The sequence below is a fragment of the Odontesthes bonariensis genome, chromosome 14 (genome assembly GCF_027942865.1).
Source record: "Odontesthes bonariensis isolate fOdoBon6 chromosome 14, fOdoBon6.hap1, whole genome shotgun sequence".
NCBI classification, from domain to species: domain Eukaryota; kingdom Metazoa; phylum Chordata; class Actinopteri; order Atheriniformes; family Atherinopsidae; genus Odontesthes; species Odontesthes bonariensis.
This window is the reverse complement of record NC_134519.1, coordinates 31,112,553-31,175,537: the sequence shown is the minus strand read 5'-3', so window position 1 is coordinate 31,175,537 and position 62,985 is coordinate 31,112,553. Positions and strand designations below refer to the sequence as shown.

Here is a 62,985-nt window from a genome sequence, read left to right as displayed (position 1 = left end):
ATGTTGCAGTTATCCGAGCAGGAGCAAAAACTATAATTCCAGTTTTAAGAAAACATACAGTCTAATCTAATTTAGGGTCACTGAACTCAATTTACAATTGCAGGTTGCCATGAAATTTTAGAGCTTTCCTGGGCTTCACGGACAAGTAAAGCTGTGCATCATCAGCATAGCAGCGATAAAACACACAATAAGCTTTTTGAAACTGTGAAGTGAAATATCTTGAGTAAATATCAGGAGTTGAGTTATATAGAACTGTAATAAAATCCAAAAGAAGTCTTTTATTGGGCTTTTTTGGGATAACGAGAATGCTGGGATAACAAATTCATGAATCTTTTATTTTATTTTTTGATTCAACTTGACACTCAAGTGATCTATGTGGTAGTGAATAACAGATGTGTGGAGTTACCTTTCAGTTTTTCCTGTCCACACGCTCTCTTGGCTGACTGGTGTTCAGCTCACTTTGAAGTTGGATTTGGCCTTGAAAGAGGCACCAGTTTGTAGAGGAGAAACACAAATGTACAACCACTGTTCCAAAAAAGTTGGAACACTGTAAAATGTAAATACAGACAGAATACATTACTATATAAATTAAGCTATTTATATAGTATATGTTTATATGTTCTATTTCCACTACAAAGTCATGCTGCTGCAATGGATACAGTGTAAGGTTTAGCAATGTCTTACTGAAATATGCAAGACCTCCCATGAAAAAGACATCATCTGGATAGGAGTATGTGTTGCTCTAAAGCCTGTATATAGCTTTTAGTATTGATGGTACCTTTCCAAATATGCAAGTTGCCAGTTCCATAGGCTCTAATGCACCCTCATGCAATCAGAGATACAGGTTGTTTTTTTGTTGTTTTTTTTAAATGAACGCTCGGCAGTCCCTCTCCTCTTAAGTTTGGAGGAAGCGTTAATGACTTCCAAAAAAAAGTAAAATTTCTATAAATGTGACTACAGAACAGTTTCCCACTCTGCTTCAGTCCATTTCAAAAAGAGATTTGGTCCTGAAAAGCTGGCAGCATTTCTGGATTGTATTCGCGAATGGCTTCTTTTTTACATGACAGAGCTTTAACCTGCATTTTTGGATGACAGAATGAACTGTGTTCAAAGACAATGATTTTTGGAAGTGTTCCTTAGCCCATGCAGTGATTTCTCATGACAGAATCATGCCTGTTTTAATGCAGTGAGGACCTGAAGATGACAGGCGTCCAATATTGATTTTCAGCCGTGTCCCTTTCCCACAGACACATCTGCAGATTCTTGGAATCTTTAGATGATGTTATGATGATGTAATATTCAATGTCATTTCAGTTTCACCTTGATGAACATTATTTTGAAATACCTCCAAAATTTGTAGATGTAGTTTTTGCAGATTGCTGAACCTCTGCTCATCTTTACTTCTGAGAGACCCTTCCTCTCTAAGGTGCTCTCTTTATACCCAGTCATGCAACTGACCTCTTGCCAACTTGATTACATGTTTCTATAGCCGTTTCTTTTTTAATCCCAATCGCTTTTCCAGACTTTTGTTGCCCCTGTCTTATCTTTTTAAAGCTGTCAAATTCACTTATTCACAAATTTAATATGCAAATTATTGCATTCTGTCCCAACTTTTTTGGAGCTGGGGTATTTAAATGGTTAACAGGGATTTCATGATATGAAGGTTAGGAGTCAACTTGGCTCAATGGCAAAGAAAGCAATGAAGTAATCCTTTGCAGTCCACTTCACGGTTAAAAAGGCCAGATGTAAAACATTTCTGACAATTTAATTCAGCTAAAATGATTAAAGCATGTGCTTGAACATTTGTATTATCTGTATATGAAAATTAAAACCACCAACCATGATGACCTTATCGTACTTAACAACCACAGCAGTGTAAATTTAAAAGCTCTCACAGAGGAAGGTGAATTGCAGCACAATAGCACAGGAATGTGCAGCTGATATGAAACACAAGTGTGTCAAAGTTAGTAAATTTATTGACAGGAGCAGAACCACATCCATCCATTTTCTATGCCTGGACCATGATTTAGGGTCTGAGGGGGCTGGAGCCAAAAGAAATCCAAAGTCTGGCACAAAATTAATGGTTTCAAACTTGATCTGAAGCAAGCAGGTGTTCACTTAAAAGCATTGCAAAACAAGTTTTCATGCTAGGTGAAATGAACATGAGGGAAAGAAGGAAGACTAGATAGGCAGAGGAGGAAAGGGGAAGGTATTACTAATACTGTTGAATAGGAACATGTTTGATAGGATCTAACTACCCATATTTCTAATTTAGTAATCTTGACACTTTACAGCATGCTGGTGTTTTAGATTTAATGTTTCATGAGACAATATTTATTTTTACTATCTTAGTTTTTATACATATCTTTGCTTATTAGCAATGCACATGATGCCAAAAGAAATCCTTATAAGTTTTGGTGTAATATTTGAACATAAACCAAGCAGATTATTGGATAAATGAGGCATGGAAAAACATAACATACTGTTTTACCCAATTGTCAATTTTTTTGTAAGATAAACTAAAGATAATGCCCTTGAGTTTTATCCTCAAAGGACAATGAGTACCTGTGGAGAATCCCTTGAGAAATTTAAGTCACAAAATTAGTATTCACTGTATCAAAAGGACTGGCGGCCTGTCCAGGTTGTACCCCACCTCTCGCCCATTGACCGCTGGGATAGGCTCCAGCCCCCCCGCGGCCCGACCGACGGATTCAGCGGTATAGAAAATGGATGGATGGATGGATGTATCAAGCGGCAGGTTTAAAAACAGCAGATTGTATATATAAACAAATAATAGACTTTTGGAGGTTATAGTTTTGATTCTATTGTCCACTTATTCACTTATTTAGTTAAAGAAAGAAAGAAAACAGCAGCAACAATAAAATTCAATCCCTTATTGGGCCACTATTCTCGAGAAAAGCTATTTTGGCTGCTATAAACTGTTTCATTGCTCCATGATTTTGCCATATTTCCTTAAACTTTAAACACAGTCTGTCACTTAAAAACTATAAATTCATACAGCATATGTTCTTTAAATAATTACTACCTTGACAGTTCTGACACGTCTAACCATCTCAAAACAACATTTCAATAGTTCAGTGACTGATAGAGAATTACTGGCCCCTGGAGCTTTTTGAGTGTGTGGATATTCAATGAAGTAATCATATAGGTCTATACCTTTTGTTGTTCAAATCCAGACTTGTCTTCACTTAACACATTCACGTTACAATCCTCAGTGAGTGTATTCTTTGTTGTTTTCATGCCATGATTACGATATTTTTCTGGGATGTACATATTTCATCCAGTTACTCAAACTGTCTGTTTTCATTGTATGAAACAAAATGGTGAACAAATACATTCAAGAGGGCAGCGTATATGTGATTCAAGAGCAAAGATTGGCCACACTATCCTGCAACTTGAGTGTTGAGTGATTGAGATAAAAGACTTTTCAATGAATGTAAACTGGGGAAAAACATCTCATGTGAGGTTCACCCGAGCTCTCAACACTCTCAGACACATCCTTGAGTGAGATGAAAACAGGACATCATGTTCCCAGTTCTGATTATGATGTAACAGCTTTACTTTTGGGAAAACAGTGCCACCTTCTGGTCCTTTCGTTTTATATTTCCTTTGCTCCAGAATAATAATTGCTCCAGAAGAATTGAATGTTGAAAATAACGATCCTTGGGTGTTGAGATGAAGCAGCTCAATCATTGCTGACACTAGTCATCCTGCTTCTATTTTATAGCGCAGGAGACTTAAAATAGATGAAAAAAATCACTCATCAATACCAACTCATAAAATTTGTTTAAGGTTTGTATTGAATCAGAGAAAGGAATCAAAATCATCCATATTTAATTTCCATACAAATTTTGTCACAATTATTTTTGTAGCCTCAGTTATGAAGTGTCCTCAGCTGTCATCCTCACTTCCCACCTGTATGTTTCTGCTTAAATCCATTCACACATGTCTCTCTTTCTGGTGTCTATGGCATTTGTTGTCTCACAGGAGCCTTCAAAGCTCCCAGAAGAAAGTGATAGTGGTCTGTATAAGAAAAGATTATTTTAGTAAAGTCTGCAAAACGTAGCACCTCTACTTGTTTTCTAACTTTGACAAACACATATATCAACCTGAGTTTCTTCAACAGCAGATTGAAATGATTCTCCCTCTCCTCCAGAGTTTTTCTCAGCGTGTCAGCTTCGCTCTTTTTCACCAAGAGTTCCCTCTGGAGGCGATGGTTCGTTTCCTCCAGAGTTTCACAAAATGCCTGCACAAAATGCCAGCCGGCGTGGGTGTTTAACCCACATAAAAGTCTTAACATTTAACCATGAGACAACACTTCTGTGAGGGACATGAACTCACCCTACTTTCCTCCAGACTGTCAAATGGACTGGGAAGGTTACCCAAAGACAGAAAGTGCCTAACAGATTCACTGGGGTACAAAAAGAGACATTTACATGTCAAAGTAAAAAAATGACTAAGGGCAAGAAGTGTTGAAAACAAAAACACTCACCTTGTGAATACATTTTTGTCTAACATTAAGTCCTGCAGAAAGCTTTGCAGTCCGAGCTGCCTCTCTTCCAGAAAATCATCTTTGTAGTTGTTTTTGAAGCAGCACTTAGGAGGCAGGGCTGAACAAAAGCTAGGAAACAGTTCTTTAAGCTGCACCAAAGCAACAGATGATAAAAGGATGAGCATGTCGAAAATAGCATCACCATGGCTACAACATCACATCAGTGAGATTCAAAAGTATTAGTGGGTCATGATCCCACAACTAAAAGAGCTCATAGATTAACTAAATGAAGACTGAATGTGTGCGAAAAACTACCAGGTGCTATTAGGTTATTAACACAGAAAACTTTTCTATCATGCATCTTTATGGTGTTAACAGATTTCACGCCTGTAACTTAGCCTTGTCTATGACCAGGCCTTGGGCGCCGTTTACACATACCCGGGTATTTTGAAAAACGCATATTTTCTAACCTTCGTTTTCAAAAAAAAACCCGTGCACACAGCCCCGTTTTTAAAAAAAACCCCGTCTACATTGATCCGGAGAAATACGCTATCAGGAGCTGTTAAATTACGCCAAGCCTGACGGTGGCAATGCTAGAACAATGAGAATTCCACACAAGCCAATCAGAAGCCTAATAGAGAACCGCTGACAGGCAACTTTCTTCACAACATCAACAGAAGCGCGCATGTGAGTACTCTCACCCTGGATGTGCGGGCGTAGCAGTTCTGCTAGGGAAAGGAGTGAAAATCGTGACATCCTGAAATTTTCCCTCCATTCCTCCGGGACAACAAAGCCATTTTCAAAATTTTCCCACCATAAAGTAGTCCGTCCGGGTCTAATCCAGAATCGCCGTCGCTGGCGGTGGTATGGCCGGGCTCTGTCTGCCAACAGAAGCTCCGCAATTGTTGCCCTCCGCGCCGTAATGCGCCTTTGTTGTTCAATACTTTGTAGGAGTGTAATTTTCAAAATCACACAAGCGAGTATAGCTCTCAACAAAATAAATGCTGCTAGTACCTCCATGCTTGCCAGATAAACAATGAATGGCGTTATCCTGCCACTATGGTGGATAGGGGCGGGGCTCTGTACTATGACGACAACTCCGCATTCCATTCTGAAAACTCCGTTTTCGTCTTTCAACCAGTTTACACACAAACGCTAAACGGAGTTTTTAAAAAATCTCCACTTTTGCCGGAGTTTTTTTTTAGCTTCGTTTTCGGAGGAAAAAACTCCGTTTGTGTGTAAACGAAAGGCACAAACGAAGGGAAAGGTCTTCGTTTTTCAAAATACCCGGGTATGTGTAGAATGTTAGAGTGTTAAAGTTCTCACCTTGTCACTGAGCCTGCAGAAGTCTGTGTATCTTCTGAAGATCACCCAGCTGTTTCCATGACACCCTCTCACCAGGATCTTATAAACCTGCAAAACAGGTGTTATGTCATACAACTTCTGTAATGACTGTAATGTTGTAGACAGCTAGATTTTTCAATTTTTTTCACATAAAAGTCCAATAGGTAATTGCACCATCTTGGAAACACATCTGCGAGAATGTATTTTAATTCATATAATATCATCACACTAGGCAGGTTTGGCATGGAAAGCAGGTCTCCTCTTTAACTCCTTACTGTGAACTTTGCCCTCTCCTCCAGGATCTCATAGCCTAACAGAGATGTGACGATGGATCTTTCTTCCCAACTTTCACCACTGTTCTCTTCATACTCCAATGATTTACATGACCCATTCAACCCATCTCCTCTGAGTCTTTTCCAGGTCTCAACCATGGCCATCCATCCAACTGCAGCACTGCAAGGTCTATGCCTTCTCCCCAAATTATTATTCTCTAAAGGTAAGGGTTCACAGTTTCTGGACAAGGGATTACTATTGGAAGACCCTCTTTTGGAACTGTTCCTGCTCACTCTGCACCAGTCCACTGGAACGGGCACCGGGACAAAGGGGACGGCCATAAGTAGTTTTCTGAAAAAGGAAGTGTCAGAGCCACATCAGATGAACTCATATGTGCACAGAAACCCACATCGACATACTCAATGTAAAAATCTACTGCAAAGTTAGTGTCAGAGCTGGATAAATGTACAACTGAGTTTCTTTGATCCAAGATTTGCTTCTTACCCGAGCTGTCCAGGGATTGTTTTGTTCAGAAACAACCAGTGAAGTGTGACACCCCACGTAAGCAGTAGTCATAATGCGGTAAGTGACTTGTTGACACCCTCTGCTTTACAAGGGTTTCAGATTTACAGTGGGACAGTTAAGTCATGTGCTGCAGCGTACAACTTCCATCGAGATAAGAAGAATTTCCTGTTCCATAAAGCACCAATAAAGTACCTGAGACAGAGGTGCATGTCAACCCTACTAAACATCTTAATTATTTGGACTCATACTTTAATTAGAGAGTTATTAAATTTGGTTTTGGACTTTACAAATACAAGCACAAACTTCTACAAAACATAACAAATTTTAACCATCTAGAAATGATTAAATTACATCAGACATATTTGTTATGTTTCTACTGCAAATAGTCTGATAATATTGTATTTAGCCTTTTAATCTATCCAACTGACTTTTTAAAGATTTAATTTAGGTCTTGTTGGAACAGACTTGTTGCACATGTTTTGCATTGTCAGTGTTGACCAGAATTATAGGAAGTCCCCTTCAGGTCTTTGTCAAGCTAAGAAAAATAAGGTCTTTGCCTCAAACTTTTCTGACACTGGATTCAATTTTTCAATTCAATTGAGTTTTATTTATGTAGCACCAAATCACAATAAGTGTCATCTCAAGGTATAATCCAATTAATTCCAATTACAAATCAGTTCAACTCACACAAAACCAATTCAAATAAAAAAGAGAGAAAAAGTTGCCTAGCTAAGGAAATCAACAGATTGTAGCGAAACGTCTCTTCAATCCAATCTCCCATCCTGAGCATGCACAAGGCGACAGTGGAAATAAAAAACCTGTCTTAACAGGAAGAAACCTCTGGTACAACCACAAACACAAGTTAATGAATAATCAACAATAATGTCATATGTACATGAAGAGTAAAAGAAAGTAGAGTGAGGAAAGGTGCATCATAGATGACACATTCATTTACCCTTTGTAGAATATGTTTGTAATACTCTGATTTTATCTCCCCCAATTTGATCAAAACAGAGATTTATTCTACATTATTGGGTCTTACACTGAAGTCCATTTTCCTGTGTGTCCAGTTTCCTCTAAAGTTATGAACATTACATGTAATCTATGAGAAACACAGGCTCGGATATGACCTAATGTATTTCTAATTTGACATGTGTTGATGTGTTTAAAGGAAAGCCCCTGCTTTCGGGAATTCCCGTTTGTTAAAATCCCCGATGTTGAACTTGTGCAAAAGTAGGCGTCGTTCCATCAGCGTAACTAAAATAAAATGTTTATTTGTGGGTTCCACACATCGTTTTAGTTATTAAAATGGTTTATTAATTAATTAATTAATTAATTATAATTATGTATGAATATCTCATATCGGCATAGAACAATTTGAATGCGCGCCACGTGGACTGTCTAAATATCTAAAAACCTATGTGCCTGAACGCATCACGCAAACCCGGAAGTGTCGTCATTGGCAATAACAAACCACCAGCCTTAAGACGGAGCTCAGCTGTGCGCTGTTATTGTCTTGCTTGGACTCAACCTGTGGCATTAAGTAGCCGAACACCACACGACCAATTAGGAGAAACGTGAAAGCGCAGACCCACAGCCGGCGTTTCTGTCCAGTAAAAGGGGGAGACCCAGTATTGCTGCTCTCTTTTAGCCGTCCTCCTTCTCCGCTACATTGACGTTAGCTTAGCTCGCTAAGAATTGCGACGTTATGGTATGCGAATAAATTGGAGAGCTGTTCCTCGTTGCTCTTATCAAAAGAGGCAGTTCTGCTCTCAGAGGCTGACCTAGCAAACCCGCAGATACTTCCCATAAAAGACTGCCATGGAGCCGCATACAGCCATGGGCTATGTGAACATTGGCAGCCTCACCAGCACTTTGCCAGCGATTCCCTACCAGAAGCTGACGGACCTGTACTACCTGAGCAGAGGTGGCTTTGGCACTGTCTTCAAGGCGCAGCACTCCGACTGGAGGACCACTGTGGCCATCAAGTGCCTGAAGCTCGACTCTGTCGGAGAAAGGTACCTTCGTCGATTTAGGCCGTGTGAATATATGAAAATACATTGTATATAACAGATAGTAGATTCATTATATTGTTCAATCACTGTAAGACGAGTAAAAATGATCAAGTGCTTTTTTTTTTTTTTAGAAAAGATAACATTCTAAACTGTAACTCGGACTCATGTACATGTGAAGAATGTTTGTGTAGCAGCTGTAGCTCAGGTGGAGGACAGGCAGCCTTGCTCAGATCTTCACATTTAAACCTGAGCTAAACGTTATTAAAACAGTACTCTTCCTTATGAGGGCCACGTGACAACCCCCCCCCCCCCATATACTGACAGGATATCAGACATCACCTTTATCTTCTTTGGCATTTTTCCTGTTACTTTATGACTTTATGTTTGTGAAGAGTTCCCCAGTAGACACTCACAAATCGGATGAAATATTTGATTAATTTGTTTGTAATACGCAATTAATTTGTTTTTCTTCAACATCTACTTTGCCATATGTTGGAAAGATCAGATTAATGTTCAGGGTGCCTTACAGCTGATTCTGTTGTTACACTTTTAGTTTCTGAATGAATCAGATGCATCTTTTCATTTCAGTGCTTCTTTCACTTTCTGAGCGATGTAAATGAATATTCTTGGTACTTGAAAGCTCTCGTGTATTGATGCAATCTCAAAATGATTGTATTGAAATGTTTCCTTTTATATTATCAGTGTAAAGCAAATGTAGTCATTAAAGTGTAAGTATTTAAAAATGGAGTACAAGTTCATTGATCATCAATTTTATTTTCTTGAACATTTCTTGGTCTAAATTTGCCATATTATCAATATCTTAATTTGATAATCATGATAGCGCTCCGATGGCAATCAGTCCCTGTGATTCACTCATTTGGCGTGTTCACTTTCCCTCACCACCAGTAAATGTCGTCACTGTTTTGGCATTTATTCCAGTCTCTATAATGACAAAGATTAACTGACTTATCTCCCTTACCACCTTGTGTTTCAGAGAGAGGAACTGCCTGTTAAAGGAAGCAGAGGTGCTTCACAAAGCCAGGTTCAACTACATCATCCAGATCTTTGGAATCTGCAACGAGCCCGAGTTCTTCTGCATAGTCACAGAGTTTATGAGCAATGGCTCTCTGGACCTTTTGCTCCATGAGGTAGCTGCACATCAACAAGTATTGTAACAAGTGTATTCAGAAACGGCTCTGGTCTTGATATTCCAGAACTAAAAACTTCCTATTGAATGACCTAAAATCATCGAGTCCTACCCTGAAAAAGTTCAGTTAGGGCTCAGTTTTACAGTTCTCAAATTCAGTTTTGTTTCTTTGTTTGGCTGCTGCATCTGTTACTCTTTTGTGCTGTGCTGCTAATGAACAACTACAATTTATCGTGGTTTTCCTGTCAGTGGGAAAGAAAAAAATAAAAGTGAAACCGAGAAGCATGCCATCTCTGGTGAAACTCTGATTCAAGCTCAATACTCTGGGGAAATTCCCGCTTTGTGCTTCTCTAGTAAAGTCACACTCGTGTTAGTTGAGGTCTTGGACAGTTTCAGTGTGGTATAACTTTATTGGTACCTTGACACCTTGTTTGTGGTCTCTGCGTGCAGAAGGACATGTACCCAGTTCTTGCCTGGCCTTTGCGTCTGAGGATTCTGTATGAGATAGCGCTGGGGGTTAACTTCCTGCATAACATGACCCCACCTCTCTTACATCACGACCTAAAGACGCAGAACATTCTGTTGGATGGCGAATTTCATGTTAAGGTATGTTTCAGAGATTCATCAGCTGCTGGTGTAGCTGAGGGGCATTTACATAAGAGCTTCACAAATGTGTCTCATACTTTTGGGTCACCTGTACGTTTAGTTGTAGCAGCAGAGCAGCTGTGCATTATCCTCCCACTCAAACCACAAATCATACTACCTGTGCCATGATTTGTTTGTTTTTTTAATGTTAGGGGAAATAAATTACTGTATTATTAACTTATCTTTTGTTTATATGTAACTGTAAATTTTCTGCTTTCAAAGAAACAATATTTCCGCTTCATTCTTTCACCTCATTAGTCTTGCTGCCCTGCTGTTTTTCTAAAGTCAACAGAAGGTTGAATTAAAAAGGATCAGTTCACTTCAGATTAGTTTAATAAGATGCCATTGAACTACAAAAGTAATCTCAAGGCACTATATAGTTAGTTCAAAGGAAGTCCAGTTGGATACACTCCAATTAGATACAATTATAGTCCAGTCCAAATCATTATGGTAGTCTAGCCAAGGACACCAACATATCGCAACCAGTCCTCACTTTCATTCAGTCCCCCGTCAGGGGCATCCATGAGCATGGCTCAAAGAGTAGAAATGTGTCCATCTGTCAGCTCTTCCTGTCTTGCTAACATTCTGCTTTTCCTTCCTCCAGATTGCAGACTTTGGTCTCTCGAAGTGGCGGCAGCTCTCTGTTAGTAAAGGCTCAGGGTCCAAGCCTGCAGAAATGGAGGGCACAGTCATCTACATGCCCCCTGAGGAGTACGAACCCTCCAAGGACCGTCGGGCCGATGTGAAACAAGATATGTACAGGTGAAACATTAAAGCCCACACATTAGTTATTAGATATCAGTCGGATTGTCCACATTCTTTCTGAACCCGGTAAGAATTTATGAATCAGTAACATGAACTGGATTGAAATATGTTAGATGTGTATGAATCTCAAATTGTTAGTGGTCAGAATTCATAAATGGGTAAACTCTGGATGACTTCATTACATTTTTTTTTTTTTTTTTTTTTTTAAACGCTGACATTAGCTGTTTGTTGAGCACAATCAGCATTGCAGTAAAAGAAGGTTTTCCTGTAAGGCAAGGTGAGACGAAGGTGCCGGCATGGGGTGGGATTGTTGGCATACCAAAACAGAACGCTGCAGAGAGAAGTGGCGAAAACGTAACCTCCTGATCGTTCCACAGCAGTCAGTCAATGGTGTTTCAAAGAATCTGTGAGAGAGGGGGTGATGTTTACCATACAATAAAATGAGAAGTGTGAATCTTTCCTGAATATAGTTAAGCACTTTTTTTTTTTTTTTTTTCTTCGTTTGCAAGAGTCTTGGCTTGCTGAAAGAGGTCAATCAGTCATCGCACTTCCCCAAAGTAGCTTCCCTGCTTAGCTTGTCCAAAAATTCCCTGTGTGTTCTAAAGGAGAGTCCCGATTGAAAACTGTTGAAGTTCCTTGATCTTTTCCTATCTCTGATATTTGTTTCATAGCTATGCCATCATCATGTGGGAGGTCCTGTCCAGGCAGATACCATTTGAAGGTAAGTCATCGTTTCACCACACCTCTGTTTTTATCTTATCTCTAACGTTGTCATTAAACTTTACTTATTTCTTAAAATTTTTTTTATCTCTAATGCCTGTGTGTTTTTGCGTTCAGAGGTGACCAACCCCATGCAGATAATGTTCAGTGTGCTGCGCGGGAAGCGTCCTGACACCAGCCTGGACAGCTTGTCCGCTGACATCCCCAGCAGAGATACTCTCATCAGCTTAATGACCTTAGGCTGGACTGCTAACCCGGACGAACGACCCTCCTTCCTCAGTAAGCTCATACAAATAAGAATATGACTCACTCAAAAGACTGCTGCGATTGCTTTCTCCCGCTTCAGAATGACAAACATTTTTCATGTTGAGCAACAGGAAATGCATGCACACTTTAATCAGTGTCTACTTTCACCAAGTAGACACAACTCTGTTCTGTCTACTTGTTGAAACTTGTTGGAATTCAATTTGGTCACGAGGGTTTACAGGAAGCTTCAGACCACACTTAAAGCAATACAATGTAACTTCTCAAAAAGCCCACTATGGAGCTCCCCCTACAGGCTTGGAGGTAATGTACGGTTACACTGTCGTAAATACAACACCCTTTCGCTTTCACGTTTCACGTTTGTTGACGAACCGGCGAGGAGTCAGAAGGTGCAAGCTATGTCGACCGAGAAGGTAAGAGTAATCAAATGTACCTGGGAGCGTGAGAGGGGTCTATTTGTTTTTGCGGTAGGTGTGCCAGAAAGCAAGTCGAAGTACTTCCGTTCAGCTCCCGGGCCGCTACCGGGCCGGTCCAGCAAAGTTACATAGCGCAGTTTTTCCAACTCAGACCCCCGAAGGGCATAGGAGACAGGCCAATCGTAATATTAAAACTCATTCTAGCCGCACAATTTTTTTTCAAGCTGTTATTTTAAAGGATAAGACCGTTTTTTTTACATTGGGCCCTTGATTTCACATTATAACATGATGTTCTACTCACCCCTGCTTGTCGTTGGTCATTTGGAGCTGTTCCGAAGATATTCGAGAGGCGTCTGGCTGCTATCTTGAGATATTCGGCCATGAAACGGTTTCCTATGGGCAACGTTATACAGGCACAAACTATGCTGTTTATAATTTATTAATTACTCTACACTAGCACTGATAACGTGGAGGTGCGTCGCTTACTTAAAAAAATCCGGGTTAATGTAATTTTGAATTTTAGCCGAATGAATAAATAGGCAGCCGGTCTGTGGGCTGTCTGTGGTAGTAGCACGACGATGACGTCAGTAACACCCACTTTACGACAAAAATTCAAAATTACAGTAACCCGGATTTTTTTAAGTAAGCGACGCACCTCCACGTTATCAGTGCTAGTGTACAGTAATTAATAAATTATAAACAGCATAGTTTGTGCCTGTATAACGTTGCCCATAGGAAACCGTTTCATGGCCGAATATCTCAAGAGAGCAGCCAGACGCCTCTCGAATATCTTCGGAACAGCTCCAAATGACCAACAACAAGCAGGGGTGAGTAGAACATCATCTTATAATGTGAAATCAAGGGCCCAATGTAAAAAAAACGGTCTTATCCTTTAAGGTAGAAATGTTACATAGTATTGCTTTAAACCAGAGGAGTTGTGGCTCTCGCAGAAACCAAAAAGCTGATATCGGATGAAAGTAAAATTATCTTACACAGTTAAATTTAGTGATTATTGTGATTTCAGTGTGTTTGGTAGAGCTGGAGCCCATGGTGAGGCGGTTTGATGAAATAGACTTCCTGGAGGCTGTGCTGGAGATCAAAAAGTCAAAGGTTAGTCAGGACTGAAACATCCAAGTGATCTGTTTTTCTTTTTTCCTAAGACTGCTTTTGCATTCCCTTACAATGACATTCATATTAGCTTTTTTTTTTTCCTGATCCATAAAAAAGGCTGAGCTGGGTGGATAAATAGTGCTTTATAATTAAATTGCTACAAAGAATTCTTGGGCTGTTACATCATAAGTGTTGTGTTTTTCCTTTATAAGTGATTGCTCATGTTATAGAAACTGATCCTGCATAATGCTAACATACAAATAATTGTGAAATAGATCCTGAATCTATGTGTAATGTGGGACATTTTAAATTGTACCATGACTAACAGAGGCTGACAAAAAAAACCTTACAATTTCCCCTTACTGCATCCTTCCTCATTTCAGTTTTTCTGCGTGTGTGCACGAGTGAGGTCGTTGCTTCCAGTTGTCTTTTTTTTTTTTTTTTTAGAAAACTATAGTTTGGAAATTAGATCAGGGCCCAGCAGTAATTGCGATCATCCAGCTGCGAAGAAAAAAAAAATATATAGATATTTTAGAAGAAAGTAAATCAAGATTTGGAAGGTGTTTTTTGACATATTCAAGTTTTTTTTTTGTTTGTTTGTTTTTTTCAGTTTGTCTGTGTATGGTTTTGTACATATTTTACGGAAGCATGGCTTTAAAAGCACTGATTAACAGTAACATTTAAATGTTTATGTTATGTGTTAATACGATAGAACTTATGTGTAGTAAAAGATTGATTATTTTTTTTTCCCCTCTGTGTCCACTTTTTTACTGTAAGATGAGAATTAAATTGTTCAAATAACAAGGTAACTGAATATTTATATTTAACCTTGTAGTCTTTACTCTTTAAGATCCCCTCTGATAAAAAATCAAGTATCACAAATCTTAATGACATGTCCATAAGATTTAAAAAAAAATTAAACTGAACTGGGATTAAACTGTTAGAGCTGGGTTTTAAATACTTCAGCTGTACAAGCTGTTTGACATCGTTTTGGCTTCTTTTTTCTTCCTCTTTGTAAATCTAATATTTCCTTCTGTGTTTTTCAGTGTTTCATGTATAAGAGGATTATTAATGCTACTTTAGTATACTCTGTTAAACCTGTTTCTAACATCTGGCGGCGTCTCATCTTTCTCTCTCATCCACAGCTGATGCGGAGCTCAGGCTGCTGTTCAGCTCAGCCTGTGTGTGAGAAGAGGACCGTGGGGGGATCTCTGAACATGCTGAAGAAGCCTAGCCCATGGCCCGTCAGTATACACCCATTCTTACCTTCATCTGGGACAGGAAAAAAAAAAAAATTAAACAAGTCATAAGCTGTCTGTGAATGTCAAAATTAAAGTCAACATCGTGATGGTAGAACAGTTGGTAGAAGTGATGGGTGTCATTAGGACTTCATTAATGCCATTATTGATACAAATACTCATCAATACTCTTACTGAAACTACTTTATAATTTAAAACAAAAGATAAAGACATCACCTGTGAATGTTTAACCAGAACAGCTTTCTCTGAAACTGTATTGTCATCATGACATTAAAACAGAAGTCCAGTGAGCAGTACCACAGAAGCATTAATTACTGTCTGTTTAATGGACCTTAGATCGCCTGACTGTGTTGCTCACTTCACATCTGTCTAAATAAAAAAAACATGATTTAAGCTGCTGGTCACAATGCTCAGCTGGTGTTCTGCTGTAGCTTCAGCCAGTGTTTTCATGTGAAGGGCACAGTGGTGATATATAACTACACAGCCAAACTGACCTAGGATTAGTGTCTAAATTATTCTTCCACTGTTGATGGTGGAGCATCTGACTGACTCAAGCCGAGGTCATAACTGCTGACATGTTTTTAAAGATATAAGGAATGTGACAAAGCGGGGACAGTCACATGTTCGCATTGGTAAATCTTATCGGGACTGGACGGAACAAGGAAGCAGCTTTTCTGGAACACTCTTCAGAGTGTAGAGAGTTGTATTCGAAAGTATTTCATGGAGGGTTATACTTTGACACAAAACTCATTTTTAGGCATTTCACTGCATAAGTGTGTGGCTATGAAGAGCACTGAATGTACACCCACTCATTACTGAAACGGATGATTCAGACTCCGGCAGCTTCGTCATCATCAGCAGACCGTTAGAAATGATTTACCTTACATCAATATTAACAGCAGAACTGTATCTAAGCTTATTGATACTTTGGTACTTATCAGTGCAGAGCTGGCACCACTTCATCACAGGTAATTAATACCCATCCCTAGCTGATGACAGAACAGTGTTTCTGACAATGTTCTTTGTGTCCTTTTAATGTTTGTGAGAAATGTAAATGAACCCCACTGTTCTGTCACAGGAGAGCTCCCCATCAGGCTCCGGCTCGGAATCTTGCTCCTCCCAGGACACAGACATATCTCTACCAGGCGCCCTCACCATCAGCAATATTACTTCCTCTACACGTAATAGCATGTGTTCTATATTCATGTCATGAGGCAGAGCTTTGATTTAGGACTATCATTTGTGTAGAACATTAAAGAAGTTGGTTTATTTGATTGTAAGAGCACAGATAAGATCACATGTAAAGTTTGATGTCAGTCTGGGTACAGTATGAACGTCAGGTTTTCCACATACATACTTTAAACTTTTTCTTCAACTCTTTTGGATACAGATGGCCCTCCAGCATCATTTGTAGCTCCTAGCCTGGAGCCTCCGAAGTCATTGAAGGATGATTGCAACAATCTGAATGGCTTCCCGACTGCCGGACCCCAGAATGATTTAAACATACCCCTCACACCTGTCCTGTCTGTCACGGGGTGTGAAACACATGTAAATAATGTCACCCTCAAGCCTCAGCCTCAGCAACAAGGTACAATCAGTGTGCTTCAGTGTCCCTGCATCCTGTTTCTACTCTGATTCCTCTGTTGCTCTTGCTGTGATCTCTTACTCTTTTAATCCAGTGACATGGAGATTACACTTGATATTTTTTACCTTTTTTGCCAGATTTCCCCACTAAAATTGAAATTGCTCCTCTTCATCCTCTCTTTGCAGCTGATTACTCTCCTCCACTGCAACACTCATCTCCTTCACAAGGCCCCATCACCCACTGGATCGCAACAAAGCGCGAGGAGATCATCTCTCAGATGACGGAGGCTTGTCTAAACCAGAGCTTGGACGCACTGCTGGCTCGCTCCATGCTGATGCGAGAGGATTACGAACTGGTGCTTAACCAGCCCACGCGCACCGCCAGGGTCCGCCAGCTCTTGGACAACTGTCACAGACACAACGAAGATTTCTGCCACATCGTCGTCCGCAAGCTGCTGGACAACAAGCAGATGAGGCTGCAGCCATACCCGCCCGAGATCTCCTCCCCCACCGCAGCCGTGGTCGCCACCGCGCCACCGCTGTCCATGTCCAGCAGCAGCCACAGGAACTTGTCGCTGCAATGCAATGAAAACTGTCCACGTTATTGACTGTGCCACCTTTACACTACAGCTAACTCTTTCCAGGTCTGCTGTCATTATAGTTGCCATGGTCTGTGACTGGCTCTTCCTGGGAAAGCCTGCAGAAGAGCTGGTTGAGCAATAAGATTTACAGGTACTAAATTTGATACCCACTCGTGAGAGATTAAAGATTTTATTTCGTATTATCAGAATCAAAAGGTTTAACCTCGATTAGTGATTTAATTTCAAATGTTCTGGATTTGACTTTATTTATTTATATTCTCTGCATTGTTGTCCAATGGTCTTCCTTTTATTCACCCCAAACTTTTTTGTGTGTGTGTGTGTGTGTGTGTGTGTGTGTGTGTGTGTGTGTGTGTGTGTGTGTGTGTGTGTGTGTGTGTGTGTATCCTTGTTTGTGGACCAGAAACCTCCATGTTAAGATTCGTGTCTGAGTAAGTGGGAGGAAGGACACTTGGTGTGCTGGGTGACTCACAGTAATGTAGTGTTTATTCCTATAATAGTAGTCTTATCTTAAGCTTCCATGTTTTTACAGGCTGACTTTCCTAATCATGTTTACTGCCCATTTGTCCCACACAGCAACAGAGTGTCTGTCTGGGAAGCACAAAGTCTGCATTAAGTGTTATTTAAATGTGTGTGCTCAAATGTTAACAGCTGTCATGTAGCTTAGCTGAAGTTTTTGAATGGGTTTTTGTCGTAGCTCTGTTTCCTGCTCCTTTTTAAATCCTGGAGCTAAAGAGAGCCGGTGGAGAAAAGGGGAGGTTGAGCTTGTAACATAATACCCAGAATGAGTGAGCGCGTGTGTGTCGGCACATCTATATATGTTTGTATGTGTGTCACGGTTAAAAGCGGACCAGGATGAATGGCCATCTTATTTCTTTTGGTCTGCTTAGCAGTGGCCTCACTTCTCAGTATTCCTGATTATGTTCCCTTTCAGAGGCTTCACGCTTGTCTGGATGCTTCCAGATTTGCCTTTCTTCCAAAAACTCTGAGCTTTAGAATCATTTTAACACTTTACTGGCCAGCTTTATTTTTAGCAAGTATCAGTCACCCTGCACTTTCGAGGAAGTCTAACCAATACTCTGCTCAGTTTGTTACCCTTAAATTGTGCAACTTTTTTTCGACTGTAGCCACCTGCTCTAAGCAGCAGCAGCTTGTAAATAAAATAATTTCCTCTCTATAAGACAGTGATTGATAATCACATGGCATGATACTGTTAAATGCAGAAGATACATATTCTTGTAGGACAGTAGCACCAGTTTATCTGTATAGATAAGAGTGAAAGTTTGGTTACTTCATTAAATATATTGTAAAGCACATGCAGTATTTTCTTTCTCCCAAAATCCATAGTGGGTAACATTCCCATTATAATGATAGTTGTGGGTATGTGCACTGGAGTTTTGGTCGTTATTTTGACATTTACAGTTCAACTCGACATCTTTAAAAAAAAATGTTTGTTAAGATTTGTCTGAGCAGCGCTCCAAACATACAAAATCAGAAATGGTTACAATTATTTTGTTAACTGACGGTTCAGTTAACGGACTAATATATTTCAGCCCTGGTATTTATGTTGTGTATATACGTACGTGTAACGCATTATGGCGGCCATTACTGTCATTATTACTTCCTCAAATGGAAGTATAAGTATACATTATTATACATCATCATCACAGAATCAGCTTTGTCTTGTTCGCCTTTCTTTGAAAAAGAAAAAAAAAAATGCACACCAGCCCTTTATTGTGTTGCTGTGAGGGTATACTGCACATTTCAGTCCAAAGTAAATTAGAGTTCAGAAAATACCATGTTTCTGACAAATGCACAGGGAAATGAGCTAAGGCTGGTCCTTTCTAGACCCACACTGTTATGGAAAAGTTCTACACAGTAAGTCATTTTACTGATCACAGAAAAGGCCAAGCGAGATGGATATGCTTCCATATGTTGGACATGTGTTGCCTTGTCTGTGCCTCATACTCTGCTCCTCTGGTCACAGCTCTGCTAACATGCTAAAGCCTTTTACACACATATCAAGCAAATTTGAGTAAAATGCTACAAATTTGACTGTCTATATACAGTATGTTGTATCATATTTTGTACTGTAGATGTTAGTTGCATCTTTTTTATATACATTTTCATCATTAGTATTTTGTTAAGGACTCATGTACTGTTTTTGTTGATTTTAGATTTGGGGGGGGTAATGCCTTCAGCAGAACTGGTTTAAAATGAATCATCATCAGTGTCAGAAATAGTGACTCTTGAAAAGTTCAGTTGATGTGTAGCTGCAGTTTCAACTGAAACGGCAATATTTTTTTCAAATGTTGTATGACACTGTTCATTAAAAATGTTTACTCTGTTTTTACCTCTGACCTCTTCTCTCTTGATCTATTGATGTAATTCCCGCACAGGCTTCAGCGTGAATGGGCCTGACGCATACAGGGACAGGACCCAAGAAGTCAGAGCAGTCTGTGATATCACAGCAGTCGGAACATTCAGTTTTGAGAAGCTGGGAGGAATTTTAACAGGGGAACTACTCACAAGGGGCCCACAGAAGAGCACATTTTCATCTTCTAAAACAACTCAAATGTCGTATTTTCATGGCATCTCAAGCAGATGCTACATACAGTGAATTTTACACAGACAGTTTTATGCCGTGTCACAAATTTCCCTACCAGTGAGCAAACGTGTTGCTCTGCATCACAACATACGCGTGGCTGCCCAATATATTCTGTTACTGATCAACTGTGACCTGATGTGACTGTGACTTTTCCCCAAGAGTCTATTTAACGTCAGTTTCAATTGCTGAAATCAATTATGGCATCTTGAATTGTAAGTAGTAGAGTAAACTTAATGTTAGCTGTCAGAAGTATGAGAACACCTCAGTTTTACAAGAAGAAACTCTTTTCTTTCCAATTCAACCTCAAAGACTCCAATGTACTGCATTACCCTAAGCTATCAAACTCTATTTAAAAGCAATGATTTGGAAAGAGTGACACACATCTTAAATAGAGCCAAAGCTATACAATTCTAAAGCAATTTAAACAAAAAAAAATTTATTGGCCAGTTGTTATTGGGGCTCTTCCCAGGAAGGATCAACATAGCTTTCTATTCAACAAAATATGGGCATTAGGAGATGCTGTCACAGAAAATCCTGCTCTTGAAACTGGCCTCTATTACTGCAGGAACCCAGAACTGGTTAAAACAAGAAAGCCCTGTTTGAAGACAATAGTCATAAAAACTATTTCGTATAATTTAGTGACTCATCAAAAACTCCAAAACCAGTGCTGAGAATCTTTTGGATTTTATCAGTTTCAGTTTAGATTCTAATTGATTCCTCATTTTGATTCTAAACTGGTCAAAGGACTAATGTTTAGAAAACAACATCTTTATTTCGAGAGCTCAAACTCAAAATGTTCATTTGCTTTTTTATAATGATGCGCTACTTTCATGAAGGCAGGTCTAAGGCAGTCACATGACAGAAAGATATCCGGGAATAAGTTAAACACTTATTTTCCATGTGTATCTGGTAATGTGAATTTTTCTTATTAATTCCTAAATGGAAATGAGTTTCCTTTCCCACCCCGGCTCCTGGAGGACTCAGCCACTCAGCGGCAGGATAGAATAGGGAAACACGATGTGTGTGTGATGATGAGGAGAATTTTTGTGACAGAGGAAAGTGAGAAAAAAAATGTTCAAAACTGCGTGAAAAATTCACAATATATAGCAGTTGCTTGAACCACTATAACATTTTTGAGGTTTGAGTCGTTTTAGAATTTAGATGATGAAAATGCAGGTTTCCATGGCTCCTTTATTAGCTGTTAGCTTTCCCTCTTTGTTGGAATTCTTCCCTGATTCAGAATAAATGATTAAATGAATAGATAGAAAACATCAAATTCCCCTTTAAATTTAGACTGAAACTTATTAAAAGCTACTAAGAGGTGGTTAAACCAACATCACAGATATTCTCTGTGGTCTGGATGTCTTGCCTCCACATAATGTGGATCCAGCATTTTGACATGTCTGTTGCAAGGGGCCCATCGTCTCATAATCCATTCATTTGCATAACAACCTGTCATAGAAACTGATTGCCATACAAATAATGACCAGCCCCTGTGTAGAAGAAGATGCTGAATGAGTGCGCAATTGACTGTTTCCCGATCATGGACTCAGAAGCAGCTTGCTCTGTCTGTGTAGCTGTTGAATGCTCCCTGGGAGCAGGAACAGGGTCTGCTTGTCTCTGAAAATAGCACGGGGGGAACACGAGAGTGCGGCTCGCCTGGTGCTGGAAAAACACAGGTTGTGTTTGTGCCGGCGAGCACAGATTGCAACATTGACCGACTGTTGCCACCTCTCAGAAGTGATCTCAGAGCTGTCTGACTGTGTCTGAGGAGCAGTTTTGACCTGAGAGAAACTCCACATGCCAAGAAGAACAAACGCACTAAATTATTCTGTTAACAAGGTGAAGTGACTTTTATCCTTTTGTCTTGAAGGGAGTAAATTACATTACTGAAGCAATTGTTTTTTTGTCTGACAGTTTGGGGTGATTATGTAAGAGATTTTAGATTATAAATAACCTTCCCTTCTATTTTGGACATTAACACCATATTGTTCAGTATTAATTCTACAGTTTCAGTGTTTTGTGACAGTGATTCTGAACAATCTCATCTAATTATTTCTATTCTATCTCCACATAAGCACTGCTGGACTAATGGGGGATCTCAGGCAGACAATCGGGGTCATGTCACAGACAATATGTCCAAGCTCAACGGCTGCATCTGAGGAGGACTTAAAGGCTCCGAATGGTGGGAAAGAGGAGAAAATGCAGATGAAGAGGGAGATTTCTCTCATCAATGGAATCTGCCTCATAGTGGGCAATATGATAGGTTCAGGGATTTTTGTCTCACCAAAGGGTGTTCTGATGTACAGCGCCTCTTATGGGCTGTCACTGCTGATTTGGGCTATTGGAGGCATCTTCTCAGTGTTTGGAGCTCTGTGCTATGCCGAGCTCGGCACCACCATCACCAAATCTGGAGCCAGCTACGCCTACATTCTGGAGTCGTTTGGTGGCTTCCTGGCTTTCATTCGTCTGTGGACGTCCATCCTGCTGATCGAGCCGGCCAGTCAGGCAGTGATTTCACTGACCTTCGCCAACTACTTGGTGGAGTCTTTCTACCCCACCTGCCAGCCCCCATATGACAGTGTCCGACTCATTGCTGCAGCCTGTATTTGTAAGAAACTCTCCTGTGTGTGGAATGTGTGTGAAATAGATTACAAAGCCGCCAGCTCTGTAATCTATTTTTATGTATCCTTTATGGATTTACTCTTGAAATTAAGATTAAAATCTGGGTTGTTTGTTTTAAATCCGAAAGTTCTAAATGTGCTTTCATTGCAACAAAACATTCAAAACTGGGCTGTTGCTGCTTGTTGCAGACAAATAGAGGCATGAAAGCTTTTATTTACTAATTCTTAGTGTCAGAAAATTTCACTCTGGCCCAAGTTTTCCTTTTCGTCTTGGCTTTTTGTGAAAAAGTACCTCTTCAGGGGTAAAAAAAAAGAAAAAAAAAAAAAAGCTGAAACATGTAATAAAATTAGAATTATGTCATCCTTTCATGGAACGTAAAACCTTTTTATGGCCACCATTTATTTGGCATCAATTCTTTGATTCCACTCCATTGTATCATAGGGTCCATTCTTGCACGACATTGAAACTGTCTTCGGCAAAACGATGCACGTAAGTGATCTAATGTTACAGCCTCTAATTTTGCCTTCTGATATCAGCTTCTTACTCAGTATCTGAGCTTTATTAGGTTCACATAAAACATGTTCAACTTGTAAAACATGGTGTGCCTTTCAGTGTGAAGCAGTCATAGAAAATTTCCAGGAGTTTAAAACAAGTGCAGTTAAACAAGCTTTGCTGCTGCAGATTCAGGAGGATTCATGACAAAATGGCATTAATATAAATGGCATATTCATACATTGTCCATTCATTGAACTGTAGGTGGAACCAACATAGGCACCTGTCCTGTAAAATACAGTGGTACTGTGCAAAAGTCCTGAGCCATCTCTAGTTTGTTTATTTATTGCAAGGAAAATGTGAACTAAGTGCAGTGATTTATTCAAGCTGATCGAAATACTGAAAATAAGACAAATACAGTGTTTATAAAATTTTAATGACTTTGAAAGTCAATATTTGATGTGATCACCTTTATTTTTCATCACAGACATCTTTGACCAGCTTCCTTGTAATTTCCTTAAGTAGTCTAAGGACATTCCAGAGCTCTTCTTTGGATGTTGGCTGCTTTTTGTTTTGTTCTCTGTAAAGATAATCCCACACTGCTTCAATAATGTTGAGGTCTGGGCTCTGGGGAAGATTCATCCCTCAATAAAACCTGTTGCCACTGATTTTCAGTCCACTTCTTGTGTCATTTGGCACAGCTCAGCCTTTTCTCCCTGTTTCCCTTCCTTAAGAATGGCTTCTTGACAGCCACCCATCCATGGAGACCATTTCTGATGAGGCTTCAGTGAACAGTAGACGGATCAACTGAAGGTCCAGATGCATCTCTTAGGTCCTGTGTCAGGTCTCTGCTGATTTTTATTTTTTTTTTAGTTTCTTAAACCCCTGAAAGACCTGCAGAAAGTCTGGAGAACTATTGCTCAAGACCACTTGAAAAAAAGATGAAAAAGGTATGTCTCCTTGGAAGCAAAATAGAAAGACATGAGGGACGGCTCAAGACTTTTGCACGTTACTTCAACACTGTGGTTCATAGCTTGTCTGTGTGCAGTGAAGATTAAAGCAAGCAGAAGTGCTATTTAGGTGAGAGGGAAGCAGTGATTTTGTCACTGTGGCCCAGGAGTGACAGAGAAAGAGAAAGTGAAAGAGAAAGACTGCTTTACACACAAAGCAATTAATATAGTTTACAGAAGCAGCTCGAAAAGCTGTGTTTGAATAAGTTAACATCTTTATTATTGTCTTCCTCCTTCCGCCTTGTATTGCATGTTCATGCACACACACACACACACGCTAGCAGTTGCTGTGTTGTCCTGTGGTTTGAGGTCATCCATATCCACAGTTGTGTTGTATGTAATTGCTACTACTTGTGCTTTTTTTTGTTTGTGTGTTTGTTTTTTGTGTTTGTTCTCTGCTTGTCTGCTTACAGGTGCTCCTGGTGGCTCTAAGGCTGGATTCCCCACAGAGGCCGTGGATTGTCTTCTGTTTTGTTTTTACAGGTGTAGCAGCTGCTTGTCTGGTTTTTCATTGTTTTCTCTGATTGTTTCTTCCTATTTCTGTTCCGTTTTTTTTTTCTTTGCTCTCCCTTTTTCCATGTCCCCCAGTTGATGGGCATCAAGGGGCGCTTTACATTCATAAAGCTTCCCTTGGCAAAGCAAATGTGTTCGGCATAAATGGCATTCAGATTATGATTCTGCTGCCATAATGCTGGACAGGACAAGGGGTTAAAATTTTTTTTAAAAATGATCGTCTTCCTCCTCTGTTTTTTCCAGGTGTGCTCATCTTCATTAACTGTGCTTATGTGAAGTGGGGGACTCTGGTTCAGGACATCTTCACCTACGCAAAACTCATGGCACTCTTCCTCATAATCATTATCGGAATCCTGAAAATAGCTACCAGTAAGTGAAAAAAAAAAGAAGAAAGAATCGGTCTAAGAAAGCAAACTTCACCTGCCTTAAACTCTGACTTCTCTTTGTGTAGGAGAAACAAATAGTTTTGAGAGTCCATTTGAGGGCTCCTCCACAGATCCGGGAGCCATAGCGTTGGCTCTCTACTCAGCTCTCTTCTCCTACTCTGGCTGGGACACGCTCAACTTTGTCACTGAGGAGATTCAGAATCCTGAGAGGTGATCCACGCAGACATGTTGTATGAACAGAAACACTCACTAAGAGACATGTGCACCACATTTTTTTCTTAATATTGCGTCATTTTTCCTTTTTGCCGGGAAATTTGCTCACAGCAGTACTGTTGATATTTGACAATAGTACTGATAATGCAAAGTTAAACATGCCTGACATGCCTCAGAGCAGATTAAATAATGCCATTAAGGTGAGTCAACATTTCTTTTCAGCACTTAAACTTCTTTAAAAACTCATGACGTACCTAATGTATACTCTTAATAAAGTTTATTGAACGCCGCTATGACATATATTTTTATATCAACATGAAGTCAATTGGTTCTGTACATGTGAAATTAGAATAAATTCTCTTTGTGTCTAGCCTCACCACAGAAAACAACAGACTACACATCCACCACCAATCAGCGAGAGTGGATTAACATTTTAAATATTTAGTAGATAAAGAGCTCATGAACTTTCATGAGAAATTGCAGAGGACCGAAGCAGAGCTTAAAAAAAACTTGAATTTTAAAGCTATGAGTCCATTCACCTCCAAAAAAAACCCATTTGTCTTTTCATAGGTCTACCCATAGGTCTACATGCTGTCTCTTGTGTCAAAATGGTGACTAGCAGTGTAACAGTGGCGTATTACAATAGAGACAAACTAATCGTCCAAAAAAGGACCTTCTATAGTCTTTTCCTGAGCACTTTTTCTTGACATCGTTGGAAAAAGAAGTTAAAGAAAGTTGGTAATAGAAATTCTTACCGACTTTATATAAGATGACCACACTGCAACAAGAATCCAACCCCTCTGACATCCAGCTTTGATGTGAACTTACACCAATGAGACTGAAATAAACACATTAAGTATTTCACCTAATACATTCTTTTCAAATTGTTTTCCATCACTATAAAAAGGTCTAATAAACATTTTTACTTCATAGGTGTCACAGGCTGCTCTCACTCACCCTCCTGCTTGTTACATAAATCACAGTATAACCGTTTAAAAGTAATGGAACATTGCTTTGAAAGTGTCAGTTTCAAGGCATTGTGGGACCTATTCATCCTCTTTCCTTTCATAACGAATGCTCCAATGGTCCCAATGCTAAAAGAGCATCAAAGCTTTTTTCCTTTGCATTTCAAGAATTCAAAAAGCTTTTGTCATAGGTGCCAATTTGGTACTTCAAAGTCATTTCACTCCATCCTAAACAAAAAAAAAGCTTTCAAACAGATCCAAACAATGTGTTTTAGTGTATTTTGGTGTTAACCTTAACTGAGTAATGTTATTGACGAAACCCGACCAGGAAGAGCAATGTTTCGAACAAGTGTTGTTCTGTCATTAACCAATAAGAGAGAGATAGATGCAGTAGTTATGGGGACCTACCGATTAGAGGACTTACTGGGAATTATACTTATCATGGAGACATAGACATTAGTAATCATCAATATTTACGGAACTTTATTGATGATAAAGAAAAAGAAAAAGTCAGTATTGTGTTCCCACATTGTCTCCCCTGACCCCACATGGCCAAAATGTAAATTAGTGCTGATTTAAAAAGGCATTTCATATATGTTTTACATGTCATGTAGCACAGCTGCGCACACCGTTCTGGTGGATTTATAGCTGTATTTTTAACATTTGTGTCTGCTGTTGTAGGAATCTACCACTGGCCATTGCTGTCTCTATGCCCATTGTGACCATCATCTATCTGCTGACCAACGTGGCGTACTATGTGGTTCTAGACATGCCCTCCTTGCTGGCCAGTGATGCTGTAGCTGTGGTAAGAAAACATCACGACCATCTGCAGTTAAATATAGCTCTGTTCTAGCTAGGGATGGTTGACCCAAGCTATTTAACCCCCTGAGATGAAAACAGGTCTCCTAAAATTAAAGCAATACTCTTTGCATGTTACTGTAGTAACCCTTGCAAATATGACCCTGCAGACATTTGGAAATGCAGTGCTGGGTCCATTTAAATGGATCATCCCTGTTTCAGTGGCCATGTCCTGCTACGGAGGACTCAATGCTTCCATCATCGCTGCATCACGGTACTAAGAAAACTAAGCAGGTGCTCACTTTGTGATTAAAGAGATTTCCCAGTAACCTTCCTCTTTATCCTTTATGCAGGCTGTTTTTTGTTGGAGCCAGGGAGGGCCACCTCCCCAACAGTCTAAGTCTGATCCACATGAAGCGATACACGCCCATACCCGCTCTGGTGTTCAATGTGAGAAACTCATCAAACCAAGCATGTTCCAACATACAAACAGCAGGTTATCACACACATGCTCATCCAGGACAAAAGCAACACCTCTTTCATTGTGCTGTGTGGTTGCAGGGGCTGATGGGCCTGATCTTCCTGTGCGTGGAGGACGTGTTTCAGCTCATCAACTATTTCAGCTTCAGTTACTGGTTCTATGTTGGTCTCTCTGTGGCTGGCCTTATCTACCTGCGCATCACTCAGCCAGACAGACACCGGCCTGTCAAGGTGAAGTTATTTTCATTGTTCAGATTCACACATTTATTTTTTATACCGTACACTGCATCCATATGGTGCTGCAACTCATGGGGATGTATGAGTGACTTTCAGGAAGTGAAACTCACGTACACTATATTGCCAAAAGTATTCGCTCATCAGCCTTTACACGCATATGAACTCAAGTGACATCCCATTCTTAATCCATTGGGTTTAATATGACGTCGGCCCACCCTTTGCAGCTACAACAGCTTCAACTCTTCTGGACAAGTTTTCCACAAGATTTAGGAGTGTTTATGGGAATTTTTGACCATTCTTCAAGAAGCTCATTTGTGAGGTCAGACACTGATGTTGGATGAGAAGGCCTGGCTCACAGTCTCTGCTCTAATTCATCCCAAAGATGTTATATCGGGTTGAGGTCAGGACTCTGTGCAGGCCAGTCAAGTTCTTCCACACCAAACTCGCTCATCCATGTCTTTATTCAATTCAATTCATTTTTATTTATATAGCGCCAAACACAACAAATGTCATCTCAAGGCACTTAGATAGTAAGTCCAATTCAAGCCAATTGGAATTCAATTAATTAATAATAATCATAATTCATAAAATAATCCAATTCATTCATATAGAGCCAATTCAAAAACAGTTTCCTAGCTAAGAAAACCAACAGATTGCACTGAAAACTTTTTGTTTTTCGGTCCAATCTCCCGGCCTGAGCGGCGTGCCTGAGGCGACTGTGGAGAGAAACGACTCCCTTTTAACAGGAAGAAACCTCTGGCAGAACCAGACTCAGGAAGGGTGGCCATCCGCCTCGACCAGCTGGGGTTTGAGAAGACAGAAAAGGGGGGGGGGGGAGAGAGGGGGGCAGGGGGCCACCGCGACGGCGGCACTGTAACACCATTCAAAGGATATCTGTTGGAACAGGGAAACACGAGTTAATGACCATAATAATATCACATATACATAAAGAGAGTAAAGTGAGGAAAGGTGTGTCAGATGAGGCCCCCCAGCAGTCTAGGCCTATAGCAGCTTAACTATGGGATGTTTCAGGATCACCTGAGCCATCCCTAACTATAAGCTTTATCAAAAAGGAAAGTTTTAAGCCTGGTCTTAAAAGTGGAAAGGGTGTCTGCTTCCCGGACATTTACTGGCAGCTTATTCCACAATAGAGGGGCCTGATAACTGAAGGCTCTGCCTCCCATTCTACTTTTAGAAACTCTGGGAACCTCAAGTAAATCTGCAGTTTGGGAACGAAGTGCTCTGTTAGGAAAATATCTTACAATGAGATCTTTAAGATATGATGGAGCTCGGTCATTAAGAGCTTTATATGTAAGGAGAAGAATCTTAAATTCTATTCTGAATTTAACAGGGAGCCAATGAAGAGAAGCTAAAACTGGAGAAATATGATCTCTCCTGTTAGTTCTCGTCAAAACTCTGGCTGCAGCATTTTGGATCAACTGAAGGCTTTTCAGAGAATATGTGGGACAGCCCAATAATAAAGAATTACAGTAGTCCAATCTTGAAGTAACAAATGTATGAATTAGTTTTTCTGCATCACTCTGAGACAGGATGTTCCTGATTTTAACAATATTACGAAGGTGAAAGAAGGCAGTCCTAGAAACCTGTTTTATATGCGAGTCAAATGATAAGTTCTGGTCAAAAATAACTCCAAGGTTCCTCACTGTAGAACTAGAAGCCAAGGAAATACCATCTAGAGTAACTATATAGCTAGAAAATTTCTCCCTGAAACGCTCAGGTCCAAAGATAACGACTTCAGTTTTGTCTAAATTTAGCAGCAGACAGTTCTGAGTCATCCAGGTCTTTATGTCTTTAAGACATGCTTGTAGTCTGACCAACCTATTGGTTTCATCTGGTTTTATAGATAAGTACAGCTGAGTATCATCAGCATAGCAATGGAAATTTATGCCATGTTGTCTAATAATGTTACCTAATGGAAGCATGTATAAAGTAAAAAGAATCGGTCCAAGCACAGAACCCTGGGGAACTCCATGACTTACTCTGGTGTGTGAGGAAGATTCTTCATTTACAAGAACAAACTGAAATCTATCAGATAAATATGATTTAAACCAGCCTAATGCAGTTCCTTTAATCCCAATAACATGTGCAAGTCTGTGTAATAAGATACTGTGATCGACCGTATCAAATGCAGCACTGAGATCCAACAGGACAAGCACAGACACAAGTCCGCTATCAGAGGCTAAGAGGAGACCATTGGTAACTTTCAGCAGTGCAGTTTCTGTGCTATGATGCACTCTGAATCCTGACTGAAACTCTTCAAACAGATTATTTCTGTGTAAATGATCACAAAGCTGAGCTGCAACTATTTTTTCAAGAACTTTAGACATAAAAGGGAGATTGGATATAGGTCTATAATGAGCCAACACTTCTGAATCAAGAGTAGGTTTTTTAAGTAAAGGTTTAATGGACCTTGCTTTGTGCACTGCTGCGCAGTCATGTTAGAACAGGAAGGGGAACATCCCCAAACTGTTTCCACAAAGTTGAGAGCATGAAATTGGACAATTTCCAACTAATTTAAAAAAAGGCAAGCTTGTGTTCAAGAATAACAAACAAGGTTACAGTAAAAATAACTTATATCAGCAAATTTGCATCGCTGTATTGTCAGTTATACATTATCCTCTACCGGATGATCAGACATAACATTTAATAAAATGCAAGAGGGAAAGACCAAGAAGTGTTTTCATCGTATAGAAATACAAATTAAACTAAATGATACAATTCGGGACATCCTTGAGTGCAAACATGCAAATGTGCTGCATAGGACAAAGGATCCAAAAGTATTCATCATTCATGGTGTGTTGTTTCCTTTTGTTTAATTCATTTTCATTTAAGTTGATTAGTTTCTGGACTCAACGTAATGGGATAATTACACCTGGTGTGAAAGTGCCTCGGAGTCAGCTATAACACTAAACTAGCAGCACTCTGAATAATAAGGAACTCTCCAAAAAGGTTAGGAACAAAGTTGCAGAGAAGCACAGATTAGGGTTGGCTAATAAAAACACTGAAAACTGAACATGCAATGAAGCACCAATAATCCATTATCACAAAACAGAAAGAATAAGGCATCACAACGAGCCTGCTAAGACTGCGAAAACTCAAACAAGACGGTCATTAATCAGAGTGTGTTTGCCTATAAGATCACTGTCAACTGTACGCCCCACAAAGATAAGCTTTGTTGAAAAGTAAAACAGAGCTTAAAGAAAGAAAAAAACAAAGCGTGTTTTAAAGGATAAGACCGTTTTTTTGACATTGGGCCCTTGATTTCACATTATAACATGATGTTCTACTCACCCCTGCTTGTTGTTGGTCATTTGGAGCTGTTCCGAAGATATTCGCGAGGCGTCTGGCTGCTCTCTTGAGATATTCGGCCATGAAACGGTTTCCTATGGGCAAGCTTATACAGGCACAAACTATGCTGTTTATAATTTATTAATTACTGTACACTAGCACTGATAACGTGGAGGTGCGTCGCTTACTTAAAAAAATCCGGGTTACTGTAATTTTGATTTTTTTTTGTCCTAAAGTGGGTGTTACTGACGTCCTCGTGGTGCTACTGCCACAGACAGCCCACAGACCTGCTGCCTATTTATTCATTCGGCTAAAATTCAAAATTAGTAACCCGGATTTTTTTAAGTAAGCGACGCACCTCCACGTTATCAGTGCTAGTGTACAGTAATTAATAAATTATAAACAGCATAGTTTGTGCCTGTATAAACTTGCCCATAGGAAACCGTTTCATGGCCGAATATCTCAAGAGAGCAGCCAGACGCCTCGCGAATATCTTCGGAACAGCTCCAAATTACCAACAACAAGCAGGGGTGAGTAGAACATCATGTTATAATGTGAAATCAAGGGCCCAATGTCAAAAAAACGGTCTTATCCTTTAAGACTAAAGCAAAATGATCTGGCCAGTAAAACAAAACACTACACGCACAACAAACCTGATACCTCTCATAACCACAAATACACAAATCCCTGCAGTGAAGCAAGGTGGTGGCAGCATCATGCTGCGGAGCCGAGAAATTGGTCAGAATTAAGGGAATGATGAGTGCCGCTTAATTCATGTTAAATCTTGAGGAAAACCTGTTTCATTGATTCAGATAATTGAGTATAGGACAGTGGTTCACCTGTCAGCATGACAAGGACCCGGAGAGCAACACTTGAATGGTTTAAGGGATAACACTTAAACATTTTGAAATGGTCACAAGGTCAAAGCCTTGACCTCAATCTGATGGAGAATCTGTGGAATGGCTTTAAAGATGGCTGTACAAGGAACACTTCTGCTTTGAGGAATGGGCAAAAATCTCAGTGGCTATATTTCCCAGACTTACAAAAGTGCATCTCAAGAGATTTGCAGCTTCAATGGCAGATTTTTTCTTGTCTGTGGTAGCTATGCTCTGTTGATCTAATTATAACTAACCCCATATTTTTCTATTTGCTGATACACTGAGCTCACACAGTCAGTGAGCTGAATATCAACCCATTCTGATGTTAGGCCGATTATCTTAAATATGAAGTTTGATGGATTCATATATTCTGATTATGAACATAACTTTCTGTAACAGCTTATGCAAGTTCAAGTAGTGGCTTCAACCAATGGCGCCCCGTTTTTTTGTTAGGACACACAAAGATACTCAAGGCTACCATCTGAATGTGTGTGTTCTTGTCTCCACAGCTGACCCTGTTCTTCCCTTTCATCTACTGTCTGTGCAGCCTGTTCTTAGTCATCGTCCCTCTGTACGCAGACACCATCAATTCTCTCATAGGAATTGGCATTGCACTGTCTGGGGTGCCAGTTTATTATGTGGCCATTTACCTGCCTGAGGAGAGGAGGCCTCGATTCATAAGCAAACTAAACAGTAAGATTTAGACTCAAATGTGCATGAAAGAACATTTCATACATCTTTTAGTGGTAATCAGTTAAATTCTGACCTGTTCTGGCCTGGCTCTTTCAAAGTTGTAAAGAGGAAGAGACTAAAGGAAGGCACATCTTACTTGATTAAAGTTTAAAATTTTGACTAACACTAACTAAATAAGAATCATCTTCAACCTCTCCACTCTCCCCATCTTTCCTCATCACTCTCTTCTACCCCTTTTCTTTCTCAAGCCTTCGTCACCAGATACACCCAGATATTGTTCTACTGCTGCCTGACGGAGTTTGACACTGAGACAGAAGCTCAAGCAGGAGGTAAAACACAGTGAGCTGCAGACAAACTCTTTGTCCATCCGTCTGCTTCTGAGAGCTGGAGTAGAGAGCGCTGCATGGACAGAGCAGTGAGGCACAGGTTCACCATGTCTGTGCGGATGACTTATGCCAGGTCAAGTTTTAAAAAAGGCACAACAATGCAAATGACTCACTACGGAGGGACACTCGCATGAGAAACTGTTGCTGTCCTCTGTAAATGCAGGACAGAAGGTTTGAGGATTTGATTGAAACTTTTAAAACAAAAATGTAGTTGAAACAAACATCGTATTGTTTGGATGTAAGTTGGTCATTTTCAGTCGTTTGAAAAACACTCTACAGAATGCCAAGAATTCAGACAAATGATCATGTCTTCAGCTTCAGCAGGCGTGACTGATGTTAGAATACATCTAAGGAACTTTTTTGATTACTTATAAATTACTTACAAATATTTGTCCAAATGTCAAACACCATAAAACTTTGTTGTTTTTAGTGTTGTTCTTCAGTGTTCAGTTGCATTTTATTTTTCCTAAATATGACTTCATGGTAACACTGAGTTTACCTCAGTATCTGTACAATCTCATCAAGCTTGCCAACAAGGATGATGCTGTCTTTGCACTGCACTTTAAGCAGAACATTTCCACAGTCTGTTTGGGAACTCCCTCACTGGTTCATTCTCTTGCATCTTCGTCTTTCATGGCTGTCAGAGCAGTTCAACAAACACCAACCTGCTCCACCTGCAGGAGACGAAAAGCAGCATGACTGCAGAACGAACCTGCTGCCGCTCTAACATTTCCTGCCTGCAGATGGCGCTGGTTTATCTCCCTCTGTAGCATGTAGATCAAATGTTAGTGAACCACGTGTTGTGCATTTCATGACTTTGTATCATTTATTTTATTTACTGGAGACCCCTCAAACATTGGAATCAGAGCATGTGAATGATAACAATAACTCAAAGTACAAAATACAAGTTATCTTTATTTTATTACTTTTTACACAGACTGAAATGCTTCTGAATATCAAAGGGCTACCTTAAATTTTGGCCTTTTCATCAATGTCATCAATGTGTCCTTCGTGTTTTCTTTTCTTTTTAAAAGTCTTTTTTCATATCTATCATATGAAACATATGAAATGTAACTTGCTGAGAAACTTTTCTACATGAAGACAAAATGTAGTTTTTCTCAAATTAAGTCGAATCTGCTATGAACAGACTTTGTTTATTTTATTATTTTTGTATTTAAACCATGCTTAAGAGCAGTGATTTCAAAAGCACTTACATGAGGTGATATTTGGCAAAGAAGGTGATACTATGTGTCCAAACTTTGGAAATAATATTTTACTCACTATAGGGCAGAAACTGCTGCACACAACTGTATTCTCTCTTAGAATTGATTGTAGTTGATAGAATTAAAATAAAAGCCAGTTTTGTTAAAGCTCTCTTGCAGCAGTTTTGTCTGAACTAACGGTGTGTTAGTAAACCATCACCATGTCTTTATTGTGCTTCGCTTTGTGTCCGAATTGTTCACGATGTTTATCAATGAACTATGAATGCTCCTGAGGATCAATCGCTAAAAGATTTATTTCAGTTTTATTTCATCGTAATTATGCAAAACAAAGTTTTTTAATGCCTCCGAACTGGTGTAATATTTATTTGAGCTGAATTTCATCATGTTTTCATTTAGGTACAAAGCATGTTTAAACATTGTCACAAAGAATAAATCACAAAAAACACTTCTAACGAAGAATTCAGTAAGTCACCAGAGGAGACTCCTCTCAGGACAGGCTGCAGTTAACAGTTTCAAACCCAGGACAGATCCACTTGTTGCTGAACTGTCTGTATCCCTCGGCATCAACCAGCTCACTGCCTGAAACACAGATTTGATTGCAGAGTACAATCAAGAAAATGAAGACAGAAACCAAACTTCTTTCAAATTACTTTCTGATCAGAGATCATTTACCATCCATCAGGTTCTGCAGGCTGCAGAAGTTTGTGCTGTTGTCAGCTGGATCTTTGGAGAACTCAGACACTGCATCACCCTGTTCAGTGAAAACATGTTTTTTAATGAAGCACCGAGATGGACATAGTTTGTCAGAAAGGAATGTCTGTGAGAACGGTCGCGGTTCTGATTTTCCGCTTTAATTTTCCTTGAAGCGGACAGAAAAGTGAAAATCTTCTCTGTAAAATAACATCAGACACACATATTTTCTGTCTGTTTCTGACACTCAAAGCACACATTTCTCATTATCACCTCATGTTCATGGTTATTTTCACAAATATCTTTCAAATCTATTCTGACATATTTTTCAATGTATTTTAGGAGCTAAATTAAAATGAATATGAACATTTTAATTATTAAGGTAAAAGTTGGAAATAAACAATGTTGTCAAAAAGTTTAAGGCACCCCATAATTTCCTCATAAATTACCAGGGAAATAGGGGAAGGGATTTATTGAAACATTTGCTAACAGTGATGTATACTGTAAATAAGGGAAAAAGGAGTTTGTACACTTCTAACAAGTTTGAAAGTCAATATGAGCACCTTTATTCTTCAACACACCCTGAACCCTCTTACGAGCTTTCTGTCATTTCTTTAAGTCGTCTTCAGGAATAGTTCTCCAGGCTTTCTTGTAGGACATTCCAAAGCTCTACTTTGGATGTAGGCTGCTTTTTGTGTAAGCTCTTGGCTGGATCTTTAACTATTTCTCCTAGGACTCACTTTGAGATACTGTTTATCTGCATTAGATAGTTTAGGTTTACCTCTTCTTTCTTTGTCCTCACCTTGCCTGGTTTCCTGAGGATATGCTTCACAGCATGCTGAGATATGCCAAATGAAAATGAGTGAAATAGCAGTCAATGTCCTAAGGAAAAAACTTTAAAAGATCTTAACAAAGCCTGGAGAACTATTGATCAAGACCAATTTAGGAGATTACAAAAAAGTCTGTCTCCTTGGAAGCCAAACACGAAGGAAAGAGTGCCAGCTCACAACATTTGCACAATACTGTAAAATAAGGCTGGTTGAAATGCAGAAACTGGTAATGTTTCCCTCAAGATGCCTGCCTGACCTGTCTGATGAAGAGAAAAGTACCACTTACAGTCACTTTACAAATGGTGGACTGCTCAAAAAGAAACTGAAGGTTGTTCACTTTCTTTGTTTTTGGAGATGTGTGCGTTGCCTTGATCAGATACGGAGCTGAGGACACAAGCTGACAACAGAATTCACATTTAGTCAGGGCTGACAGTAGCATCTCACTCTGTACATTCTTAACTCCATCTATCAGAAATACAAAGGGACCACCTACCACAAGTGCAAAAATAATTATTTTCTCGCATTTAGTTGATGTTATAATCATTTTCCAATAACAGGACTCATTATAGTTACAGATGAATACATTGTTATAGCATCATATCAGCTTTTAGCGCATTTGTGACCCATGAGTTCAGAAGGTTTTTATGGTTCTTTGTAATGCTGTTTTCACCATTCTGATTCTTATTGGAATCAATACAGATTATGTGAACTCCCATTATAGAAACCCATAAATCAAAATTCATTAACAAATATCTGAGTTGATATTTCTGACCTCGTATGAGCAGCTCTCTCCTGTATGTGCACAGCTTTGTCTGATCTCCCAGGCTTGGATCTGGCTCAGCAGTTTTCCACCCACATCCTCGCACGTGATGCCAAACAACCTGAGGAGCAGGGAGTGTCTGCTTAGATCATTTTCACTAAAACGCTTTTTTAGGTTTCAAACACACCAAAAAAGACGTCATTAAAAAAGATTAAGAGAAGAAAGTCTGTGAATCAGTCGCCACTGAAAGTTTTTATGGCTCTCCACAGATGACTGATGTGACTATAGAGTGTCTCTGTAAAGATGATAACAGGCAGGAAAAATTACACTTCACAGATCTTTGTATTCATAAGTACTTTATCTAAAATGCATATGATCCTTTCATACTGTGACGGTATGGTAGTCATGCAAGCAAACAAAGCAAACAACACAGCATCAAGTTTAGCTGCATATGCTGTGTAAACATGGAAAGCAGAGACATGTTTGATAAAACAGCAGCTACACATTAGTTAAACTAAAAAATTAATCAAGCTTTAAACAGTATATGCACAATTGTTTTGAAAAGATTACCATTTGATTTTGCACTGAGCAGTGCGGTCTGCCAGAGCGATGCTGACTGTGGCCCCCACAATGAGAGCTGAAGCAAAAAAGAGGAATCTCAGGTCCATTTTGGGGGCTGGTATTGATGTCCTGGGTCAAGCGTGTGGTAAGGTGTTTTGGATAACTCCTGAATGTCTTTATCTACCCTGAGGGCTTAAAAGCTCATGGGTCATGTGGAAGCCTGGGATAGAGGGTGGTACATCAATTGACATGGTGCACAGCATGTGAGATGTAGACATGGTAGGAGAGTACATACCATTCACGACAGTAAGATGAAGGTAGGCTCAGAAAAAACATCCAAGTGTCTTTGACATCAAAATACAATTTAAAATTGCATATAGTACAAGGTTACTATCAGAAAGTATAGATGCAAATAAAGTTTTGAATCTGTAATGTTAACTATTCAGACAAAATATGGCCTGAATTACAGGTTTCTTAATGTTGTCCAAACGTGAGGTACTTGTTGATCTAATTTCAACTGCAGTATAAAAAAATAATAATAATTAAAAATCTCCAACATAAATATGATAAAAGAAACAGAATTTAATATCTATAAAAGAAACAGTGTCTTCAGCAAACAAATTTCCATTTGAAATCTAGTTTTCAAAAAAGTTTGGACACAGTTTCCTAAAAATGCAGACACAAGTACAGCTGATTGGGTTTCTTCACTTACAAATTTAACTTTATTTAGAAAATATGAACAAATCTGTAACTTGATTCCAGCAACACACTGGGAAAGAAAGACAGAGAAGTTTATAGGATATACAAGTAATGGATTTGCATTTTGGAAGATTCTATATTCAGCAGCTTCATTGGTGACAGGTGAGGGTGCCAGGATTAGGTATAAAAGGAGCATCCACCAAAGTTTTAGTCTTTCCAAGCCAGGAGAGGTTGCTTCAACTGACTAAGTCGGAAGCTAAAAACTAAAAGAGAGAAACAGAGAAGGATCGGGCCACTGGCAGGCTGTAAGAACAAATTGAGTCGAGGTTAGCAGGCCTCGGAGGGCTTCAGGATAAGGAGCTGGGAGACCTCTCTCCTCAGAGGTCTGGCAAGAAAAAAAAGTGTGTGACCTCTGTCCTCAGCAGTCTGGCGGGAAAGAGAGGGAGGTGCAAGTAGTCTGAGGGGGGTTTAGCACAGCCCTTTTACAGACAGCCGTTCCACTTCCTATTCGCCCCATTATAAAAAATTTGGCCGCAGTTCAGTTGATTTTCTCTGAGGGCGCTGGCGAGCGAGTGCAGAATGACCATTTTCCATAGGGCTGGCGCTAATAACTCAAAAAATGTCCCCGCTAGCGGCTGAAACCTGAAAATAATACTGTGATTTCTGACGAGGGATGTGGATTTATATCGAAAGTACAATAACCTGGGAGTTATAGCTTTCTGTTTTCTTACAGGTCTGGCATTTGCGAGTCAGTATCCGCTAGCATCTAGCTAACGGAATCTGAAGAACGCACGGCAGATTACGACCGGCTGCTTTACGGCACTCGTCCACTGTGCCAGAGTGCTAACCTGGTGCTGCTAACAACAACCAAAGCTAAACCAGAGGCTAGTCAGAGAGTATGTAAAAGGGCTGTGCTGAAACCTGTAACTATTTGAGCTAACCCCTCTCTGCTAGCTCAGCACTAGGACTGACCATGCCGTAAAGTGATGCCACATGCGTGACGTCACTCGGGATGCAATGCTGACAATAAATGTGTATTTTAAACAAATCTAGTGAGTCTAAAAAATCAAACCAAGTGCCGTTTGAAAGGATAATTTATCCTGCCTTTAGGAAAATTAAAATGAAAAAATTTAAAAAATTATATCCAAAGCAATAGGGCTCGGGCATATGGTCGCCATATTGGAGGCACAATCTCGTAAACAAACCCTGAGGCAAGACGGAGATCAAGGACCAAACAGTGAGAGAAAAGTAAGAGAAAAGCATGTTAAAATCGAAGAAAGGATGTGGGATATACCGGGATACATTACAGAAGGAAGCCAGAGATCGGTACATACAGAAGATTGGCGTTATAAACGGACTGGACCCTTATGAAATACCGAGCAAGGAATGGAGTGTCGACGAAGATTTACTGCCGAAGTTCACCCTTTCGGACATAATTGCGTATATAGTATGTGGTGTCAGTGCTTATACTTTGTTTCAATTCTAATGACACTTTACACTTTTGTCATGTTACTCTACTTGTAAATAAATAATGAAACACACACACTTGGCTGTATCTCAAAGCATATTTATTTCAGACGACGTCAACTTTGCACAACACTCCTGCTCATGGTGGTCAGAGTACAACATACAGACACAATCTTGTCAAAGAATGTTTTGTCTTCACCTTCGCATGGCAAAACTATGTTGATAGGTACTTTTGCTGACAAAAAGGTGTATTGTTTCTGACAGTTCCAATCGCCCTTTCCATGTGAATTTGGAGATGGGCATTTTCCTTGTATTTTCCACATTAAATCAAGATTAAGATTAGATTTATTGTCATGTACACATGCATACACACGAAATTTGTCCTCCGCTTTTAACCCATTGAGACATCCCTTGCTTCCAACTGACAGTGTCCTCTTGTGAAGGCGGGGATCTTTACCTCAGCACACAAAAGTCTGTAACTTACCAGAATGAAAATGCAGAGAACACACTCTCATCGACACCGGGATTGAGTGGAAAGTTATGCTTGGTCGTCTTACAGCACCGATCCATGCTAGTCGACGACGCTTTGTTATCTCGGACACTTGGTCTCCGTGGGTGCGCCTCCAAGCAGGAAACCGGTAAAAAGATAAACCATTTACGATTTCCCCCTCATTCCTGTCACGGCTTACGCTATTTCAACCCACGACACAGCAGCGTGCGACCATAGTGGCAAAGACAATAAGTAAAATAGATAAACCAACGAAGAAAGTTCCGAGACCAGGCGGGAGTACGTTAGCCTGACTACGTCATACTCACGATTCTAGTCAGAATGTGAGTCTGATACCGCTCAATAGAGATTTGGGTATGGGGCGTGTTTCAACCGAACCAGGAGAAAAAATGCCTCTTTGTTCAAGTGGATAGACCTACAACCAATCAGAGCAACGTAGTATGGGACGTAGATTAAGCGACACACACTTGTTGTAGGAAGGACGGCAAAAACATCTTTTCTATCGATAAAAGCCTTTATCGCGTTCCTCTGTTCGTCTTTCAAAATGAATGCAATGTGGAGATCCTGTAGAACAGACTCGATGGCAGAATCTACACGCCCTAGCTCTCCAGCGGCAGCCGTGTTCAGCTCTTTAGTGACGTAGTCGATAATGTCCCTGTTGATCATCTGTCCATCATCGTATAAAGCCCGCCCTGGCAATCTGATTGGTCCGACCAATTCTTGGTCGGGCATAATGATTTCCCAACTGAGCAGAGCCAGACCGAACTTCCCGACCAAAACTTTTATGGGCGGGGCTAAGTTCGGCTGGCACCCAGGCTAGGAGTACGTCTGCGCGCAGTGGAAAACAATGTAAACAAAACAGTTCTGAGCCTCCAGTATGGCCGCCGCTCAAGTAGTGACGTCACGTGCCCGAGCCCTATGGCTGGATCTAAGGTGGATTTCATTAGCCTGGCGACGCCATCCTTCGTACTTCCGCCCAAAGATTTTGGCTCCGCACATAGTCTGGCCAAATCCCCCTACCTCGGTTCGCTCAGTGTTTTGCCAATCAGCAAACAGTTGCGAGTGGTGACGCAGAACTCACGCGCGGAGTCCATTGTAGTCCATACAATTGTAGTTCAACCGCAGCGGAAATACACATGGCGACGGAAGAACGCTAGAAGCTATCCATGAAGTTGTCTCAACTCTGGAGAGCATTACACAATTAAAACGAGAGCAAGAGGAATGCCTCTTCAATATTGTTAGTGGCAAGGATGTCGAAGCTATCCTTCCAACTGGCTTTGGGAAAAGTTTGATTTATCAAATGGTACCGGTATAATGAAAGCGGATGTGGGAAGCGTGATTCGCGAGCTAGAGCATCGCGAGAGTAAGCATGAACCTCGGCGCATAACCAACGTCATTTCTAAACATTATGATTGGTTAAGGGAACTCCGTTACTCCAATGAATTTAAGTTGCTGGGTAAGGTCACGCCCTCCATGGAAACGGATTCCTCTTGGGTTTTCCCAGACTGACAGTTGGCTTTCGCCCAGGCTAGGATTTCATAGTACCACCATAGAGTTTGGCGTGCTCTGCACTGCTTCGTTGGCGCCCCTAGGGTGCAGTTCCCTCTCCTCATAATAGAGACTCTCTGGGTTTAGTGAGTGAATCATGGGAAGTGGTACCCAGGCTCCGCCCTCGCAGTGACGCAACACCTTCGGCTCTGCTACACTTACTCAGGCCAACTGCTCATTCAGGTGGATTCGAGTTCCCGAAAAAATGGGAACTCCACCCACTTTGTCGGGAAGCAATCAACTTTGAGCAGCGCCAACCAAGGCGGGTTCAAGGTAGTGACGTGGTTGAACTGCCACTCAACCCATGGATTGTACACGGAAGCGCTTCATTCAATAGCAACATGGAGCAGCGTCAAGCTTTTGACACTGCTGTAGATGCTGTAATGAAAGTGTTCGACGGGAGATTCTCGTTAAAAATCGAGCAAAGAACAGCCCTTGAATCGTTTCTTGACAGGAAAGACGTTTTCGCCTGGCTTGCTCCCTACTGGCTTTGGTAAGAGTTTAATCTACCAGTTAGTCCCGCTGGTAGCTAAATCATACGTCAGAGGAAAGAATGGTGTGATTGGCTTAAGCTTAGGCACAGCCTTTTCTGGCCACAACCAGTAGCAACCCGAGGGAGGCGGGTTGACCAGGCCATTTCGAATCGTATTCGTTATGGTCTTGGTCAGACCAGAATCTAGAAGAGATTCGTTAATCAGGCTAGGGAAGTGGGCAAGGCAGGAATTTCACGAGGGCCACGAGGGCCATGGCCTTGTGCCCTTGAAAATTATATCTGCCATAAGGCCACAGTGGCCTTGATGCCCTCTGACTAAGTTTTGCGGTTTAGCAGTCTGCCTCTTTTCTAACACGGCTTCAATGATCAATTAGCATCTGTTGGAGAAAAAAAAAAAATCAGGGGTGCGCTTAATTTGAGCCTGGAATACACCGCTCGGACGGTCTATGATGACAGTTGACATCAGTCTATCTCCGCCCACCCCCTCACGCGTCATGCGTAGCCAGCTGATTCTCCGCTCAAGAAAAGGCTGAGGAGGTGAGGTAAGGTTTTGTGATGATCCTGTTTGCCGTTAAGTTTTTCATTTGTCCAGCTTTAAGTGTAATTTTATGGATAACATTACTATTTCTTGCTCGTATGGTAATACATAATTATAATATTTTGAAGTGTTTTTGTTACTACTTGGATAAGTTACGTTGCAGTTAGCTAACAACTAGGCAGTTAGCGCTGTGTTGTTAGCTGTCAAAGACCTCTGTGAAGACTAGGTTTGTTTGCTTCTCGTTTATCCAGGGCTCTAAATTAACACCCGCCAAATGCGGGTGAAAGTTATTTTTGGCGTGTATTAAAAAAAACTCACTAGCCGGCTTGGCCGATGATAAATTAGGAACTTTACCATCTATTTCGCGGGACGCGCGAGCGCAGTTTCTATGGGAACGCATAGAAACCGCCGAGGCTGCCGTACTAGGGGAGTGGGTCACTCTGGTTTGGAAAAACGATCACAGCCCTTTTACAGATACTCATAATAGAGACTCTCTGATACGATAGACGATAGATTTCTCCTACTTGTCGAGAATTACTACTTTGTGCATGCGCCAAGCTGATTTTCTAAGTTTCGTTTTCACGCCCATAATGTTTTGCGACCCTGCGTCTGATTATTTTGTCTTTTGGAAGACATGCAATGTAATAAAACACTTAGGCCTATCGTATTAACAAGCAGTTAGCTTATGCACAAATGGGGTGGCATTCACCATTTGATTTTTGTATTTGGGACACTTATGTCTTTATTTAGTTGACTCTGCTCCATCATTGTGAATGATTGCATTGAGAAGGGGGAGCATTATTTGACAGCATGTTAGCACCGCTAGACGACAATCCTGTGACGACCGGAGTGATGGAGTCGTGTCATAATCCTCAGTCTCTGTATTTTATGCTCCTTTAACTGTTAATTAGCGGCCTGGTTTATTAGCCTTGAATATCACGTAACACAAGGGGGATGATGGTACTTAATGCTGGATAATGATCCGTCCCAAAGCTCAGAAATGTCCACGAACAAGTCCGTTCAGGTAAAATGATATTAATTAACGGGCCATTACCACGTCTGCATCAGTCCCCCTGAAAACCCTTTTAGAGGAACACACCAGGTGTTCATTATCTCGATGGCTCTGCGTGACTCCGTCCTCACTGTTAACGATCTTTTCATGTTTTGGCCTGATTCCCTTTGAGCTCCTCACTCACTTCAGTTGAGTTTGGAGCACCAAACTTTATGGGTCAGAGACATGGGTCAAACCTTAGGATTACCAACATCGGCTGTCTGGAAGATCATTAAGAAGAAAGAATGCTCTGGTAGGCCAAGGAAGACAGAAACATCCTCACAGGCCCGTCCAACAGATCAGAACCAGTCTTCAGGAGGCAGGTGTGAATTTTATTTAAGCGATATTATATATTTTTTCTTATCAACTTAATTGAATTTGTTTTAAAAGTCAATTTTGGCATTTCAGACCTGCAATAAAATCACAAAAAACTGAGATGGGGACAATTCAGGGCTGGCAAAGAGGACTTTAACCATGATTTGGTCCAAAAGCATCTATGACGGGTTGTTTTTTAGGGGCAAAGATGTTCAGAGGAGGTCCAGTTTGTTCACAAATGTGATTAAAAACATTGTTCCTCAAAGAAAGATCGGAAGGGATTTGCATATTTCTCACTCTGCAGAGCAGAATATCATTGTGTCTTTGTCAGAGACGACTGTCGACAGAAGACTTCATGAACCGAAACACACTCTGCTACATGCTAACCGCTAGTTAGCCACAAAAACAGGATGGACACGTTACAGTTTGCCAGAAAGTCCTTAAAGGGATAGTTCGCCTCTTTTGACATGAAGCTGTATGACATCCCATATAAGCAATATTATTTATGAACATCTTCTTACCCCCTGCTGCGTCCTGTGAGCAGAGTTCCAGCCTCGTTTTGGCGTTGAAGAAAGTAGTCCAGCTAGTTGACTGGGGTTTAAAAAATAAAGCGTTCAAAAGAGTAATACATTTGCATCACAAAATGGTTCATCCAGAAAAAGTCAGACCTCACAATCGCTTGGCCCTATTTTCTCTCCCTTCGTATCACTGCCTGCTGCCGCCTGCCGCACCTGTTACGGTGTTTGCTGCTCGGTCTGCACAGCAGGCAGTGATACGAAGGGAGAGAAAATAGAGCCAAGCGATTGTGAGGTCTGACTTTTTCCTGGAGAACGATTTTGTGATGCAAATGTATTACTCTTTTGAACGCATATTGTTTTGAGAAGCAAAACGCTTTATTTTTTAAACCCCAGCCAACTAGCCGGACTACCTTCATCAACACCAAAACGAGGCTGGAACTCTGCTCACAGGACGCAGCAGGGGGTAAGAAGATGTTCATAAATGATATTGCTGATATGGGATGTCATACAGCTTCATGTCAAAAGTGGCGAACTATCCCTTTAAAGGAGCTGCAGAGTTCTGGGAAAGGTGTTCTGGACAGACCGGACCCAGATGAACCTGCATCAGAGTGATGGCAGGAAGAAAGTGTGGAGACCAACAGGAAGAGATCCAAAGCACAGTGGCTCCTCTGTTAAGCACGGTGGTGGGGGTGTTATGGTGTGGGCCCGTGTGGCTGCCACAGGTACCGGCTCACTCATTCACTGATGATGGAGCTGCACAATGAATTCTGAGCTGGAGAGAAACATCTGATCCAAACTCATTGGACGGAGCTTCATCCTGCAACAAGATGATGATCCCAAACATCTCAGAGCTGAAACATGGCCGAGCCGGTCGGCTGATTTAAATCCAGCTGAGCGGGCCTTCTGTGCGCTGAAGAAGAAGCTTAAAGGGACAAACATGGCTGCTCTAATGTATCCACCATCACACTGTCATTAAGGAGCCTTGAAATGAGGGATATTACGTAGAAAAAGTGTTGTAATTTCTACATAGTAGAACTGAAATGTATGAAAATGACTTTAAATTAAAGGCCTGAATGTGCACTTTAATCACATCTGAATAGTTTGATTTAGGGTTTTACTCTGAGGAGCAGAGGGGGAACTCAGAGAAAGATGGTGGAGGGATCTGTAACTAAAAACAGATTAAAGCCTGATCAGTAAAACAGTATAACAGTTTTGTGGAATTGTGTCTTTATGATTTAAACAGGGTGTAGTTCGCACTACCTTTTCTTTCAGCCACAGAGAAAACAAAACTTCCAACTAACACATATCTTCTCCTGAATTAGCTATTTGCTGAGGGGGAAAGATGGCTTTTAATTCCACGCCTTCACACCGCAGTGTGAGAATCAGACGTCACATGCAGCAAACGGCTGACGAGCTTTCAGCGACTCTTACTTTTGATCACATTGTAAATGTGTTTGGGCTACGGCAGCTCCTGCGGCGTGAATATGAATTAGAATAAAGTCAGCAGCAATTAGCATTTCACACATAAGTCACAAAGCCAGAGGAGGAAAAGAGGAAACGTGAAGAATAACACACATGCTTTGGAAAATGCGACGCAGATGTTAAACTTGCCCCAAATCCTTTGAGCCGAAAACACAAAGAGAAGTTAGATCATTGGGAAGTTTTTACCCCATAAAAGGAAAGGAAGGAATCAGATTAGCTAATCTTCTTTCCGTGAGAGCAGGATGATTAACTGAATGGTATTTGTTATTTGAGCAGCTACTGTATTAATCGTACAGAGACCTGCCTCGTAAAATTCAGTTTCTGATAGAAAGATTCCCAGAAATAGTCTGGTTTACACTTCAGAATCACCTCGGATGCAGATCCGGCCTTCTGGTTTCTTTTCCTTCTGCTCAAATATTCAAAGTAACACAAACAGCACCACAGTCGGTGGTTTCAAACCGAGTCTGAAATCATCAGAGACGAGAGAAGAAAATCAGATTATGACATGGTTGGATAGTACTTTCATTGGGAAATGTTTCTTTGTTTATGATCCATAATAAATGGAAGAGTCAACATTAATGTGTGTGGCTAAAAGCCAGAGTATGCAAAGTTATACATTTTATGATGGGAAATGTGTTCCTTAAATGGTAAAATGTAAAACCCCCGACTGTTTTGTAAGCCTAACCATGTGTTTTATCAGATGCGAACCTACCCATCCATCCATTTCCTGTACACTCTTTATCCAGTTCAGGGTTGCTGGGGGCTGAAGCCTATCCCAGCTGTCATTGACGCACTGTTGAGAGCTGAAAAAAAAACGTAGATTGTGGACACGTATCGAGTAGGTCTGGGCAACAATTACAATTTTTAATCTAATTAATCACATTAATAAATTAAAATTGATTTCCCTGATTAATCACGATTAATCACATTTGTACGCAAAATCCAAAAAATGAATTCAAAAGTAGTGTATAGCTTTTAGCATTTAGTTTTATTTTAAATGTGCTGCCATATGAATGAAAGTGCCATAACATTTGTTGTGCAAACACACTTTTAACATCAGCATCTTTCTGTAGTTTTTATGTAGAAGCCTCGCTCCACTGTCTGTTTCCTTGAATGACTTGCTGCTATCAGTTGTGTGTTTTGCCTTTAAGTGATATTTTAGACTGGAACTACTACGCTGAGAAGACAATTCAACTTGGCTGTGTTTACAGATGACTTTGGTTCTGTCGACTCCGCCGTCTGGAAGAACTTTAAAATGAAAATGGCCGAGTAAAAGTTCCGTACCCTTCTCCATGTTTGGTGGATCCGCCGATTACTTTCTTTTCCTGTTCCGCAGCAGACAGCTACAGACTTTTACAAAATAAAAGCCTGTGAGCAACAGACTTTTACAATAATAAAATAAATTTAAAAAAACTGCGTTAATGCGCAATAAAATATTTATCGGCGTTAAATAATCAATGAGTTAATGCAATAAGAACGAGTTAACTCGCCCAGCCCTATTATCGAGTAAAACGAGTGCCGAATTAATTTCCTCCCACTTTTTCTCCTGCATTCTGTCGTGATACAAAGGAGAGAAAACGTTGTAGAAACATTCGTGCTGTTGGCAGTTAGCTGCTCCTCCTTATGTTCGGTCCAACTGAACCGTACGTTTTTTCCCTCATCGCCATGGTTACTATCAGCCACAGCTTCCCCTGCTTCCTGTTTGGATGTAATAACAGCGCACATATTCATTGAAAACGCAGAATCACGATAATATTAAACATGTCTGATTTTGTGAGAAAGACCTCCTTAAAGGGACAGTTCGCCTCTTTTGACATGAAGCTGTATGACATCCCATATCAGCAATATCATTTATGAACATCTTCTTACCCCCTGCTGCGTCCTGTGAGCAGAGTTCCAGCCTCGTTTTGGTGTTGATGAAGGTAGTCCGGCTAGTTGGCTGGGGTTTAAAAAATAAAGCGTCTTGCATTACAAAATCGTTCTCCAGGAAAAAGTCGTATCACTGCCTGCTGTGTAGACCGAGCAGTAAACACCGTAACAGGCGCGGCTGTCGGCAGGCGACAGCAGGCAGTGATACGAAGGGAGAGAAAATAGGGCCAAGCGATTGTGAGGTCTGACTTTTTCCTGGAGAACGATTTTGTGATGCAAATGTATTACTCTGTTGAACGCATATTGTTCTGAGAAGCAAAACGCTTTATTTGTTAAACCCCAGCCAACTAGCCGGACTACCTTCATCAACACCAAAACGAGGCTGGAACTCTGCTCACAGGACGCAGCAGGGGGTAAGAAGATGTTCATAAATGATGTTGCTGATATGGGATGTCAAACAGCTTCATGTCAAAAGAGGCGAACTATCCCTTTAAACAGCCTGGATTGAGTTTTATGACCACCTTACATCAAACAAACCCTGGCAAAATTCTTGTGAGATTCTTCCCGATTTTATTCTGACACTGTTAAAACTTCGAAATAGCTGGAATAATTGTTTGGTGTACGGCCAACTTAAAGTGTTTTTGGACTGTGGAGGGAACCCAGAATATCCGAATTACACATGCAAACTCAACATAGAGAGGCCAGAGCCGAGAGTCATACCAGAAACCTTCAGTTCCACCATGCAGCACCATAAATGTACCAATGTGAATCAGTTGTAACTCTAACAACTAACCATTGGTGAGAGTGCAGTGAAAAAGTAAGAAAGAATGACTTCAAACCTTATAAGTGTTGGAAAGTGGATGCCATCACGTAGGACGTTGACATGCTGAGGAATCAAAACGTAGAAAAATGTAGAAATCGTAACATTTTGAGCCTCGACTCAGAATTATCCAGATCTGCCATAAGATCAGACTGGTTAGAATGTTTAAAACCTTTTTATGGAGCACTTATATGAATATTTTGAGTGTGGATGCTGCAGTCGTAACCAAAACTCAAGGCAAGATGTGAAATAATCACAAAGTTTGTGTCTTCTGCTGGGTGGACAGTCTTAATTTCTCTCTCCAAAGATGCTGACGCTGTATACAAGCATGAATCAGCCTGTTTGAAAAAACATAATCCAAGATAAAACCCTGTTACCATCTGCTAAGCTGTTATTTTACCCTAAGCACCCCTGGGGCTGCTTTAAGTGTGTAGCTGCCATTTAACCACGACGTCTAGAGGTCAGCCTGTCCCTAACTGAGCCCGGGATAGCTTCTGAAGCTACAGCCACGACCTTTTCTCTGGATTTCAGACCTAAAAAAATGTGTGAGCTTCACATCGGAGATGGTTTGAAATATTCATAAAAAGGCAGAGTGCTGTAAGATGGAGCAGATGGATGGGACAAGACTAATTACTGAGGGATAATATGCAGAGGAGGGGGTTACCTCCTGCACCTGACCACCTAATGAAGATCATTGTCCCTCGGTATAGCAAAGGGAGAAAGTTGCCAGATAAAGGTGAAGAGAAGTGGTTCAACAGCTTCACCACGACATCTACATAAACCCATCTGAGAACTGATTTAGCAGCTCATTTCTCTTCTTTATACTTAATTTTGTCACATTTTGGCCAAGCAGCCCCACGGTGACGAGATGTTCGACGTCACTGTGATACAGCCAGAGTTTATAAAAAGAAATCGTGATTTATTCATGATTTCTACTTTACGACTCAGTCAGCATCTGGGAAGTCGAATCTGTTCATTCACAGTTGTATGAAACTCAGTTCAGCAGGTCTATTGATACACGTTTCATGTTAAAAACACATGTTGAAACCAGCAGATTTTTCCTCCGGAGGACCAGAAACCGGAAATTATCACAACATTGGCCAGTTTTTAAATCAAAATATGAAAGATTTCTCTTCGTCTCGTCTCTGTAAATATTAAACACGAATTTGTACGAGTACAAAGCTGTTGGGGTTTGTGGGGTTTTGTTTGTTTGAGTCTTTTTCTGGTCGTTACCATGTCCCTTTCTGACACGCCTATGGGGTTTCACCACATTTTCAGTTTTTTGTCATGTCTTAGTTTTTAAGTTTTTAAGTCCGGTATTTAGTTTAGCCATGTTTTCCCCACAGTGTATGTTGCTCATCCACTTCACCTGTAGTTTCTCATCAGCTGCACTCATTGACCTATCACCCAGTCAGTATTTAGTCCTTACAACCTTCACCACGGTCACAGCCAAGCCAAGCCAAGCCAAGCCAAGCCAAGCCAAGCCAAGTATTTTCATGTCATGTCATGACAAGGGAAGTCTTTTGTTTGTTTTTTTGTCTCAGCCATGTTTTATTTTCCACAGTCTAGTTTTGTTATCCGGCTCAGCCGCGCTTTATGTTGACCTTGTTTTTTGAAATAATAAATCAGTTGGCTTTTTGAAACGTCCACATCCGTGACCTTCCACGCCTCGCACCCACCCATATTGACAGTTTCTCAATACCAAGAATGCTTATGCTGGGTGTACACCAAGAGCGACCTACGCTACCTGAGCGCCGGAAATCATTATTTCTCTATGGAGGGTGAGCTACCTGGGCTACCAGAGCGGATTCAAACGATTAAACTCAAGCTAACATTATGGTAATGAGCCATGACGCAATGACAATCCACAGATTGTAGGGGTCCGACAATCCGCGGGGTTCGCGGAAACAGACGTGTAAACTTTAGTTCCTATCCAAACAATAGTCGTTTAATCCTGAGACTGTTGCAATTGCCGTGTCGAGTGCTTCAATACAATAGTGTAGTAACCCCACGGATACCTTTCTCACTGCAATTAAGTTTTATTTCAGATTTTATTTCGAATTTAGTTTCTTTTTCACAGCTGCCTCTGCTATTCCTGCTCTTCTCAGGTGTACCTAATGTAGTTTTACATAATTTGTAACGTGATGTATATCTTGTATAACAAATTGTAAATAACAACACGTTTATTCATGTCCCTGCCCTCACTTTCCTCATGTCGTCCACAATGTTGTGGAGGAAATGATGACCATTCATTTTCCGAAAGCAGAAGAGCTGCAGGAGGTGGGTGCAGGATTTGCACGCCTTGCTGGCAATGAGAGGTGCTGTTGGTGCCATTGATGCTGTTGGTGCCATTGATACTGTTGGTGCCATTGATACTGTTGGTGCCATTGATGCTGTTGGTGCCATTAATGCTGTTGGTGCCATTAATGCTGTTGGTGCCATTGATGCTTTTGGTGCCATTGATACTGTTGGTGCCATTGATGCTGTTGGTGCCATTAATGCTGTTGGTGCAATTGATACTGTTGGTGCCATTAATACTGTTGGTGCCATTAATGCTGTTGGTGCCATTGATACTGTTGGTGCCATTAATGCTGTTGGTGCCATTAATGCTGTTGGTGCCATTGATACTGTTGGTGCCATTAATGCTGTTGGTGCCATTAATGCTGTTGGTGCCATTGATACTGTTGGTGCCATTAATACTGTTGGTGCCATTAATGCTGTTGGTGCCATTGATACTGTTGGTGCCATTAATGCTGTTGGTGCCATTGATACTGTTGGTGCCATTAATGCTGTTGGTGCCATTAATGCTGTTGGTGCCATTGATACTGTTGGTGCCATTAATGCTGTTGGTGCCATTAATGCTGTTGGTGCCATTGATACTGTTGGTGCCATTAATACTGTTGGTGCCATTAATGCTGTTGGTGCCATTGATACTGTTGGTGCCATTGATGCTGTTGGTGCAATTGATGCTGTTGGTGCCATTGATACTGTTGGTGCCATTGATACTGTTGGTGCCATTAATGCTGTTGGTGCAATTGATGCTGTTGGTGCAATTGATGCTGTTGGTGCCATTGATACTGTTGGTGCCATTGATGCTGTTGGTGCAATTGATGCTGTTGGTGCCATTGATACTGTTGGTGCCATTGATACTGTTGGTGCCATTGATACTGTTGGTGCCATTAATACTGTTGGTGCCATTAATCCTGTTGGTGCCATTGATGCTGTTGGTGCCATCCGAATTGTTCTGCCTGCAGAGCCACAAAAACAAAGCTACATGAACAGAAGGCTTTTCCCCTCCATCATAATGCAGGGTGTGTGTGATGCTCAGGGAACCTTCCTCGATGTGCGCAATGGCAACCCAGATTCAGTACAAGAAGGCCCTTTATCCACCATCTGGGTTCTTTCTGCTGGGATACCCCTGCTTGCAGCATCCTGTCTGTTTCATCACCCCATACCGAAGGCCTGTAGCAAGTAAGTGGTAAGTGGTGTGATTTAGCCTCCAATCACACACAAGATACTGCTAAGTTGATTATTGTGACTCAGAGATATTTAACTTAATTTTTTACAGTCAGGCCAAGTGGAGGAAAGGTTGAACAGGTACCGCGCAAAGGCCGGCCCATCTTTGCTCCAAAGGTTGGCAACATCTGTGTAGCAGCAGATCGCTTCTGCAATCCAGAAGTGGAGGAAGAGGAGGATGGAGGGGAGGATCCAAATTTAGATGCTGGCCACCGGCACATGTCGGGCAGATGCTTCCGAGCCAGGCTTGCAGCCCAACTCTCTTGCTGCCTGTGTGTCTCAATGAACATGACTACATCCAGGACAAAAATGTTGTTATAATCTGTTTGTTATTCATTGTTTAAAATAGTTAATAAGACTATTCTATCTCATGTGTAATATGTATATATATGTATGTAATTAATTGATCTAATTAATCTAAATTTCAATCTCACCTAAAAATTGCTGAATAAAGCCCTCAATTTGAGGTATTTTCATTTAAATTAATAACATTGTAGCAGATCAAAAGATTGATAAATAACAAAAAAGTGGCTTCATAAAGTAATTTATTTGTTTTTAACAGATTTGAACAGATGCAGTCCTAACCATTTACATTCTGCTTTATTTGAGACTAGTCCAAAGGGCTGCCTGCAACCTTTAGTTTCGACCTTTTGTCAATCTCCAAATAATTAGAAAATAAAAACTAAATAAAACACCAGGTCCATATAAAGTGCTGTAAATTAACACAAAGTTTGTAAGTTTACCTGGAGTTTATCTAAAAGAACACTTTCCAGATAGCAACTACACACTGCTGCTAACGCTAACGCTGCTAACGCTACATCGACATCACTTCTGGTAACTCCCGGAATATGACTAATTGCATTGTTTGCACACCAAAGGCTATGTCAACTTATGTTATCTGACATGTTATCTGTCATCTGTATTTATAGTGTTATTGTATGTGTGTTATGTAATCCTTTGTACTGTGTGTCTTGATGTCTTTTTGTTTGTATGGACCTTGAGTCTGAAGCCATAGCTTCTTGAATCTTGACACATACCGCCTGCCGTAGTTCAAGAAGTTGCAACACACATTTGAAAACGCGAGGCGCTAGAGAGCAAATTCATTCGACTTTGCAAAATACAATTGCACCACTAGATGGAAGAAATTACAAAGTGTCCCTTTAACAGCTTTAATATACTGGCTGTAAAAAAGAAGATGAAGATTCTGTAGACAGAATAAAATAATATAATTAACCAGATTACCTTGTATTTATCTTTAAGATTGTTCAATTTTTCTTTGGCTTGTTTGGAGGGAACTGTGAGCCCAGTGTTGAAAACAAAGTCCCTGAAAGACACCGTGCAGACCGAGCAGCAAACACCGTAACAGGCGCGGCTGTCGGCAGGCGGCAGCAGGCAGTGATACGAAGGGAGAGAAAATAGGGCCAAGCGATTGTGAGGTCTGACTTTTTCCTGGAGAACGATTTTGTGATGCAAATGTATTACTCTGTTGAACGCATATTGTTCTGAGAAGCAAAACGCTTTATTTTTTAAACCCCAGCCAACTAGCCGGACTACCTTCATCAACGCCAAAACGAGGCTGGAACTCTGCTCACAGGACGCAGCAGGGGGTAAGAAGATGTTCATAAATGATGTTGCTGATATGGGATTTTATACAGCTTCATGTCAAAAGAGGCAAACTATCCCTTTAATATTGTTTTACCGTTGCACAATTATTAAATAAATAAGTAATTCAGTACATTTATATTTGTTTTTTTTTTTAAATAGTAAAGAAATGTTTAAGTCAAGTCTGATGTTGCCTTGCACAAAATAATGATCCCAGTCTTTTCCACACAATGAAACTTGTTACCATAATTCCACGCTGTTTTTCTCTATCGGCCAACACCAAACCTCAGATATCGGTATCAGAGGTGAAAAAAGCGGATCGGTGCATCCCTAGTTTGAAACATAACCACAGAACCAACGTAAATATAAAGTCTGCAAGCAGACAATATAAAAGTTAAAGGGAAGCAGGAGGAGATGGAAATATGGAATCAATGAAAAACCTAGAATATCCTCCTTTTAGGTTGTTGTTTCTTTAGTTTTTAGGTTTTTACTTAAACGTTGATTTTCTTTTATTTGGTTTGCTCTAGGGAAAAACCAGTTGGTTCAATTTGAGCTCTAAGAATTAACTTTATTAGGAAAATATGATCGTCACCTACCTTTGATGTCACTGCCACCTAGAAAGGTAAGTGGTGTTTTGATTTTTCATTTCAATTCAGTTTTATTTATAAAGCGCCAAATCACAGCATACGTCATCTCAAGGCACTTGATACAGTCCACAAAGTTACAGTCCAATTCAAGCCAATTCATTGTACTACAATAATAATCCAATTGAATCAAATTCATTGAATTACAAAATAGTCCAATTCGTACAAAAACGATTCAAAACAAGCTACAACATTACTGACTGAAGAAGGAAAAAATATAAATAATACAAACAATAAACTGGTAAAACATAAACAAGGTATTATTTAAAGATGGTTAATGATGTTATATAACAAGATATAAAAGCCTACATGTTGGTTCTACGGTAATGAAAACACAACAATCTTTTCTTTACTTTTGGCTTTAAAACATAGTTATGAACATTTTATATATCACATTTCTGTACACTAAAAATAACCTTTGTAAAATACCTTTGTCATCAACTCTTAAAAATCCCGAACGTGATTCTTCCTCACTGTCAGCTCCTCGGATGACGGCTATGAAGCTTTTAAGGACTCAAATTGTTAGGTTTAATTACACCTCCGTGGTGCTTCCCACATCATAGGGACAAGCTCTTTGTTGGGAGCACCTGCACACCTGCTTCTGCTAATTATCCAATCAATCAATCGTGTGGAAGCGGTGCAGTTCATTAAATCCTGAAGCTAGGTCGGGAGCTTTAGATTGTTCTCACATCAACCATAACAGGTCTTGGTTTGAGTGTTTTTTTAACCTTCTCATCTCACATCTGCGGTATGTAGAGCTCATTGAAAACAAATGTTTAGAGGATGGGTAACGACAGCAGCTATCAGACAAAAATGAGAATCTGACGATACGGCGGCAGAGGCTCAGCAAAGACTGGAAAAACGGATTTTTGACAGATGGATCTCCATTTCTGTAGAAGCTGCCGATGGTCGGCTCAGGAAGTGAGTTTCACTAAATCTACGACCAAACAGGACAGAGCAAGACAACAATGAAGCTAACTGTGCATCCAGAAAAATCCAATCTGATGTTTATTCTTGTCCCAGGAAACCAAAATTATGGACCACGGTATCTCATCTCCCAGGCACACCAGAGCAGATTCATAACAAAGACTGACATACTTCAAAACAAGTCAGCAGCACTCAGTTTTTAAGGTTCACTAACTTCTCTAGTGTTGCTTTAAATGACATCTCTGTGTATTGTTCAGAATAAGCCTCGAGTTGGAGGAAAGCAACAAAATTCAGTCGGAGTTAAGAACAGGCCAATATTCCTATCTATCTATCCGTCGAGACGACAGAAACTCGCGGAGACCGCAAGGGTTGTGATTGGTCGGCTAACAACATCATTTCTGGAATCACTTTCCCAGTTTAGCTCCTTCCTCTCAGAACAACAACACCGCCATTTCTGAAAGAGTTTACTGTGTGCCGGTCAACATTTGGTCCAAATTATTTGCATTTGGGGTGGTCTTTGGTGTAGAGGGTACAGCAGATGCCCCATGTATGAAAGGCTATAGTCCTCGCTGCAGCTGGCCCCGGTTCGAATCCCGCATCGGACGGCCCTTTGCTGCATGTTGTTCCCCTTCTCTCTGCTTCCTGTCTCTCTACACTGTCCTAAATAATAAAGGCATAAAAAGCCCCCAAAAAATTGTTTGCATTTTAACATCAACAAGCTCCAACTCTAACAACAGTCTTTCTCTCTAAGTCGCCATCGTTCACTGTGAGGAGTGGAACGGAGCCGGAAGGTGAACCATCAATCAACCACTTTCACCATAGACGTCGCCAGATTGGGTCGTCTAAAGGCTCTAGCATGGTTGCCGCGTCTGCTCGCGCGAGCGGTGTTGATGACGTCACGAGTTCGTGCCCGCCATAGGACCCTATATAGTGGCGCAAGTCGTTGCGCGCCAGTAGTTGCAATCTTCTCCGTCACAGAGGTGGCGCTGCTACGTTAAGGTTACCTCTACTCTACAACCACAAAAGTGGAGAAGAAAACAATGCCGCTGTCAAGAGCAGGAATACTGTAATTAATGATACTGCTGCAGTTTTCGGATCATTTTAATTTTTTAATTCAGTTAAAAGAGGTGAAGGTTTGAAGCCCCCGGCATCAACAGAGTCTCTGCCCTCTTCTTTGCCTTCACGTATCTGTCCCGTAGCTTCTTCCACACATTCTTACAGAACTCTCCCTCTTTCCCCAAAGTTCTGCCCATCTCTGTGCACCAGTTTGGGGAGTTTACGTGCTCCCTGTGCTGTTTCACTGCAGTTTCGTACAGCTCCCTGTACAAACGCACCTCCTCACTGAGCCTGGTCTCACATCGGTCCATCCGGTTTGTTGTGCTCGGCGCCGCCAAGTTACAAAAATCGACTGGTGCACGACAACGCGCTGCGCTGTCTTTTCAAGGGAAGCGCCAGGCCTGAAACGTCATTTTGACGTCACGGTCCACCACCGCCGTGACAGACGTGACATGCTACCGCCTTAACGTAGCGACCTTATCCGACATCCTGACGGAGAACTTCGAAAGGTTTAATAGCCTCTCCGTGACCACGGAGTCGGATTGACGGATAGCGACGGAGAAGCATACTGAGGCCTTCAGACGTGCTGTGAGGAACTAATTTCAGGCTCTGGTAATAGTCCTTTGTCAACTAATCGGGTCCAATATAAGTTAATATATGTTTTCTTTCTCCAAGAATTCCTGACAAGTAACAGACGACGTTGTCTCCTGATTCTAACGGGACACTTTTCCAGCTTAAAGAAATGAATATGTCGTTTCAGTCATGTTCATGTTAGCTTCTTCTCCCACAAACTTGATTAAACTTAAGTCGTTAGAGGAACATTTTAAACCCAATTTCAGCCACTTGTAGCACAAGAACAACAGAATCTGATTGGTCCGTGGGTGTTGAATGCAGGCTGTGATTGGTTACAACGATAACAGTTTTGTCTTAAATACATCTCCTCTTGGATAAATGTCGATTCCCTATCCTCAATCCATTAATTATCAGTCTATTAAATCTGTTGTATTAACTTTTACAGGTGAATTTGCACCTTTTATAAACAGAACACCAGGAAACTAAACTCCTGTCTGTGTTTTCCTTCACACCTGTGCTGTATTAGCGTGTTATCTACCCTGTATGTGAATTCTTTTCGTAGACTTGCTCTTCACTCATTTATTTTCTTGCACTCTCGTTTTTTGTGTTATCCTCATCTGTCCCCGGTTTAGCTTTTCTGCGTGCTCCGTCATCCTTCTTATGCCTGTTTTTTTCTTTAAACTACTTAAAGTGATCTCAGAGTTTAGCCTCTCCTGCTTGACTCTTTAGTTTTTGACCAATTGCTGGAATAAATGTTTGTATTTTGATCCGGCATTTGGCTCTTTTTACCCAAAGAAACCTTAATTAAAAACATAGAAAATGCCATTTGAAACACTGGCTCTCTGTCATTGTTGTTGGTGGACCAAGAATGCGAATAAGTGGGTCTCTAATGAGATTAGTTTTCCTGCTAAACCCCACCAGCCTTAAGTTGCAGTTACATCACCAACAGTTCCCACATAATTATATAAAAAGGGGTCAGGAAAAGTTTTCCAATATAAACACTCTAAAAAAAGACTGGTCAGTGGGCAGACTGGTGTTACTATGAAGCTCAAGTGCATTTCTATGTCCATGAAATAATTATGATCAGAAAAAAGTTGGCTTCTTAAATATTCTTGCGAAGGTAAAACAGGGTGTGTTTTTTTTTTTATTCCAGCCTGTGATATTTGGCATTTAAAAATGTGCACAGACAGAACAGTTTGTTAAAGAGCAGCTGTTTGGTAGAACTGGCTGCTCTAAAAAGTTCGAAGACAACGAGGTCGAAAAAATCCGCCTTTTCTATATTACTTAACGAAATCCTTCCAGCCAAAATATGTGATTTTTCTCCTCTTTACACTCGTAAACACCTGTGACAGTTACACAAACCGCTGTGAGAATATTCAGTTATTTTAGTGTCTACTAGCACAAAAATTAATTAATCGTGGAAATTCCAGGACATTAAAGGGATAGTACGCCTCTTTTGACATGAAGCTGTATGACATCCCATACTAGCGGTATAGTTTATACTATACGTACGTATATGTAGTCCGGCGTTGACGAAAGCCCGACTACTTTCGTCAACGCCAAGGCTGGAACTCTGCTCACAGGACGCAGCAGGGGGTAAGAAGATGTTCATAAATGATGTTGCTAGTATGGGATGTCATACAGCTTCATGTCAAAAGAGGTGAACTGTCCCTTTAATATTTCGTGAACAGATATTCGATTTTCTAAACCCAACCACATTCCTTTGGTGCTTGTTGGTAACCACATAAAGGTTGACTAAAAAGAAGAAAAGGACTTATTTACAGGGCTTATTAAAAGTGAAGTAAAGACATCTGGAGTAAAAGTAGGAGACAAACATTTAAGAACAATTAAATGCCTGTTTGTTGTAAATGTATTTTATTTATACAGCCCTTTACAGACAATCCTTCCGGTGTACCAAAGTGCTTTACAGCAGGTAATAAATAAAGAGAAGAATAAGTAAAAACAAATAAAAACAATAAAAGAACAGTGAAAGCAATAAAATACAACAACATCAAATAAGATAAAATAAGATAAAAGTGTCATTATAAAAACAATCCTAAATAAGTAGGTTTTTAGCCTAGATTTGAAGAAGATTAGTTTGAAGAAGTTTGTTGCTTTATAAACCTGAGAACAACACATAAAGAGGCAGGAAGTCGATGTCCCAGCTGACCTGATCATGGCATCCATTCTTTATCTGTAGACAGAGGCCGCATGCTCAGGTGTATGTCCAACAAAACAGATTAGCTGCGTCAGAAATGTAGAAAATGTTTGTAATTGGGGTTGTATAAAATATATAATATGTAGACTAATGCCCACATATTATATATTTATATATCTCTAAAGTACTCAGTAAAACTGCTCTTATCCTGTTGGCTTGACTTTAATATCACTCCTGATGCTGGCTTCTCCTCCCCCTCTACTTTTTTTCTTTAGCTCAGATGTAGCTACCATAACCACACAAACACAGATTTAAAGGAAAGAATATTTCCCACTGTCAGGGCGCCCCACAGCAGTGCCGATCATCCTACTTACTGGGACCTCCCTCAGAGTGGTCCATCCATCATAAATTTAATCTGTATGTTAAATAATCCCTTTAAAAAAATCACTCTGTATGTATTTCATGGTCCAATCTTTAAGTTTCGGCTTGAGAATATTCTTCTTTGGTGGGCGTTTTTCAGCCTTCTTTACCTTCACCACTTCTCTAAGAAACTGCCAGTGGAGATTAAACTTTCACCAAATGTAGACATTTTTAAATCCAGGTTAAAGACATTTCTGTTCTCATGTGTCTATGCATGAAATATCTTTTAACTTATCTAGACTGTTGCTTGTTTTTAAATTCATTTAAATGATTTTATTTGTTTCTCTTTATATTCTTTTATGTATTTTAATGCTTCTTCCACTCCCTGCTGCAATGCTTTTATTTTATGTAAAGCACTTTGAATTGTTTGTACATGAAATGTGCTTTATAAATAAATTTGATTTGATTTGATAAGAGCTCATACCTTCAGAAATATATGGAAAAATATGTTTTTCCTGTCTCTGTTGTTCATAACATGACCTTTGATTAGTCACATCTCAGCGGTTTGTTGTCCTGCTGTTTTATAAGACTGTTGCTCTATGCACAAACGGAAATATTGTACTTATAAATCAAGTTTTGCTCTCTAAATATTTCTTGTGAAATCTCTGGATAAAGTCTTTCTTTGATGTTTGATCAGCTGATCTGCTGTCGTTCAGGCGCCCCCTGCTGGTCAGGGGGTCAAACAGCAGCAAGGAGTCCCTCACATGTTAAAAAATAACTCCTCTGGAACAACCTTCAGCAGAGTTTATGGGCTGTGTGTTGCGAGCTGGTGTGGAGCTTGAAACATAATGAATGAGCTTCATGTGACATCATGACACTATGAGCTTGTTGTTCCCACATAGATGGGGTGAGATCGCTTGTATTACAGGCTGCTGTGTGCACAGTGCTGCCTTGTCCACATGTGAGGCCGTTATGTGTCCCACTTTGTGCCAGTGGAACTTCTGTCATTATTATCATGCGAGGAGTCAGACAGGAAGGGAAGGGAGAGGAAAACAGCTCCGACCTCTCGCTTCGTGTTTGTTTAACTATCGCAGGAAAACAAATAAGGAGTCTGAAAACCAGCTCCCAGAGAACAAATGTCATCTCAAGGCATTTCAGTGATGCAGTCCAATTACAATCCAATCAAATCCAATTCATTAAAATTCATATAAGTTCATACAAAGCCATTTTAAGAAGTTTTACTATTTGAATGTGTGATAACAAGTACAGGTACGAATATACATGTATATAAATTAAAAACTAATTTACAAGTTTTGAAACAGATTTACATGTTTGGAAAGAAATTTAGACGTTTGGAAAGAAATGTACACGTTTGTAAAGAAATTTAGACGTTTGTAAAGAAATTTACACGTTTGTAAAGAAATATACACGTTCGGATAGAATTTTAGACAAAATTTAGACGTTTGGAAAGAAATTTACACGTTTAAAAAAAATGTACACGTTTGGGGAAAAAAAATACACGCTAGGAAATAAATTTAGACGTTTGGAAATAAATTTAGACGTTTGGAAATAAATTTACGCGTTTGGAAAGAAATTTATACTGTTGTAAAGAAATATACACGTTCGGATAGAAATTTAGACAAAATTTAGACGTTTGGAAAGAAATCTAGACAAAATTTAGACGTTTGGAAAGAAATTTATACGTTTGTAAAGAAATATACACGTTCGGATAGAAATTTAGACAAAATTTAGACGTTTGGAAAGAAATCTAGACAAAATTTAGACGTTTGGAAACAAATTTACACGTTTGGAAATAAATTTATAGGTTTGGAAATAAATTTACACGTTTTAAAAAAAAATGTACACGTTTGGGAAAAAAAATACACGCTAGGAAATAAATTTAGACGTTTGGAAATAAATTTACGCGTTTGGAAAGAAATTTACACGTTTGGAGAGAAATTTATACGTTTGTAAAGAAATATACACGTTCGGATAGAAATTTAGACGTTTGGAAATAAATTTAGACGTTTGGAAATAAATTTACGCGTTTGGAAAGAAATTTACATGTTTGGAAAGAAATTCACAAGTTTGGATAGAAATTTATACGTTTGGAAAGAAATTTAATAATTTGCCAAATTGTGTGTCTCCACTTTGTTCCCCGAGCAAAAACACCTCATCTGTGCCAATCTCCTCACGGACCTCATGCATGACCACCGACACCTTAGGAGCTCGCCCTGAGTGGACCCGGCGAATCACCCGCTCTGCTGCTCTCACCACCCTGACTGCGCCTTCAGATGGAGTCATCAGCCCACCATTATTTTTGAGCACCAGTAGGTGGTAGCTCTCATCACGCTCAGAGGTTACGGCGTCTGTCGCCAGCCTGGCACGGCGCACATCGCCTTCTTAGAACCTGCCGAACCACAAACCCTCCCATGTAGACCAGAGCGTTGTCACACAAGACCACCTAATCACGTGGGAAGGTAGCTGTGGTCACACACGAGGGCTGCAAAGTTAGAAGAAGTTCGACTGCTGATAACATGAAGTAAAATTCGTATTTGGGTAGTAAAACCAGCATTTTTTAAATATCCAAGCACCCTGTATCATAGCTACATGTGGGATGTTTTTAACAAATCAATACGTTTGGAAATCGGTCCAAAATTCAGCGAATAATTCTACTTTAACATTGAGGAGTACCTCTTTCCTTCTTAAGTTCTGTACCAAGATGGCGGCGCTTTAGGCACGCCCTACCACAGTCGATGTATAAATGTCTATGTTCATTGCTGCCAACAACGCCAATATGTAGCCAGCCTGTGGCATGACCTAGGTTCATATCTTTTACTCCCTTTTTAGATAATAAACTATATTTTTCTACAAAACCTAAAAATAAAAATCCACAAGTCTGTTAAATTTAAAATTTGGCAAAGATGAGGAAGATTACAAAATTTATTAGAAATAAAGGTATCAAATACCTCAAAATTAATTCATATCTATGAGCTAAAAGCACGAAGAGATTAATGTTAAAAGACATTTATAATGTTGGATATGAGCAATGCATTTAGAGGGTGAAGTGAATGCCCCCGTTTGGATTTTAGAGACTTGGTGGTCGGGTTCGGACCTGTCCTGCTGGCGTTTGTAGCAGTTATCACCCTCCCTGGGCATTAACTCTACCTTATTTTAGCCCATAAATATGAATTAATTTTGTGGTGATTGATACCTCGTCATTAACCACATATTTTAAATAGGGCTGGGCAACGATTAAATTGTTTAATCTAATTAATCACATGATTTCCCTGATTAATCACGATTAATCGCATTTGTACACAAAATCCAAAAATGAATCCAAAAGTAGTGTATAGCTTTTAGCATTTAGTTTTATTTCTAAATGTGCTGCCATATGAATGAAAGTGCCATAACATTTGTTGTGCAAACACACTTTTAACATCAGCATCTTTCTGTAGTTTTTATGTAGAAGCCTCGCTCCACTGTCTGCTTCCTTGAATGACTTGCTGCTATCAGTTGTGTGTTTTGCCTTTAAGTGATATTTTAGACTGGAACTACTACGCTGAGAAGACAATTCAACTTGGCAGAGTTTACAGATGACTTTGGTTCTGTCGACTCCGCCGTCTGGAAGAACTTTAAAATGAAAATGGCCGAGTAAAAGTTCCGTACCCTTCTCCATGTTTGGTGGATCCGCCGATTACTTTCTTTTCCTGTTCCACAGCAGACAGCAGCAGACTTTTACAAAATAAAAGCCTGTGAGCAACAGACTTTTACAAAATTAAAGCCTGTGAGCAACAGACTTTTACAAAATAAAATAAATAATAAAACCTGCACTAATGGGCGATAAAATATTTGTCGGCGTTAAATAATTAATGAGTTAACGCGATGATAACGAGTTAACTCACCCTGCCCTAATTAAAACTTTTAACTCTTAACTCTTACAAACATTAAATCCACATCTTTAGCCTCCTTGATTTAGACTGGTCCCGTTTCTGCGGCCACATT

General features: G+C 40.3%; 3 protein-coding genes across 3 annotated transcripts; 2 read left to right on the top strand and 1 right to left on the bottom strand.

The window, feature by feature from the left end:
- Positions 1-3,798: 3,798 nt before the first annotated feature.
- On the bottom strand, positions 3,799-6,725 carry LOC142398422 (sorting nexin-16). Its single transcript, XM_075482405.1, has 7 exons — positions 6,635-6,725; positions 6,133-6,481; positions 5,840-5,926; positions 4,514-4,662; positions 4,363-4,432; positions 4,131-4,267; positions 3,799-4,044 (listed from the first exon to the last, which is right to left on the bottom strand). The coding sequence occupies exons 2-7, from the start codon at positions 6,469-6,471 to the stop codon at positions 3,951-3,953; spliced, it is 876 nt and encodes a 291-aa protein (XP_075338520.1). The 5' UTR covers positions 6,472-6,481; positions 6,635-6,725; the 3' UTR covers positions 3,799-3,950.
- A 1,373-nt stretch (positions 6,726-8,098) lies between these two features.
- On the top strand, positions 8,099-19,526 carry ripk2 (receptor-interacting serine-threonine kinase 2). Its single transcript, XM_075484009.1, is given in 12 exon segments — positions 8,099-8,673; positions 9,665-9,818; positions 10,268-10,423; positions 11,067-11,224; positions 11,899-11,948; positions 12,065-12,226; positions 13,652-13,737; positions 14,883-14,981; positions 16,075-16,177; positions 16,387-16,584; positions 16,767-17,082; positions 17,084-19,526. Coding segments are annotated over 12 exon segments (1,899 nt in total). The 5' UTR covers positions 8,099-8,476; the 3' UTR covers positions 17,304-19,526.
- Positions 19,527-21,429: 1,903 nt separating this feature from the next.
- LOC142399385 (Y+L amino acid transporter 2) lies at positions 21,430-34,784 on the top strand. Its single transcript, XM_075484008.1, has 10 exons — positions 21,430-21,629; positions 21,866-22,398; positions 24,671-24,796; positions 24,879-25,023; positions 26,673-26,796; positions 26,960-27,063; positions 27,143-27,239; positions 27,351-27,500; positions 32,203-32,386; positions 32,635-34,784. Exons 2-10 carry the CDS (start codon positions 21,879-21,881, stop codon positions 32,727-32,729), a joined length of 1,545 nt encoding a protein of 514 aa, XP_075340123.1. The 5' UTR covers positions 21,430-21,629; positions 21,866-21,878; the 3' UTR covers positions 32,730-34,784.
- The last annotated feature ends 28,201 nt before the right edge of the window (positions 34,785-62,985 follow it).

What these genes read in the sequence shown, in the direction of transcription:
- LOC142398422 (XM_075482405.1), bottom strand. Translation starts at nt 6,471, where the DNA reads ATGGCCGTCCCCTTTGTCCCGGTGCCCGTTCCAGTGGACTGGTGCAGA. An exon ending in ACAGTCTGGAGGAAAGTAGG is followed by an intron (nt 4,268 to 4,362) that starts GTGAGTTCATGT and finishes CATTTTGTGCAG; the next exon opens with GCATTTTGTGAAACTCTGGA. An exon ending in CTGCTGTTGAAGAAACTCAG is followed by an intron (nt 4,045 to 4,130) that starts GTTGATATATGT and finishes TTTCTTATACAG; the next exon opens with ACCACTATCACTTTCTTCTG.
- LOC142399385 (XM_075484008.1), top strand. Translation starts at nt 21,879, where the DNA reads ATGGGGGATCTCAGGCAGACAATCGGGGTCATGTCACAGACAATATGT. An exon ending in GAGATTCAGAATCCTGAGAG is followed by an intron (nt 25,024 to 26,672) that starts GTGATCCACGCA and finishes CTGCTGTTGTAG; the next exon opens with GAATCTACCACTGGCCATTG. An exon ending in TCCATCATCGCTGCATCACG is followed by an intron (nt 27,064 to 27,142) that starts GTACTAAGAAAA and finishes TCCTTTATGCAG; the next exon opens with GCTGTTTTTTGTTGGAGCCA.